The following is a 66,914-nucleotide window of genomic DNA, read 5'->3' as shown; positions in this document are numbered from 1 at the left end:
TTTTATAGTCTAGTATTCTAGTAGTTCACTTTTGCAATGATGTTTCAACATTTTTAAAGTTGTTTAACTGTTGGCTGGTGTTCTAAACTTTTAATAGTTGGAATTTTTTTCATAGTCTGCTCTTGTGTAACTATTGGCTTGTAGGAATTTTGATGTGTGAATAATTTAGCATTAGCTGTTAAAGGGTGACGATAAAAAAAAATTGTTAAAGGCTGTTTTTGGAAAATTAAGTAAATATACATTCCATTCCTTAACTTCCAATGGTTTACCCAAACGCTTGAATATGAATTTATCCTTTTTCCCTTCAAAACATTTCCATGTGAACCAAACACCTCAGTAGAATTATCCATGTATCACATTCCTGTGGGTGAGATTCCTATAATAAGGTACTCATTCCTGATCTTTGATTTCTGCCATCCAAATAGAGCCTAAGGTTATTATTACCAACAGAAATAAATGGTCATGCGCGAATAAATTGATGAACCCTTGGACTAGTTAGTTCCCCATTTTGGGCCTAATGGGCTCATGAGTGTACTTTCTGATTTCAATCAAATATATGGGTTTGTTGATGAGCGAATCATTGATGGAAGCCTTCTTTTCCGAGGAAGGCTTATATGTCACCAACTTTACCACGAGGATCAATCTCTTGGTAATAACTTCAATTGCATCATTCTAGATGCAAAATTATACAGCACAGTTCTCATATTTCTAAACGCAAAATTACGAACTAATCTTGTGAATGTATCACATTTTGTGCTTGTGATCAAACTTTTCTGTCATATCTTTTTCAACGAATGTCGTAGCTATTTATTCACTTTTCTTGTAAAGTGTTTGACAAAAGTTTTTTCTGTTGGGCCATCAACGAATTCAAATAGTTTTTATTTATCATCTTGGTGTTAAAGGTTAGACCTAATCAGACATCGATAACAAGAAACAGAGCTACCTTTAAGGGCGGGTGCTAGGATCACTCCCAATTTTATTAGAATCGCCATAAATGTATTTCCTCCATCTCAATTTGTTTGTCGAATATTGGGAATTCAACTTATTTAGGGAGCCACAATGATTAAACCTAAAAATAGCTTACTTTCTAATATTTACCCTTCAATTTATTTTTGAAAAGTTACATTATTTCAAAAAAAGTAAGGGCAAAAAAGGGATTTTTTTTATCTATTTAAAAGTCAAACAAACAAATAAATTGGAAAAAAACAAAGTCAAAAAGTGGACAAACAAATCGGGAAGGAGGGAATAGTATAAAATACGGAAATTGATATTCACACTCATTTTTTTGTTATCCACACTCCCTTTTTTTTATTTTTTTTAGTGTTGAAAGTGTATGTTTTTTTTTTTTACTAAAAGGCAAAAAAGTGAGTGTTGATAACAAAAAAAGGGAGTGTGAATATCAATTAAGAGTATATGTTTCATATAGCAAATAAATTATCTTTATTTTTATAGTTTTTTTTATCAGACTTTATTTTTATAGTTTATAATCCCCAAACGAGACCATATGAAGAGACTAAAAGATTATCTAAAAGCGTGAAAAAAAGTTTAAAAGAGAGTCGTTTTAGCATTCCCTAATAATGTATTTATCAGATCAAAAACGTTTTACTCATTGAAACAATTTGAACCGAGAGTTAAAAAGAAGAAGAAGCCAATATGTATGATATATCCATCTTGTCCGCTTCCGCTAGGGGAGAAGTTTAAGATAAACGGATTGGAGGTTGGGATTGGATTGCTAAGGTGATAGTATTAGTAATAATGTGTTTGGTTTTCAAAATTGGTCCGGATTGGTAGTCCCATGGGATGAACAATCCAGCCTATAGGGGTATTAGCAATACCCATTGAGACTTGGTATTCGTAGTCCAATCCTGACCCCTTCTCATTACCAATTCATTCTCATTACCAATTTATTCTATCAATTCAATCCCATCATCTAATCCGATCTCAAACAAACATGATATTAATAATTCTATCATCTAATCACATCCCAAACAAACATACTCATTACCAATCCCATCTGCTTACGAATCACATCCATCTATCACTATTATCAAACGGGGCTAATGTAAATTTCATGATTGAGTTTCAAAATATGTGCAAAGAAATTTCAAAATTTTTATCAATCATATTAATATGTGGGGATTTAAAATGGAGTGCAGTTGCTGCCCCCCTTGTACTCCCATTCATATGAATTCTATCTCTGTCCTTGTTGGCAAAGTTAATATCAACCAAGTTGGGCTTATTTCTTCGAAAAACTAGGCCCTCACGGTTTTGAATGAGGGCAAAATAAAAAGTCAAGTTACTCACAAATGGTCTCTCCCTGTTTTTTAAAGTGGAAATTACCCCTACAGTAAATGCTGTTAAATAACTCAGTTGAGGAGGCACATTTTTTAATTTTTGTTTCTTTGTACATGTTGACATGTTCCTCACACGCTATCATTTTCACACAATACCTATCAAGTTGGCTATTCTCCCCATAAATGTAAAGCAAATAAATCTCTCTAACATTGGCGTCCCACAACTACAGTAGCTTAGCATACTTACTTGAGCCGTCTCCTATATTGGCATCCCACAATTGCAGTAGCCTAGCATTACTTACATGAGCCGTCTCCTTACATTGGCGTTCTACAAACCCACACAGTCAAGGATAAAGGGTATATATAATACCCAAGGTGGCTAACCACCAATTTTCTTACGAGTGATTCTATATGAACCCAAAAAATATCTCTCAAGCCCCAATTTCTCTTAACACCAATGGCTTCAGGACAACACAAAGATCAATGAATCCCTCTCTTTTTCTTTTTCTTTTTTTCCCCTTCAATTTAATCAATTCCATCTGCTCTGCTGGTCAAGCAAAGGAAATGCAAGTGGGAGCACTGTCTTTTGTGGATATGTTACTGTTAACATAAAATTATGGGGGAAGACTCTTGTTTAAGGTTTTTGCTAATGTTAATAGTATCTCAAACCTTTACTTGTACTCAAATTTGAGTAAAAATTTAAGGAAAAGCTTTATTTGGTATCAAACACCTCAATAGGCAAACCCAAATCTAAGCACAAATTTGAGTAAAAGCTAGGGGTGTGCACGGGTCGGATGGGTCGGGTTCGACCCTGACCCCGACCCGACTAGTCGGTTATCACTTTTTTGGGACCCGAACCCGAACCGAAGGAGGGGGGGGGGGGGGGGATACCCGTCCGTGTAACCGATTTTTTTGGTCGGGTCGGGTCGGTCGGGTCCGACCAAAAAACCGAAGTAAACTATATGAATTCGTTGCCTTTTGGTCGGGTTGGGTCGGGTAAGAAAAAACAGCACCCCGAGCCCCGAACCGAAAACTGATTTTTTTGGAAAAATGTACCCGTACCTGACCGAACCACATGGTCGGCCCCGCCCGAAACCCTTCGGGTCGGGTCGGGTCCGTCGGGGCTCGGTTTTTTGCACACCCCTAATAAAAGCTTCATTAATGGCATTGTTGCAAATTTGGGAGGGGAGAAGTAGCCTTAGAAATTTTGAGCGAAGATTTAACGCAGTGGGTGATATGGGGATAGGCGCCATTAGGAGCATTCCATCAATGTCCATTTCGCTTGTTGGTTCTCGTCTGTCACTACTCGACAAGGGACCGAAGAATTGTCGTGTCGGGTCAATATTGTGTCTCCAACATGGACTTATAATTGGGGCAGGAGATTGCATGACGGTTGATGGTGGGGGTTTGAGTGATTGGGAAATATTAGGTTTAGAGTTATGTCGAAGATTATGGTGGGAAATATTAGGTTTAGAGTTATGTCGAAGATTATGGTGTTTTATGGATTGAGCAAATCAATTAAATGAGTGTAGAAGTAGTATGGGGCTAGAGAGAATTTTTATGTGTTCAAATAGAATCATTCGTTCATTACACAAGTGTATTGATAGACAAAAAAGACAAAAGTATCCCCCTCTCTCACAACGATGATTGCATAGAATAGGATGTCAACCAGTTACCATTCAAAACCAATTTTAGAAATCAAAATGCCATTTACAGATAAAAAGAGAAAACATAACTTGCTTCAATAGGACCAAACATAGTCAACCTGAGTTTTGGAACAGGGAAAAAAATTGTCGGTATCAACGGGGGAGAGAGAGAGAGAGAGAGAGAGGGGATGTTGGGTGGATTTGAAATTTAAAATTGGGTACAAGTGAAGGTATGAGATGGCAATTTTGTAATACGTGCAGAGAATGTGAGCAATTTATTGGAAGGAAGAGAATGCCTCTTAACCCTTGGATCGATTTAATCCTAGCCATTGCAACAACTTGTCTTTTGGGTGGGACGCACACCATTGTTTTTTATAATAGAAATAATAGAGATAGATAGATTATAGATTCGTGCGCAAGAGACTGCTAAATCCATTCTGCTTCGTCATATTTCCACGACTGATCAAATATTGTTGATATTTTTACGAAGCCGTTGTTTGCCTCCAGATTTTTTGTATCTTACATATAGGTACATGATTAGTTTGGTACGTGTTACTCTTGTATTGTATTCTGTCTCTAATAGTGAGTGTAGGATAAGCCAAGTGGGTGCACGGTAATCAGGATTTTGTTAGAGTCAAGGTTGAGATTTTTTTGTATAAAATATCTTGTAATCACTTCGTTGATGAAAAATGAGAAATTGAAACTGAAATTCCACAAGTTTTTTGAGTCTTTTGGACATTTTGTCCAAGAATTGACGGGTCGTCTGGTTAAATTGACTCCCGAGCCTGAGTGAAAAAAACAAGTTAAGAAATTTTGAATAAGATACTTTTCAAGTTTCTACCCTTCAAACTGTGATGCTTCCACTGCTTTTCACTCTATACTCGATCCATCCATCCTTCTTGCTTTGAGCTTTGACAACTTAACTCATAATTTCACATTTATATAGCTAACACACTTTTTATACCTATCTCCCTAGGCCTAGGTTGACCAATAAATTTACCCATTTCTAAATCCACCAGGATCTTGTCCTACCCCTTTCTCAAAAACTATGTCATTTTTTTTTATTTCAAAAAAAATAAAATAATTTCTTTTATGGGTTTTTTGAATTTTTTATTTTATACCAATTCAGGAACTAAGGAGATCTTTTGCCTAAAGGCATGACTTTTACATATCGCGCGTGACCGTTAGTGAAGCTTCACAAATTAGTTTTTTTTCGGGACATGTGCGTTTAGTAATGAAAACAGGAAAACAAAACTTTAAGTTGGTTTTGGGGTACTATATATCACGTGCTGCGTGCCGAAATGATCTCCATAAATAACCAAGTACGTATTCATATGAGATCAGAATTAATATGTATATATGGACTCCACAAAAAATGTGTATTTGTGGAGATTGTTGGAGCATCATGCGGCGGTTTTGGAGGACAGTGAATAATTACTTTGGAGAGAGAGAGAGAGGAGAGTTGCTTTTCGACCCCCTCCTTACACACCCCCTTCCCACCTTTTTGTCCATTTGGCCGAAATACCTCCACTCCACTCTTTAATTCCTTTCTTGATTTAATTTTTTTCTTGATTAAATTGCTTTTATCTTATTTATTTAATTCCTTTCTTTATTTTATTGAAATACTTATTTAATTTTAATTTGATTAACTCAAATTATGTTTTCAACTAAATTATGTTTTTTACATTATTTTAATTAGACCCCGTTTCACTAACAGCTTTTTAAATTTTTTAGTTTTTGTCTTTATTTGAATTTTTTAGTTTTTGCGTTTATTAGTTTTGTGCCTAATTTTTGGGTTTTCAGATTTGTCTCGTCAAGTTGAGTCTGAAAACTTAAAAAAAAATTACTTTTACCCAAATATTTTGAACAGTGGTCTTTATTCAAAATATTTGGATAAAAGTAAAAAAAAAATACTTTAGTCACAAAAGTTTGGTGCAAAACTAACAAACGCGAAAATAATTCAAATAAGGACAAAACTATAATCAATATGTTCTGCTGGTTTCCACTAGGAACATCATTCTTAAATGAACAACTATCTGAAATTGAAACGTTGTAGTTATCCATTGTTTCGCCCCAAATTTTCCGCTACGGCGTTCCTAGAAAATTTGGGATTCTCCATGGTAGTAAAACCAAACTATTTTTTTTTCTTTTTCTTTTTTTCCTTATAGCAGTTTATGACGAAAGCCTAAGGGAAAGAGGAATACATGACTTCTTAATGGAATCTGTGTACACAAAACTCTTATATCCTTTTGAAACACAAAGTCCTGCTTTTATAGTCTCTAGAAATAACATTTTTGGCACACAAATCAATATTTTTGGACCAGCTGATTGCTGCCTTATCTTGGCACATGAATCAACATTTTTGTTCCATTCGGTCTGGTCTTTTTTTTTTTTTTGTCCTTTGTTCACAGTCCAAGCATGAGGTGTAAGCATGTTGTGTCAAGTTTAAACCAAATGATGGCATAGTTCCCCTGCTCTCTACGGTAAATTTTTTTTTTGAACTAATAATAGGCCACATTTATTAATTGGCACACAGATCAATATTTTCGTCTTTCCAAATTCGGTGATTAAATGAACTGATCTTTGTAGTACTGTAATTGTCCCAAGCCATTTTAGACTGTCCAAAATTATCAACATTGTCCGATCAAATCCCGAGATATGTCAATTTTCTCATATCGGCACACACATTACAATAGTGAGGTTGAAGTGAAAAAAGAAAGAGATAAATAGATAAACAAGGAAATAAATAAGAAATGAAATTGTATGAACAATATTAAATAAATAAATAAATAAAAGAATTAAATAATTAAATAAAAAAAGAATTTATTTAAAAAGGAAGGGTATTTCAGATAAATAAAGGAGAAAAAATATATAAAAAAATATTCAATAAATAGAAGAGGAAAAAGATATAAAGAAAAAGAGAAAAATAAATGAATTAAATAAATAAGATAAAAGAATTAATAAATTAAATAAAAACAGAATTTAGTTAAAAGGGAGGGGTATTTCGGACTTTTGGCGTGGGACCCATGGAGTGTGTGTCGGGGGGTGGGAAAAGCAATTTGCATTTCCTAGATACAACAACCAAGCAATCATGTGTTCCTATATAAAGTATCACTTAAAAAACTCCCCAAGAAACTCACACCAATAGGTCCCGTGTAACACTTTCCTTTTCTCCATCAATGTCATCAACAAACGTACACTTTGTTAGATCATTAAACTACGTGGATATTCACAATCATGATCATAGGTTCTATCATTTGTATAATATTTAATCCATTGTCTAGCTTGACCACACACATATGGTTGCTCCTATTATATCTATTGATGATGATTATATGTTTTTATTACACATGATTCATGATCTCTTGCCCAGAACTAATACTTATGTGCTGTAATTGATAGAGAGATCTTCTATTAATTTTCTCAGGCTATTGGTGTAATGGACCTATCAAGATTCCCACCATCCTTTTTTCTCTTTAAGCATATCATATTTGTTCAATTTTAAACCAAGTAATTACTATATATTAGGAAACTTTTTTTCACTCTCTTTTGTCTTTATTCACTTGAATTTACTATCTTACCCTTTATTCGATACACTTTTTCACATATTCAAGGACAATATTGTAAATTTACGTGGATAAAAACAAAAAATGAAGCATGGAAGGTTAAAAACGGAGTGTGAAAATTATTTTCCTTACTATTATGGGGGCAAGGTTATAGGGCTGCACATGCTTGTGCAAAGAAAATCCTTTCTTGTGGTTTATCCGGTCTGTGGACAACTACCTTGCCCCCATGGGTTCCTCTCTTTCTGATGTTTAGGCATTTTTCCACCTCTTAGATTAATAAAATCTTCTCCCTTTTGTCAAAAAAAAAAAAATGGTGTTGTTTTTATTATCTGTTTTGATAACTCAGGATGAATGGAATTGGTTTTCTTTCAATGAAAAGTAATTTACCATAATAAAAAGTTTTTGTATTCCTTGTTGGCACAACAATCTAAGTGAGCTGTAAGCAACTTATACCCATTTCTATGGCCATCATTAACCACCAATAACATCATGTGTTTCCTTGTCTTAAAAACAAAAATAACTAGCACAAAGCAAGTGCTATGCGGGCGAATTGTTCTTCAGGTGTCATTGTGTAAGAAAAACCAGTGCAAAAAACAATAAATGATTTACTAATTTCTGGAATTAACAACAAGAACAAAAATTACAGAAACTGAAATATCAGACAAAACAAATTCTGTAATGAGTAAAGAATTTGCAAACCGAGGCTCGTGTTTCAGTCGGTGCTCTTTAAGACAAATTATTTTTAAGACCTCGATTTGTGGTCCAAACAAACATTTTGGAATGGAGGCAGCATTAATTCACCCTTACCCCTCAATTATGAAGTAATAGTCATATATGGCCCTTTTTTTTTTTTTTTAACACTAATTGTTAAGAACAAAAAGTCTACAAACACAACTTTAAAACACATGCATGATACATCGAACGGCTGCGGAAACAATTGTGTCTAAATAGAGTTGTGGTTTTAAAGTTGTAATTAATCCCATATATAAGTTGTGGTACATAAACATATAGATACAAAATTTGGTTTCTAGATGCTAGCTAGCAAACTGGTTAGAATGCCACACAAAAAAGAAGATAACAAAAAGAGAGAACCAAAAACTTATGGTGATCAAGGGATGCATCCAATTCTAAATTTCCTTTCCCTCTTTGTCTTTCCAGTTGGACCCAAAACTGAAAGGGACAATGAAAATACGAGACGCCATCAAATTGTCGGTGGAAGTATTAACTCCTCATGGTTAAAAGAGTTGTGTCAGTGTCACTCCATAATCGAAATTTGCAAGATTCTACTTAAAAAAATAGTGACCACAATTTGAGTATCACGGTTAGATATCACATCATATGTAAACGAGTCCGTCCAAAATATTATTATGTCGATGGCACGTGAGAGCGATTGTATTCATAATATGATGCATAAATGTGCTCAATATATAAGATTACTCCAGAGCAAAAAAAAATAAATATCAGGCCAACCTCTTTTCTTTCAGTTTCGCAACTTTTCTAGCTCTGGGTTCAAGTTAATTTACCTCATCAAAATTTGAGCTAATTAAAAATGAAGCTAGGTTACACATAGAATAGTACCCATAGAGTGTGATTTCGTTCACCCTCAACTTTATGAGGGTAACCTTAATCCATATTTAGTGAGATATATTATAGGTTTTCCGCTTAAAGGATCAGAATCGATCAGATTCAAAAAAATGATCTGTTAAGAGATATCACGAAAATGCTACCTAATTGGAGATTGAATGACTCGTCCAAATATTGGGTCTAGAACTAAATAGAGCATAATTGGAGTTTATAAATCAACTACTTACTAATATTCAATTGAGCTGAATTTTACGAGGTCTTCAATTTTATTTTTTTTGATAGGCAACAAAATTTTATTAGAAACTCGACAAAGGGCACATTTTTTTTTACAAGGTCTTCTGATTAGCGGAATGATTATTACAAAATCAACGATTTCGACTATCAAAACAAGACCCACGATATACCTCACCAAATGTGGGCATGTTTGGTGAGTGTGACTAAATTGTTCTCCATAAGAGTTAACAAAACTAGTTCCAATATTTATATGACTAATTTGTATACCAGTATTTTATTATGAGCTTATGTCCAAATATTCTAAGTTAGTATGCAAGTATTAGGAATTCAAGTAGCGGGTGGAACTAAAATTTGTAAAATATTTTGTTAATAGTACTATTTATTATTGAGTTAAATCACAAAAATATATAATATAATGAGGTCATTTTAATGGGGCTAAAAAAGAATTCCCGACCCCTGTCCCGAGTGATCACAAGAAGTACATAGCATACACTCCTTTTTTCTATCTCTTATCTATAGTATTTTTGGAGTGTGAAAATTATTGGTGAATAATACATAGTACTCCTTCTCCACTTTTCCTATGTATAAATATAAATACCATACAAATCCAAGCAAAGAGGGATTTTTGGGTGCCGAGGAGGCAGCGCATCCGGGCCGTCCATTTCGATTTTGGAGAGAGAAAGAGAAAAGAGTGCGGTGGGGTGAGAGAGGAGAGAGAATTTCAATTTAGGCCGTCCAACATATTTTTGGATGATTCGAATGCACTGCTCAGATACTACGTGAGCACGACCACGTGATACCCATCCAGCACTCAAAAATTTCTCCCAAGCAAGCTGTTTTAGTACATTAGTGAAGAGAAGAGAGAGAAGGTGGCAATATAAGCCCCACAATCCCAACTAAACCAAGATTATTTGTCTGAGAGAGAGAGAGAGCGCTCTGATCAAGTGACTGACAGTCCATCATAGGCGTAATTTTCAGAACCAAAAATCAGAGCTATCCAAATCAAAAGCAATCCCAAAAGCATCGATCACACATGATCCACACTCACAATTCGTGCTCTTTTCCAAACAGACCTTTATCATATAGCACTCCAAATTACACACAATCTCAGTAGTACTACTGCCACTAGTACTACTTGCTGTAATATTCTCTTTCGAAGCCCAAGGATAAACAAAATCCTAATTAACCATGGATAGGCTATCCTCGGGGTCGGAAAATGGAATGGCGTGGGAGCAGGGGAAGGCGCCGCTGATAGTGCCGGTGCTAAGGTTGATGGTGGTGGTGTGTTTGGCAATGTCTGTAATGCTGTTTCTGGAGAGAGTTTATATGGGGATTGTTATAGTCGGGATAAAGTTGCTGAAGAGAAAGGGAGTGAAGAAGTACAAGTGGGAGCCCATGAAGGAAGATTTGGAGCTTGGGAATGGAGCCTACCCCATGGTTCTTGTTCAAATCCCCATGTTCAATGAGAAAGAGGTTTTTCTTCTCACCCCATTTTGTTTTTTTCTACCTACCAATTATCCCGTACAGTTGCTGGAACTAAATTCGGTCTGAATACCATACCAGTAATGGTACTGTTTTTTTAGAGAGTGTCTCTTTCACGGAGCTGTTCAATCTCGCGTGTTCATTTCGGTTTTGGACGTTCCAGATTTTAATAAAATTTTTTCGGGAAAAGTTAATCACAATCAATTATTATCTGCCATAATTGATTTTCAATCCGTATAGTCTAAAAACGCTTTGGACGATTGTGATTGAACTCCGTAACTTCTTCTTTACAGAACAGCAGTAAAAAAGATTTTCTCTTTTTTTTATTGGTACAACATGTATTAATATATTTACTTATTTCTATGCTTAAAAAACTCAAAACATTAGACCAACATGAAAATACATATTATTAACATAATAATACTCTCTCCATCTCAAATTGTTTGACTATTTTGGGTAACCATGCATTTTTTATGAAAAAAATAATGCTTAACTATTTTGGTTTAAGACTTTTTATGAAAAAAAATTCTCATAAGTATATTATTTTTTATGTGTAGAATGCATGATTACCTGAAAGGTCAAGCAATTTGGAACATAGGGAATATTAGTGATTACGAAAATGATATATTATGATATAAATGAAATTATAATTTCTCAAGTACAAAAGAATTACGTAGTTATAGAATTATCTTCTAAAAATAGAAAAAAATAAAAATATATAGTATGACCAATACCATCTGGTATCGGCCGGTACATACCCATTGGTATTTTATGATATGACCGATACTGACCGGTATTTCACGAGCCGGGATAAAACTAGAGGAATGAGGTACCAATTTTACAAAACTAGCTAAACGAAACATGACCGGTACAATATGATGTTTACAATCCGGAACTACCTTACAAATGTGGGTTCCGCAAGTGAAATTATACAATAGTCCAAGAACACCCTCACGTGGTACTCCAGACCACTTTACAATCACACATTCTTGTGAGTTTTACTACTAAGTGTACAAATTCCATATAAACGTGTTGTTGTAAAGTGATCTGGAGTACCACGTGGCAGGTACTCCCAAACTATTGAATAATTACGCATTCCGCAGGAGCTATCTCTTACTGGTATGAGTCTCCTGCATCATGAGCGCATTGTTAGACCATTTGGAACACTTTAATTACTAGAGAGAATCCAAAACGATAGTGTACTACTTATAATGATTTGTTCTACATAGAAAATCTTCCCTAATGACGCGTTCTTCTAAATAAACGACATCTTGATGGATTATTTGTTTAAAGGCATTTAAACAATAGGCATTTATGTTTGACTTATAAAAAAAAAAAAAAAGGCATTTAAAACAATTAAATTAATGATCCTCCGAGTCTTTTTTGGGTTTACAGCATTTTCCTTTCAAGATGACATGTAGTAAATAAATAATTATTGCATTTAAATTTCAACGAAGGACATTTATTTTCCATATTCTCCATTAATGAATAATTTTAGAAACCAAAAAACTTCATGCTTGTTTTTTTTATAATAATAATCACAATTTAGGACACACCAAAATGTAAGAAACAGCCAACAATTTGCAAGAATAGAGGGCCATCGATGGGAAAATGTCAATTTTTTTCGAAAAAAGTGTGAAGTCTTCGCTTGAGTCTTCTGTACCACGTGTCGGTAGGGCACTTATAATGTCTCTATCGGAAGGGGTGTAAAATGAGAGAAATTTTTCAGTGCCGGGTGGGCACGGGCCATGTGGTGCCCGTGCCTCATCTCGGCCGTCCAATAAAATTTTGGACGGCCTAGATCTGTTCGGCTGTCGAGGGGTATTTTAGTCATTTCACACTTTAAAATAGCCGAACAAATCTGGGCCGTTCAAAACTTCATTGGACGGCCGAGATGGTGCACGGCACCACGTGGCCCGTGCCCACTCAGCACTGAAAAATTTCTCGTAAAATGAAGGTTGTGTCAATCAACCTTGACCTCTAAAGAGCTACATAGACTTCAATCAATTTAGAGTCGATCCTACGTCATAGGCGGGTTCGGATTCAGTCCATTTGCTCCAGACTAGTTCGGTCTATTTAGGTGCATCCGAGCCGTCCAAAAGTGTTTTGGACGACTCAAATTTAAAGAAAGTATTTTTGATTTTTTTTTTAAAAAACACATCTTTAAATCTGAGCCGTCCAAAATATTTTTGAATGGCTTGGATGCACCAAATAGACCGAACTGGTCCGGAGCAAATGGACTGGATCCGGCCCCGTCATAGGCGGCTTAAAAGATGATTTGGATTGAATTAATTACTCTTTTCCGTTCCAATTTAATAGTCTTTCATTCTATTCTAACCGGATAAAAAACTAATTATATTTTTTAACTCGGTAATAAATTTTATATTCAATATGGATCTTGTTTGATAGATCTTGATTAATTTTATAGTACAATATTTTCAAAATCACATAAAACATTATAAATTAAGATATATAATCAATTGAAAAGTGGTATGAATTTCCAAAATGGACAATTAAATTGCGGATGAAGTATTTTTAAACCCATTAGTCATTATTGAAGTTGAGTGATGTTTTTTATCAAAACATTTGAAATTGATCATTCTTTCGACCGGTGAATTTTTATTAGGTTTCAGTCGTAATTGTATTTTTTATATTTCTTTTATCAAGACAAAGATTAACTAAAAAAATTGATACGGACCAAGAACAACTTCAAAAATAAAGAATAATCAAATTCATTTAAGCCCTCAGTTCATTGGCCAGATCTTTAATTAACCAAATAAAAAAAAAAAAAAAAAGGTATCGTTTTGATGCTCACTTTATTGGCTGGGCCCGTTGGACTCACTTCCATTATTTTTTTTCGTCGATTTTTGGGGAATGTAAAGAATTTTTTTCAAACTACTGAGTTCTTGTATGAGGTAGTAACTCTCTCTCTCTCTCTCTCTCTCTCTCTCTCTGTAAACAGGTTTATCAGCTATCAATAGGAGCAGCATGTGGCCTTTCGTGGCCGTCAGATCGAATCGTAATTCAAGTTCTTGACGATTCAACAGACCCTACCTGCAAGGTTCTGTCTCTAACCCCTGTCTTCAAAAAGATTAATAGGTATTCCTGTGGACTGCGGGAATCCCCTCGATCGTCTATTTCAATAATCAATGGTCGATAATTATTAGAGACTTCAATAAATAGGAGTCTCGGTTAAAGTTTTTTTACAAATAGATTTTTAGATCATAAAGAAATTTTTTGAACGGCTACGATTACGCGGACCATACGGCAAAGAAATTCCAAAAATTCTATTTTCAGTGAATCCAAGTATACCTACCAGTAATGAGAGTTCAACTTAACATGTTTCTTTGATTTACCTTCTGGGTATCATGAGAGTCCACTCAATGGAATGAAGGGTAGTGTTGGAGTTCGCGGGCTGACCCCGTGCTCGACCTACTTTGTGATAAGAATCGTTTATTTTGTAGGAACTCTTGGCGGTAGAATTTTTTAAAAACAAAATCATCACATTGGTCTTGGATAAATAGATAGCAAGTATGTGTTATCAATAGACCGTCCATTTTTTCCAAGGCAAACGTGATTGATTTCATGGGCCGTGATAATCTGTCACGGTCAGTTCACAAAATAGACGGTTCGAATTTCATAAAATAGAGGCTGTGAAGGGACCCAAAAGGCGGCTAGGAAATTAGAACTATTTCTCTTAAACTTTCTTTACTATATTTGAAAGTGCGCGCTAACTTGCAGTCATCGAAATAAACCTATCGTGATTAAATTAACCCATAAACAATATGCATAAGGTACCAAACCACAAACATGATTGTTTGGTTTCTGATGTGGGCTTTTCTTTAATTATAAATTGTATTAATGTATCTACAACAGGGTCGTATTGGTTGTTCCATTAAGGGATTTCGGACCTCCGATACTGTTAATTAGTGTGTATACGGTCCAATATCGGCCAATATATAGCCGTATCACCTATTTCAATACCGCGATTTAAAACCCTCATATACATGCAGGAGTTGGTGGGGGTGGAGTGCAGGAGGTGGGCAAACAAAGGAATAAACATTAAGTATGAGATAAGAGACAACAGGAATGGGTACAAAGCAGGGGCCCTCCAAGATGGAATGAAACAGAGCTATGCCAAGTATTGTGACTACGTGGTAATATTTGATGCTGATTTCCAACCCGAAGCTGATTTCTTGTGGCGAACCATTCCTTATCTTGTCCACAACCCTGAACTTGCCCTTGTCCAAGCCCGCTGGAAATTTGGTAACCACTCTATTTTTTATTTTTTATTTTTTTATATTTCTCTAACATTTTTTTAGAAAACCAATTAATCTAGTTTGAACAAGTGTCGTGTCACATCACATGCTCCTATAGTTTTACTCGTGTTGTTAAACAATCCAACTCAAAGCCGATTAGCAATGAGCGGAGAGGCCGCCCAGACTTACATACTCGTTTTGGAGGAGATAATTAACCAAATAAGTCGAGGTGCTTGTTTCAAGAACGTAAAACACAATGAAAAACAGTGGGCTGTATAATTGAAAAGTAATGCTGCAAATGTTTATAACTTGGAATTTCAATCTGTTTCTTGGAACTGTGTCTGCTTAATCCTCCATAGTTCGTAGTTCCTGTTATTGGCTTATTTGCTTGATTAGCCAGTGACTAAATTTTATGAACACGGAAATACTTCGGACTTTTTTCTGGGATTGGACTAATTTGTAGACATGGTTACTTCGTTTGCATAGTTGACGTTGAATAGACATGTTAGTATTCCACATATTTGGACATATTTGTGGGCATGTTCCTCGCTAACAATCCGAGGTTGGAGCGTCGTTGATGGCAAATTCAAAGGAAACATTTTGTAACCAATGATTAATTTACACACACATTATCTATACAATTAACTTTGTGAATACATTTTTAGCTGCCGAAGTTGTGTTGGGTGAATCAATGGTTGTTGCGTTGGTGCTATTGCAGTGAATGCAGATGAGTGTTTGATGACAAGAATGCAGGAGATGTCATTGGATTACCACTTCACAGTTGAGCAGGAAGTTGGTTCAGCTACTTACGCCTTCTTCGGCTTTAATGGTATGGAAACCTATTCGATTTGATCTCTCAAGTTTCTTTCTTTCATTCATTTCCACCCTGGAATTTTGACGTTTAAGGCAATAATTTGGAAAATTTTATGAAGGGACTGCTGGTGTATGGAGGATTTCTGCACTCACTGAGGCAGGAGGATGGAAGTCCCGTACAACGGTGGAGGACATGGATCTGGCTGTAAGAGCTAGTCTTAAGGGCTGGAAATTTGTTTATGTTGGTGAGCTCAAGGTATTACTGATAGTTCTTTGCTAATATGAGTTTGTTTCCGTACATTGTACGAGTAGTGTTGCAAAACAAACCAATCCTACTCGAGCTCAACTACGTAAACAAGAAAAGTTTTAACCCTACTAGGTTCGAACATAATTTGAAGCTCGTTAAAATTTCCGAGTTCTGCTCTAATTCAACTCAATAAACTTGTTAGTATAAAAATCCCAGGGTACTCGATCTCGGCTTATGAGTAATGATACTTGTTCGATAGAGAAATGTTGGAGTAGTAAATTTTTAGCTTTGGCTATTCTCCTTGAATTCAGGTGAAGAATGAACTGCCAAGTACTTTCAAAGCCTACCGTTATCAGCAGCACAGGTGGTCCTGTGGCCCTGCCAATCTCTTCAGGAAAATGGCAATGGAAATTTTACGAAACAAGGTATGCTTCCTTTCTTTTGTTTCCTTGCACCAATCCGATCATTGTTGTGGACCAAGTAGGGGCCCACAATGGCCCAAACTGGACCGGACTGGACACAAGGAAAACTAGATGGGAGCTTGATCCGTCAGTCACTCATTATCTTTCCCTGTTCCATTCCCATCTAAATATTGGAGCCCAATATGAGAATAGAAATTTGTTTTGAAAAATTGGTCAAACGAATAAACACACAACGTGATGCAGAATAGATAACAAGAACGCGAGACATAAAGATTTTTACGTGCTTTCCCGAACCATCATCGAAGCGCAACCCAAATGAATCAGGCTTCACAAGCTGAACAATTTGTTCTTCGCCTGACAGTGCCCTCCATGTGATTTTGGTTAAAAAAGTACGGTCTACTGCTTTAAACGGAATCCATAACCAATCACACGGAGGGTGAAGTTCGCTACCATGTGAGGTGGCTAAAAGAAATCAGATTTCAAATTCGGCCCTATCATTGAATGTCCCTAACTATGAATCCTCATCACCCCAGTTGTATTGAAGCAACGCAAAAGAGTACGCGTTTTTCTGATCATTTCGTTTATATCCATTGTTCCATTGCAGAAAGTCACTCTGTGGAAGAAGCTTTATGTGATCTACAGTTTTTTCTTTGTTAGGAAGATTGTTGCCCATCTTGTCACATTCATCTTCTACTGTGTTGTTATGCCCGCAACCGTTTTGGTTCCTGAAGTTCAAGTTCCTAAATGGGGAGCTGTTTACATTCCTTCTGTCATAACTATTCTCAACGCTGTCGGAACCCCAAGGTCTGCTCTATTACTTCCTAACAAGTTTTCGTAGGCTTGGTTTCCGGTGTCTGGCATTGGTTTTTTTTTGCTTGTTCTGCATTTTATGTTTATGTTTTCCGTGCTTTCATAAGCAGAACAATGAATACTAGAAAGAAGTCATTGTTTGCCTGCTGTTTTCGAGTTTGAAATATAACATTCTAACAGCTTTCTCCAATACAAAGCATCCTTTTGACCTTAGTAGAAAAGCAGGCTGTTTTCAAAAATGTTTTTCGGAAGGAAAACTGTTTGCCAGACAAGTTTTTCGTGTTTTCTGAAAATGGACGTAACAATACCCTGCAAAATAAGAACGATTCGGAGAGGAAGCAATAAATTGGGGTTTATCAGGGCCAATACTACGAGCTTCCAGAATTCAATGAGATCTTCGTAAAGTTGATCATTGCGAGTGTTAGACACATTTGACTGGGAAGTCAAATGGCAAAAAGAAAGAGGATTCATTAGCTCGTTATGTAGTACAAATTAGTGAAATGACGGAATCTATAAAAATTCTATGGAAGGAATTCCTGGAGGACCCTATGAGAATTGCTTTTCCTTGTTTTCGAACATCTTTTTGATGAATTTGTCCGTCTGATTTTTGTAGGTCACTGCACTTATTGGTTTTTTGGGTACTTTTTGAAAATGTCATGTCCTTGCATCGGACTAAGGCGACGTTCATAGGCCTGCTTGAGGCCTCCAGAGTTAACGAATGGATCGTCACTGAAAAATTGGGGGATGCTTTCAAAATGCGAATGGCTTCCAAGGGATTCAAAAAACCTCGAATCAGAATCGGAGAAAGGTATGTTTCCATTTAATCTTGCAATTTGCTAATTCTCAGGGAGTGTTTGGATTTTTGAACTTGTGAAGAGATTTGTGAAGGAAAAAGAAAAGTTAATGGGCCATATGGGGAAAGCAAGCGGTTTCCAAAATTTATTTTCCTTTTGGAAAAGCTCGAAAAACATGATTGTTTTACGGTCATTGAAACTCAATTTATAATGAATCTTGGATAAAGAACTAATTTTCTAGGAAGAAATTTAAAATTCAAAATGGCATCCATATTTTGTCGAAACCATTTCTGCTATGAAAAAAAAAGAGTCAAGATGCGAAAACGTTTTCGTTGTTAACTTTATTCACTGAAAAGTTTTCTGTGAAAAATGATGCTAGAAATTAGTACAAGAAAGCAGGGCCTAAATGATCTTCTCTCTTTGTGGTTTCAGATAGTAGAATTGGAAGATATATTTAATGTATTTCTGTCCAAAACGGAAATACCATTCAAAAAGTCTAGGAACAAAACTTTCAGACCACTATGTTCGGAGTCGTCCGATTTATGTGTGTCGCCCACGTGCATCGAACGGCTATGAATACAGTCATGTTTTAAAGTTGTGTTTCTAGCATTGCTCTATACTATTTTGTCTAGTTGCGAACAAAACATATGGTTCGACAAAATTTCTCCTCCCAAAATTAATCCTACAAAATGTGACATTGGTTTTATTGGTTGAAATTGAGCAGACTCCATCTTCTAGAGCTAATTGTTGGGATCTATCTGTTCGTATGTGGATGCTACGATATTGCCCTTGGGAAGAACCACTACTTCCTTTACCTCTTCCTCCAATCCATGGCTTTCTTCATCGCAGGATTCGGTTATATTGGAACGTTCATCCCAAACAGCCCTTAAATTAAAACAGGACCATGACAACAAACAAGTGTGAACCATTTTCCGAAGTATGTGTTCTGATTGTCCAAAGTCTTAAATAGTTAGCTCTCACTCTTTCGTGTTGCAAGAAATCGGGTGATTCTTTTTCGCTAGGTTGGAGAAAACCAAGACTCAGCAGCCTCCTCAATGGAAGCCGACAAAAAAAGAAAAGAAAAGCAGCTCCTCAATGGAAAATAGAAACCATTGATAGAAAAGATGCTACATATTTTGTTTGTTAAGAGGAGAAGAAAGAAAGAAATAGGAGAGGGGAAATGCAAAAATGGGTTATTCCCCTTGTGTAACATAGGAGTAATTTATTGTTTGTAAATTGCAGTTCTTTGGATTTTTGTGAGGAATAAAAAGGTGGCAAATTATGGTGTCCTATGGTTATTTTCTTTCCCGAAAAAGTAGTCAGCAAATATCATCTTTACAAATTTTTGTGGCTTGTTTTAATTTTGGATGTTCAGTACCCTTTACGGATTTCGTAGCTCAATAAAGATTCTTGCATGTTAGACGTTAATTTGCAACTATTTGAAAGTAGTAGTAATTAAATAATGGATTAATAAGTTTCCAAAAATAAGAAGTTCCCATTGAAATAGTTTGTGTGTGTGTTTTTGAAAACTAGCTGTACTGCTGCTGGCTATGGGGTTCGAACCCATGCGCACTTATGTGCAGAAGATCTTAAGTCTTCCCCCTTAACCTCTCGGGCAAACCAGCTTCTTGTTCAACTGGTAAGAAATTTATAGTATTATACCAATCGCTTCTTCTTCTTCTCTTCTTCTATTTATATTTATTTATATATAGCTGATTGAAACTTATTTATCGAAAATTTCAACTCCAAACTTTATATACTTTTATACTTATTAGTTTCTTTCTTGAATGATTTTTAAATCTTATGAAGTGCTTGGCTCTTTATCTACTCCTCAGTCTTGATGTCACATTTTCACCGCTTAAAGTTTTACTCCCATTCGGCGAGGGAGATCTAGGTTGGTGGATGAAGTATGCTCCGGTATGGCGAACTCCGTTCGATTCCATTACCGGTTTTTCTCTTTTTTGTTATCTTCTTTGGTGTCCCATGAGTGGGATTTCTCCTCGTTTGTGGGGCTTCTATCACCCATGTGTGGATGTATTTGGTTATTTTCTGCAATGTTCTGATTGTTTGGAATGATGAATTTAGTTGGAGTTGGGTGTAGTATTTGGACCGAGTCCCCTCCTGTTTGATTTCTTGATCCTTGTTCAGGAGCGGAGTTTCCTCTTGATGTACTGTTTATTGAATCTATAATATCATATGTTGTTTTAGCAAAAAAAAAAAAAAAAAGGTTTCTCCCTTTCTCTCAAAATAATTGTCCATATTTCACTATTTTTGGACCTCTTATATCCATTTTTTTATATGCAATATAAATATTGTATTTGATAGAGATTTAGCTTAATTTTACTACATAAAGATTTTAAAAATATAAAAAGTATGGTAAATTACAAAATATAAAATAATTTTTCGAGAAGTCAAAATAGTGAAACATGGCCAATTATTTTATGACACAGGGAGTATTATATTTTGTGCATTGTCCCATCGTCAATATTTCAATTCATCAGTCGGCTTTGTTTGATTGACAATTTAGTTTTGGTAGTGGGTAGAGAGAGAAATAGAGTAATGATTAGAGAGTAGGTAATGATTGGAGAGAGATGAAAAAGTAATAATTGAAAAAATAGGATAATGATTGGAGAAAAAAGTAGGGTAATAATTGAAAAACAAAACTAAAACAAAACTAAATTGGCAAACGAATACTACCGAATCACTTATTCGTTTCTGTTTCAGCCATACTCGATCACTTGGATAATATATATCCAAATTCGTAATGAAGATTGAGCTGCTAAAATGAAATAGATAGCTTTATTTTTTTTACATATATTTTTTCTTTGATGCATACCCAAGCACATGAGCGGAATAGCATTTAAGTGCTCAGCTCACTGCTGTTGCTCAAATGGATAGCTTTAATGAAGACAACAGCATGAAGATTGTGTTGGGTATGAGAATACTGCTATTACATGCCCAGCTAAAATCATTGAATAATTATTCAAAATCAGCAATCAATTAAAATGGTTAAAGATTATTGCAGTACTACTTAATATCCAACAAAAGAAATCTTAACTCGTAAACTTCTTCTGCACATCAGACTAAAATACCCTTCCTTATTTTTTTGATAGGAAGATATACCCTTACTATTCAGTATACCCTAGAACAAATTTTATTTGTTGTAAAACTGGTGAACACTGGAACAAGATATGCATCTATATTGCTGGATTATCCAAAGAAAACAAAATAGTAGGAGTGGAGATAGGCAGGGAACCAGCTTAAAAGTGGAAGAAAATGGAGGGCAAGCAAAGAATATTATAGTACCACCTAAAGGGCAACCATGCTTTCCACAAATAAAGAGAGAAAAAAAAAGATTCAGTTATGTTTTCTTTTCCTCCTATCAATTCTCTTTAACAATTTACCAAGAGCATAAAGGTGACCAGTTACAGTGCTTGGAAGAATAAAATCGGAGTAATACATAAGCTTGAACGAAGAGTAGGACACCAAAAGAAGAACAAACGTAATCCGCAATCTAACACCAGTTAGCTAAGATTGAAATTCTGCTCGAAAGGGAAGAAGATTGCTAAATCTATCACATAAGCCTGAGTTCGGACAAAGAATAAAAATCTTAACCACAAGTGGCATTCGCAGTGCATATCCTCTCTCTCTCTCTCTCTCTCACACACACACACACACACACACTCACTCACTCACTCACTACAGGACCACCCATGTGAGAGGGAGGGGGATGAGTTGGCTATAGACATTAGGTACAACAAATAATGAAGAAGATGCAGAAGCAAGCAACAGAAACGGGTCCAACAAACAAGTCCTGCATCTCTATACGGCTATCGAATATTGAGTGCCTTAACAATGCACATTGGCCTTACAGATCTGAATATGTTTATTCCGCGAAAAAAGCAAAAGTTAACACAATAAAAATACTATCACAAACAAACTTATGTTTCTTTATTGTGTTCTTTTGATCGGAACGTTTCTTTATTGTGTTCATCCCTACAAAAATCTGACACGCGCAAGATAAACTTATCTTTGTTATTGTGTTTCATCACTACAAGAATGGAACAAACCTATTGCCAAAATTTACGCCAGTTTGGCAAAATTGATTGCAATGTTGAAAAAGGATTATGAATCTGACTGCTAAAAACCCTGATTACTGAGCCTATGCCTATACTCACTGGTAATTTTCATTGGAAATGGCCTCCAATATGTCATAGTGACCATACCCATGAAACAGAATAGTGATAGGGCTCTCTTTATCCTTCTGGTACTCTTCTCCATACTGCGCTATCTTTACCAAATCACCTGAGCTTCTATCAATCATGTAGACGGTAATCGGCGTCCTGTTGGCCACAACAGATTAAAAAGTAGGATATATAACGTACAAGACAAAGTGCAAACGAGAAATATATGTAGCACCCAATCCTACAGCCTAAAACTCAGATGGCATCACAAGATCCACTTCAGCAGCTGAAGCAAAACTGCCTTTTTGTCTTAAGACACTCACTTCTGCAGATCTACTTCGATTTCATAAGCATTTGAGTATCAGCACAACATCTGATTCTGTTTACATGTCAGCAATTCAAAAGCTCATAGCAGGAAAATAATATGGGCAGATGATGTATCAGATGACTTGAAATCATCCTCTCTGTTGGGTAAGACGAGCTATATCGAGATTCCATAAGTAATGTGGTCATTGTGGTGTTTCAATAACTAGACTCAGGCACCGTGCCTTTTAAATGCCCTAACAAATAGACTTAAGTATCCATCCACATTTTGTTTGTTTCTTTCCGGTGTAGTGCTCCGAGAGCAGAGAAATCACAAGTCCAAAATAATACTATGGTATGGATATACCCTTTGCTAGTTATTATCTCATCTCCCTATTTATAGATTGCAGTACTTTCCCAAAAGAAGCTTTGGTGCTTTGCTATCCATTATAGTTTAATACTTCTATATCTTCTTTGTCCAAAAGTGTGTTTGATTCCAGGAATAAAACATAAGGTAGGGATGCCCATGAGCAAAGAGGAAAAGAAAAGATAATTGCTCAAAGAAGGGATACAGAAATGAAGTCGTAGGCTGAACTTGATTGGCTTATTTAAGACCTCAAAGAATGATTCATCCATCTTTTAACCAACTTCTCGAATCATTCTGTATTATGCCAAACTGATGACTAAACAGATATGATAGTATCAAAGGCACTATACAAAAATGGAAGAACTCCGGACAATATGATCTTGTTATTGCAAAGAAAATCATTTCAACTGAATACAAAAGTGCTTGAGAAAAATAGCAATAGGAACTCACTTGACAACATGGGAAGCCATCAGCAACTCAGGCTCTCCACCCCATACATAAGGTTGTTCTATTCTTTTCACATATGCATCAAAATCTCCTTCAATGGACCTAGAACACATGGAAAGAACAAATAAACACTTCAATTCCAGAATAACCATACACAATAATACTCGGTACACTACAAATATCATATATCTCACCATTCGATCTCTTTCCGCCTCCTTAAGAGCTCATCCACAACCTAAAAGCCATAATAGGTCAAAAGAAAATACTAAACAAGTGAGAAATTATGTTAGTAAAGAGTGTCAAAACCGACCTGAGCTCTTAGATCATCAGCGAGTTCTTTCTGTCGATCCTCATTAGGAGCTTCTTCTCTGTTTCTCAAGCAAGCCACATGAGCTATTGCTCTAAATAGGCATCGACCATCGGCAGTCACCGCTGTAGTAGATAAGAGATCGTAAAATCTAGCTCCACTTTGAAGACGGATTGAAAACTATTAGCATATAGTAGAATTTGAAAGTGAAATTACTAGTTATCATTTCAGGTCACAACCTATATGGCAATCTATATCAATGTACCCCAAATTACCAACACCCATTGTCCAATTCCTCAAACTCCAATACTAAATGCACAAATTCCAGAATCCAATCTAACATGACATCCTAATGAGTATACAACTCTGAATGCACTTAAGGGTGAATATATGTTCTTTTTTTCTAGGAATCGAACTACACATTCAACTCACAACGCCCCTACAGATCTTGGAAACTAGAATCAACAGAAATTGCAAAGCAAACAGAAACAATGTGTAAAGAACAGAAAGAGAGAAGACACAGCTATACATGGAAAACCCCGATGCGATAAAAAACACTGAGCGACACTAGTCCACCATAATCGAAATTTGGAGTACAAGTCTTCTCTTTGACAACCGTTTTCTCTCGCCTCCTCTCTGTTTTCTCTGAAACTCTCTTAACCCTAATTACAATACAACTTTGTGCCGTGGGGGCTCCACCCCCAGTCCCCACACCCCGTGCTGGACTATTGCTGAGGGTTATCTGCATCCCAACACTTTTATTCTTTTATACATAAATAAACAATTTAAAATCACAAATCATACACTGCTATGTAGCTTATATGATAATCTATCAAACACTTAACAAAGATCTCAATTGCTAAACAATCACAACACAAGTTACACAAAACCTAATCATGCTTTCCACTAACCAAGTCCATATACAAAAAAACAAACCCAGATACATCACAATTGGAAAAATGTTAGATTCCGGTTGGTGAAAACAACCTGTGACTCTGTGATTGCCAAAGTTTCCGTCCGTTTTACAAAGATTGCTATCTTTCACGTCCGTGACTGGCTCGGAATTCACGACATCACCGCAAACCAACGGCGCGGCGAGGCAGGCACAGACGCCGAACAGGAGCCACGCCGAGTCAGGGCGGTGGAGCCACCGAGCCGGCCGCGCATCACACGCCACGTTCCACGACCCTTCCCCCTTCATCTGCACGTGGTGGAAAGCCGGCCGCCTGCACCCGCCGCCGCCGGACGGCAGGATCGCGTGCCATATCGACGCCGCGCCGACACCACTGGATTTGGCGCCGCCGCCGCCGAGGAGGCAGGCGGTGGAGTGGTGGCGGCGGGGCTGCTGGTGATGAAGACCTCCGTTGATCCAGCCGGTTAGCCTCGTCGGGGTGGTCACAGAGAGCCGGTTGCAGTGAGCCGCCGTCGCCGCCGAGGAGGTGTGGGCCAGTGACAACGAGGCGAGGATCCAAGGCTTGTGGCGTGCGCACAGGACCCCGAGCATCACCGGAATATTTTTGGTGGGCGAATCGATAACGTGATCGGAGGTGAAAGCGTAGCTAAACCTACGCACCCATCGGAAGAGTATGCAGCGTGTATCTCTCTACAACAGAGCAGAAATGTGGCTTGCTAAGTTCTGGAGAGAGAGAACAATTATTCTGTGATTTTGGAACACCCCTACATGTTGCTCTAATATTTTTTTTTCCACACATTTTTGTTGGTCCAACATTAACGTATAGACGTGTGGTTGAGAAAATTGTTGAGGGCGGATAAAAAAAAAATTTGATAAGGCATCACGTGACAGTATCTCAAGATCATTGAGGATAAGTTCACATTATATTTATTGTTCTCAATATCTTTTTTTTTTGCTACAACTTACTTTTCGTGATTTTTTGTTTAGCTTTTCGTCATAAATGTTGAGATTAATTGTTCATTTCGGGACGAATCGGGAAAATATGAACATGTGGAGCGAATTCAAAAAACGGTTCATATAAAACGACAATGTAGACACAAAAAATTCAAGAGGAATCGGGAAAATATGAAAATGTGGAGCGAATTCAAAAAAAGATTCATATAAAACGACATTGTAGACACAAAAGACTAGTTATTTTGTATTTTTTTTACTAGTTTTTAGTGATTTTTTTTTTGTTTTTCGTCATAATTTTTTTTGTACTTTTTAGATTTCTCTTATCGAGACAAATGATTAATTTCAAAAATAAAATATGATGTACAGACTAAGAATTGGAAATAATGCAGTGCACTTTCCTGTAGTGCATCCTGAAGGGCATATTTAGATCGTCTATTTCGGAGTTCAATGATTTAAAAATATTTGTTAATAGTAATTTTTACCAGTCAAAATTAATTATTACTATTAAAAATTAACAAATATATTTGTACCATTAATTTTTTAGATGGACGATTTTGATTTGCTCTGCAGCGTGCACCGCAAAGAGTGCCTTGCAGGATCCGACTATGGACTATGGACCGATAAGAATGTGTGGTCAAGATAGCTTTTCGGCACACATTACAGTGCTTCAACACCACTGAATAGTTACTGGCGAGACGAAATGTTAGAGAGAGTATGTGGGGCTCACGGATAGGGAGTGAGGCTGAGGGAGGGCATATGCTAGCCGAAGATTCGAGATTGTTGGGTCGTGTTGGTCCGTCCGATGTTCACGAATTTTACGAAATTCCGGAAGTACCCATCTGGTGGAGGTTGTTTTGGGTGTCTTAAGTAGAAAATTAGCGAATCCCTGAATAGTAGTACAAGACTAATAATTGATGAGGGTTGTAGTCAGCATAGTTTTCCACGTTGAAAAATGACAATCGAAACTTTCCTGGTAAACGCGTGAACCATTTTCCAACTCTTCGATTATGCAGCCAATATAATTGAGGGGTTGAAAAATGGTTCACTTGTATACCAAAAAAGTTGGGGTTGTAATTTTTTAGCGTGGAAAGATATGCTAACTATAAGCCTCATTAATTAGTCTTGTAGTATAAGGGGATTTGTTAAACTTTTACAATGCTTCCGAGTGGTATGGAAGCACCATGGTCCCAATAAATAGGGACCATTAAATTAAAAAAGTAGGTAAATCACAATGCTTGGTTCAAAATCACCCACAAAAAATAGAGTGAATTTGTTAAAAATGAGTTGGTTTTATAAATTTTGGACCAAAAAAAACACTTTCTCCCTTTCTAGATTTCTCATTTAAGAGCATCTCCAACCCATCTTCGTTTGGGCGCCAAAACTCCATTTTGGAGAATCCATGACCTCCAACTTATCGGAAGTGGGGGGGCTGTTGTCCCTTGGGGACAGCAGCTTGCTGCTCTACCTGATTTCTGAGCCCACTCTGATCTTGTTTCGATAATCGGAATCGTTCACATTGTAGAGCTCGTCGAGTAGAACAATTATGCAAAAAAATCAGCTTAATTGGATATCATTAACTGCTTAATCAGAATCTTTTTATCTTGAAAAGAATGGATCTGAAATACTAGATCAAATCCACTGTAATCCATGGATCGAGAGTTATATGGGCTCTGATCAGACACTTAATAATATCCAATTAAGCTGATTTTTTGCATAGTTGTTTTACTCGACGAGCTCTACAAAATGAACAATTCTGATTATCGGAGCGAGACCGGACTGGGCCCAGAAATCGGGACAACAGCCCCCCGCTTCCCAACTTATCTCCGTTTGGGGTCTCCATTTTTTAGACTCAATTCTCATTCTTCATATTTAGAGGATCACCTCTCAAATGGAGACCCTTCTTCATTTCTCTCATTCACTAATATTCTATTTACTTTTTTGCTAGAATTTCGTCAATTACATATAACTTTTACATTACACATCATTTTTCTACAAAAATTGATATTATTGGAAAGACAATAGTAATACCTTCAAAATTAGTCTAATATTAAGTATATGTAAATGCATTTTGAAATAACATCAAACGTAAATTCAAAACATTTGAACTTATAATATTATTTTTTCTCATTTACAATATCCTATTATTATATTGGTTTGAATAATGAGTTAAAATGAGAATAAAAAACATGTATCTAATAAAAGGAGGAAAAAAATATCGAAAAATAAATGGAGGAAGATTGGGGGGAGTTTTGGAGGTGAAAACTGGAGAATTGAGTTGGAGTTGTTGATTCTCCAAAATTACTTTTTGAATAGAATATATTTTTTTGAGTCTCCAAAATGGAGAAAGAGTGAGATGGATTGGAAATGCTCTAAGGATTCCTTTATATTTTTTTCCTTTTCTCCCCAAACCCAGAATCAAACATTTAAGAGAGAAAAATTATTATTTTCCTTTCCTTTTTCCCATTTTCCAAACAGAGTATGAGTAGTTTTGGCTTGAAAAGTTAAATGTGACTTATTTTTTTTGTCTTTATTTAAACTTTTTGATTTATTTTTGTCTTTTTAAAAAAAATATGAGTTTCGATCAAAAGTTTGTTACTTTTTCGATTCCTCTCGTCGAAACGAAACAATAAAAAAATTTGAATAAAGAGAAAATAATTCACACATAATTTTTGCCAGATCCACGACTCCGGCAATGATGCTCCCTAGCATCAAACTCCCATTTACTCATAACCATTAGATTGAGAAAGTTGACCACGCGGATAAAAAAAAAAATACTAAAAAGAAGAGAAAGTTGACCACAACCGTTTATTTTGAAGCCTCTTTACCTTCTACCATTGGTTGAAACTTCTATTGTTATTTTGCTTGACTCGTTTGTAAACAAGTCTAAAATTAGTAAGGGATTAGTAAGGGATAACTTGTTATTTTTTTTTAATTGATGGTAACTTGTTATCTGAGCAACCGATTGCAGTAAGCGTTGTTGTACTCTATAATAAGTGTAGCCTTTTAAAATAGTAAGTGTTATCTTAGTGAATTATTTTATAAAACATGTTTTTGTGAAGTATTACATTTTTTTGGTCAAAAATTCATAAAACCAGCTCATTTTTAACAAATTCACTTTACTTTTTGTAGGTGATTTTGAACCAAGCATTATGATTTACCTACTTTTCAATCTAATGGTCCATATTTATTGGAAGCATGGTGCTCCCATAGCACTCGGAAGCATTAGAAGTTTTGGAGAAAGTGAGGTACATGAGAGAAAAATCTATGAAGCAATACGCAATACACTGTTTTTTCTCAACTGATATCCATTTTTCTTTTGGAACCAAACAAGAGAAAGTCTTTTTCTCCTTTATTTCCCCTCATTTTCTTTCTTTAGAATCAAACAAGGGAAAGAAACCCACTTTCTTTATAGTTGCCTTTTTAAATATTTTCTCTTCTTTTCCTTTTCCTTCCACATGTTCCAAACAAAATGTTAGGAAAAAAGTTTTTTTAGTAACTCATTGTCTGAGCTAGTTTTCACTCATCTTGATTAATCTTGGAAGAACAATCCCACCACCCACTTGTATGCTATATGGACTAACTCCAAAAGAGTTGATAGCACCTAAGAGTGTTGGACTGCTTTTGGTTACTTTGAAGTATGAAGAAGATACAATTGTACAGAGAGGCAAACGGCAATGAACACAAAACAGGACTGAAGGGTAGAGCTGGAGCTGGAGCTGGGCACCGGACACGAAATATGATAACACGACACGAACCAGACACGAAGTTAACGGGTTAGGATTGAACATTTCTGACACGAAACACAAAAACGACACGACTCGAGAACACGAATTCTAAATGGGTCAGGTTCGGGTTGAACACGCGAGACACAAATTTGACACGACCAACACAGTTACTAATCTGTGTCACCTACTAACACGAACATATATATATATATATATATATATATATATATATATATAAAATATGGTATATCTGTAATTCTGTATAGAGTTGGGCAACAGACACGATACGAATCGGACACGAAGTTAACGGGTTAAGATTGAGCATTTCTGACACGAAACACGAAAATAACACGACAAGAAAAACACGAATTTTAAATGGGTTGGGTTCGGGTTGGATAATTTGTGACACAAACCCAACTGATACTACACGAACACGTCCCGACACGACCTGTTATCCAAGTCTGCTGAAGGGCATCCCCGAGAGAAGAAGCAAAACCAAAGTTTATTCATAGAAATAAAATATTCTAAACTTGCAACAAACCTCAGAATCCTACGTTAAAAAACAATTAAACGAACAGTCGTATTGGTCTTGCAACTTTCGAATTGGAAATTTTATATATTTCTCCTCTATTCTCTTTTCGTATACTTCAGTTATTTGTTTAGGGATTTTTTATTTTTTATTTTATCAAGGAGCAAATTTATTATTCAACAAAAGCCATATGGTATCTACAGAGTCCATCTGAATACAATGATAACAAAACTATACTCGATCCTCGAATGCAACTATCTATCTATACTAGCATAGCAGGAGGGCGTGGTGCTCGTCGCCAGCGGGCATGATGCGAATAAGAACGCGTTGCGCACCACTTGGACATTAGGGCCGATGAGTGGACCGAGTTACCTGGAATGACCGAGGAGCGCGACGAATGCGTAGGCAGTGTACGTGGTCGGCTCTGAGTTTTGGGTGGTAAGCAAGTACGCCACCCAGACCTCGGGCAGGTTTAAGAGGAGCACCGAGTCGTTCGAACTCGGCACGGGAGAGTGGACGCTAGCCCAGGACGCGTGGGTGGTGACTCAGTCCTTGACGATGTGCGGTGGGGGTTGAATGGAGCGTTTGTAAGTTGGGCTGACCCGGTTGTGCAGGCCGTGGGCCTCGTGGCATTTGGGGTCGATTTAGGTGGTTGGACGTTGGTAACTGGGCGGAAACACCAGAGTGGGCCTTATGGGTTTTGGCATGTGGAGCGAAAACCCGTGAGGCCCACCCTGGTGTTCCCGCCCGGTTACCAACGTCCAACCACCCAAATTGACCCCAAATGCCACGACGCCCACGGCCTGCACACACTACAAGAAAAAGTATATTTAGTGACGAAAATGTGGCGACAAAATTTAATTTCGTCGCTAAATGAGTATATTTGGCGACAAAAAAATAAATTCGTCACTGTTTTGATAACTTCCTTGACGAAATTATTTTGTCACCAATTATAACTATTTAGTGACGAAAAAGATATTTTTGTCACCAAAGGCTCCTATTTGGCGACGAAATAAAATTTTCGTCACCAAAAGAGTAAAAAACGAGACGAAATTATTTTTTGTCACCAAAGATAACTATTCGGTGACAGAAAAAATATTTTGTCGCCAAATGAACCAATTTGGTGACGAAAAATATTTTCGTCTTCTTTTTACGTTTTCAGTGACGAAAATTTCATCCTTTGGTGACGAAATTTATGAATTACGCTTTGTCACCAAGTATATTTCAGGCATAACTCTTTGCTCAGAACTCCGATTGAGATAATCTAAATTGGGTTTGAACAATAACATAAAGAGCTACGACTTTCATGTTTATTAAAATTGCTAATTTTAATGTTTAATAGTTCAAAATGGCGTTCAAAATATATTTTAATGTTCAATGTATGTGTTATATATTAGATATTTCAAACATATGCTGAAAAGTTTGTGTGGTGTAGTTGATTAAAGCATGCGTGCAAAACGTAAGAGACTCGGGTTCGAAACCCCGCAGGAGCAAGAAAGTGAGATTTTTTTTCACATATAAGAAGAATGTCTTTCGTGACGAAAAATCACCAATGGGTCACCTTTGACGAGCCAAAGGGAATAATTTGTGACGAAATTTTTGGTCATCAAAAAAGCACAATAGGTGATGAAGAAAATTTCGTCACCAAGTTATTTTTTCGTGACGAAATTTTTCGTCACCAAAAGGCACTATAGGTGACGAAAAATAGATTTCGTCACCAGGTAGGAATCCTCGACAACCTTTAATTGACAAATTTTTTTTCGTCATCTATATTATTTGTGACGAAAAACATACAATTTGCGACGATTTTCATTCGTCACCCAATGCAATTTTTCTTGTAGTGACAATTGTGTCAATTTCGGCCCAACTTACAAATGCTCCATTTCCCCACACCGCCGCACGTCGTCGGGGACTGAGTCACCACCCACGGGTCCTGAGCTAGCGTCCACTCTCTCGTGCTGAGTCCGAACGACTCGGCGCTCCTCTTAAACCTGCCCTGGGGTATGGGTGGCGTACCCGCTCACCACCCAAAACTCGGAGCCGACCACACTGCCTACGCACTCGTCGCGCTCCTCGGTCATTCCAGGTAACTCAGTCCACTCATTGGCCCTAATGTCGTACTTCCAAGCGGTGAGCAACGCGTTCTTGTTCGCGTCATGCCCGTCGGCGACGAGCACCGGGATAGACTGGACCAAAATCAACAGCTAGCAGCTTTTTGGGTGAATTTCTTTGGTAGTAGAAGTCCCTGCTGAGGAGGAGAGGAGCTCGCCCCAGCGGTTGCAGACCGAGGCACGGTCGACACGGTGTGCATGCCGCGTAGTTGAGCCTGGTCGAGAGCGATTTCTACGGGGAGACTCGGGATCGGATGTTGAACTTGGATGGGGTGAATGAGGATTTTTATATGATTCTGAAGAGGATATATGGATGGAGTGCCTGCCTCTAGCTACCTAGAGCCGGAACTGTTTTACCTCTGCTAGAAATATTGGAGGTGGTGGAAATTATATATATAGGAGGACCAACAAGCTAGAATTAAGGGAAGAGGATGGATGGAGCGAGTAGAATATATGAGGATTTTTGTGGAAGGGGGTTTGGAGTGTATTTATTTATAGTGTGAGGAGCTAGGATTGTGCGTCTAGGGAGCTGCATGCTAGGGAGTGCACATGGGAGCCGACGTACGACGTCTAAGCAATGAGATATTGCTTGCTGCTGCCACCAAGGGGGTTAATTTGGAGTGTATTTATATATAGTGAGATAGTTGCCCTAGGTAGGTTCTAACTAAGTACTACGTATCTCCATAAAATCTCAACCACCCGCATGGAACCAATCTTCACGTCCTAAAAAAGGGCCCATGCCATGCCGGACCCGGGATCCTGTCGAGCGGCCAATCCGGCCGTTCATCTCGGAATCAACGGCCCGAATTGAAATATCTTTTTCCTTTTTTTTTTTTTTTAATCCGTTCGATACCTTTACATCTGAGCCGTCCAAAACACTTTTGGACGGCCAAGATGTGCTCGGCACCCTGCCAAGCACTCCTGCTTGGCAGGGTCTCCAGGTCCTGCCATGCCATGCCATAATATACTAGCTCACACCCCCACCCAACATGCTACTGCCCTCGATCTCACTTACAGTTACATATCTCTCTCCCTCTCTCTCTCTCTCTGATTTCAAAGTAACTCTTGTTACAGTTTTAATCCCTTTAAATTATTCTTCTACTCTAACTGGTTAAAAATTCATTAATGAGATAGAATCGCAAATGTTTTATAAATGTCCGAGTAGAAACCGATCTCCGGATTGGGCGAGAGGGGTGCCTTAAACCTTTCTTCTCTCGTAACCTGGTTCCCGAACCTAAGATATCAATGTGACGACGGACAAGTCTACAAACCTTTTTCAAATCAAATAACGTGCCAAGCGTTTCAAGTTCAGTTTCTTGGGTGGCGAACCTTCAAACTCAAGTGACGACTCTGAATTGAGCATTTCGCCATGCTCTAAAAAGGGGTGCACCCGCTCTATCGCGATCGATTTTCGGAACGTGTGCCTACAATGGGGTAGTTATTTTTTTTGGAAGTTTCTACATTTATCTGGCACATGTGTGTGGGTGTCTAACTTAATTAGTTTCTCTTGGAAAGCTAATGAGCTTTTCTGAAAAAAAGAGATAAGCAGTGAGAGAGACGAGAAGCCTTTGAAAAAGTAAGGGCCCGGCTAAATATAACTGCGAATTTGCTACATGTAGCCAATGCATAAAGGGGAATTCAAAAATTTCCTATTATGAATTGACTACATGTAGTAATTAAATTCGCAGTTGTGTTTAGCAGCACCCAAAAGTAACAGAGAACAGAGAGGTGGGGCACTGTGTGTGTGGTACAGTGGAGAGAAGAGGAAAAGGGAAAAACGTAGTAAAAGTACTTCAAGCACTTTCGAAAAACAACCTTACTACAATTTTTTTGAAGGTTAAAATGGTAAATTTCTTACTCAGCAGTATCAATTTAAGCACTTTCAAAATTATTGCCTAACATCTGTTTGGCTGTTAGGCAGTGCTTTGAATCATGGGATGTACTTGTCAAAATTATTAGTGAAAGGTGAATAACATTTCACCCTTTTTGACCAAAAAAAACTTGTAACTAGAGTTATAGAAAATGCAGGGGTGTTACTTTATTTATCATATCGACATTGCGACATGAAAAAGAAAAGCGTGCTTTAACATTTTATGGTAAGGTAGTGCAAATTTGTTGGAGTGTACGTAATGTGTAGAGGACCACACACGCATATGCCAATTAATGCCAACACATGCAAAGGGCACTTGCATGTGAGTTTGTTAGAAAGTACTATCTGACAAATCCTAGGGTTTTCCAAAGTGTAAAACAATTAGGGATTTCACTTTCAGGTTTCACACAATAATTCAAATAGTTCGATAATATAAAAATAATTTTCCTTTCAAAAAATTAGCTTAACTAAATATGGATAAAGACTTGATTCCATCTTTTAAATTTCATTTAGAATTTAGACTTATAAATTTTGAATGAAATTTAAAAGATTGGATAAATTACTTGCACATATTTAATTAAGGTTTTTTTTTTTTTTTTTGCAGAGCCATTTGAAAAATTAATGTAAAAACAATGAACAATTTAGATTATTTGCGTGAGATTCAAGAGATGCACAGCAGCACAAGTGAGATATAGAGATCAATTAGGGGTGCTACTTTTTTTTTGTCAAGTCAAGATTACATCATGAAAAAGAAAAAGCGTCCTTTAACATTTTAAGGTAAGGTTGTGCAAATTTGTTGGAGTGTGACGTGTAGAGGACTCTAATCACACACGCATATGCCAACGCCAAACACCTGCAAAGAGTACTTGCGAGTTTTGTTGGAAAGTCCAATGTTAACTTTTTGGCGGATCAAAAAAAAAAAAAAAAATGTTACTCCGTAACTTTTTGAATACAAAAAAGTTGTTTGCTTCTTATGAGAAATTTTTGGATGCCGGGTGGGTACCACGTGATACCTGTTCGACACATTTAGGTTATCTATTTCAGTTTTGGACGGTTCGAATTTGGAGACAGAAAGATGGATAGAGTGGTGGAATGAGAAGATAGAAAGAGTTTCAATTTGAGCCGTTCAATATGCACTTTTGGACAGCGCAAATATGCTGCTCGGACACCATGTAGTACTCACTCGGCACCGAAAAATTTCTCGTCAAGCTTGTTACATTCTTAAGACACTACTATACAAGCCTCTTCTACAGGCGGGGACACATACACTTACATTTTTATAATGAGCATAATTTTATTAATTATTCCCCATCAAAAGCAAGAATGAAAACAAACCCTCTCTCATTACAAAATTCAATATTTTTCCTCGCAAATATGAAGGTGCTTATCGAACATTTGCCTTTTGCCATGGCATCAAATAGGGTAATGTACCAATTTGCTGGTTTAATGTACCAATTTGTCTTTGACACTCCCACTATGGATCAAGTTCAGATAACATTTGTTGCGACTTGCGACCAAAACAAAAACACATGGGAAAAAGCTCGTTTCTCATTGGACGCATATTTCTTGTTTTCATCAAGAGATTAATTTATTTCCGCCGGTGGTGGAAACGGTGAGTTTTTCACCGCCGCCTTGAACCGTTTCATCTTGCAGGCCCTATAGTGTAGTATATTCACGTAAAAAATCAATTTGATTGGATATCAATAGATCAATCAAAAATTAAATTTTAGTTTATAAAATGGACGGTCTGATCCTGTCAAGTTAAACTTGTCCATGACCATCTGTTTTATAAACCAAAATTTTAATTTTGATACCCTTTTCGATGTCCGGTGAATGGTTCAGATCGGCAATTAACGCACCATGGAGCCCAAAACAATAGTGGTGGAAAATCCATAGTTTCCGCCGCCGGCGAAGGAATTTAATCTCTTTTATAATGGACACAAAGTATTTATTAATTTCAACAAGGAAATTTACAAGAGTTAGGGCCCTTTTGGTAACTTTTACAATTTTTAGTTTTTAATAAACTATAAGCATAATCTTGTTTATTTGTGAAAAAAATGAAAAACAAATTTTGTAATATTTTTTGTAAACAGTTTAAAAAAAAACAAAAACAAAAACATGTTTGGTAACATGATTTGGTGGTGATGGCGGCGGCAATGGTGGTAGTATGGCGGGGGGAATGGTGATGGTGGTAGGATATTCCCTTTTCTTTGATTTCAAAAATATCCAGAACAAACTTGATTGATCTAGTGATCTCATGTGCTTTTTATTTATTTATAATAAATTAACAATTGTAGGAAATTAGGAATTGGTTTGATATAGAAGTTTATTCTAAATTATTTTGGCAGAAAGGAAATCTAAATATTCCAATGGATTTAATTAATAGGATCATACTACCTAGCCTCCATCCCATAAAGTTTTTCTGGTCTGCATAACGACGACTAAAAACAACACATTCTTTACAAGAAAAAATTTAAACTTTTCTCATACATTAAAAGAACTCATTGATATCTAGTAAATTTTTAAAAAAAATTTAAAAAAAATTATTTTTAATTCCTAATTATGCAAATTGGACAAACTTTATGGGATGGAGGGAATATTTATTTGGTGAATCATAGTTAAATTATATATAATATATATGTATTATACGGTTCGGATCAGTTTGAAATCATAACCGTGAACGTAAATCTACAAACCAAACTATATAGCGTCATTTTTAATTTTTACTGCTAAAATACCGAACCAAACCTTTCGATTTGGAATGGATTCATTCACGGATTTTTTACTCACTCATAGTAAAAAGTATGAGGAAGCCTCAATTTGAAATCCCTGCTAGAGTGTACTCTTCCTTTATACATAGAATAAATTTCCTGACTTCTTCTCCTCATTTTCCTCAGCATCTTCTAGCAATAATAAACTCCCTAACTTTTTCTCCCCATTTTTCTCAACATCTTCTAGCAATAATAAATGGGTTCGGCTCCTATCCGGTATTCAAAGGTCCATTTTCGTCCAGTAAGCGGCTAGGATTAGCCCTACGAAATCCAAAGATACACATCGTGCCACGTAAAGTCTCAGAGTTTTGTGCTCAGAAAGGAACGGATAATGTTAACGGAAGTCATGGCAGACTAACCCTGCAAAATTCCAAAACCCCACTCAAGCCAAGTTTCGCCTCGCATATTACATCATGCTGACACTCATTAATGCAAAAATTAATACATTTATAATTGAATGTTCGATTATTCAACACTTAGGCCCGTTCTGCTTAGCTTTTTACACTTTTTAGAGGTTTTGTCTTTATTGATTCATCTCAACGAAATAAATCGAAAAAGTATTTATACCCAAATATTTTTTAAAATATCCAATTTTAAGCCCAAAAAGAGCCAACTTTTTTTACTTTTTATGAAAAGTTGTTATTTATCAAAACTATTTGGGTAAAAGTGTATATATATATATATATATATATATATATATATATATTACTTATCAGATTCCTCTCATCAAGACAAATCAATAATAATCCACAAAAGTTTGACGCAACAGTAACTAACACAATTTTTTTTGAATAAGAACAAAAACTCCAAAAAAACACTTTTAGTGGAACACCACCTTATTTTTAGTTCAAGGTCTGGTTGTTTGGTGGGTTTGCCTGCACAATTGATAGATTCTCGAGGTTATAGCCTAATCCTCCATACCTTTTCAAACTTTTGAATTATTCCTTTGAAAGCAACGAGAAGCAAAGAGGGTCGACACAACCGATTGATTTCTGTTATTGGTTCTCTCATCTTATCTTGAAGCTTTTATTTAAACATTTTGATTTTTCTAGTTGATTATAACTTGGGGTTTGCGTTATTTTGGGCACAGTTCTTTTTTCATTGGAGATATCTATGTCTGTGAGAGCTAGAGTGATTTGGCTATCTACAAATTGCCCAATGGGCATCCTAGATGTGATCCCTAAATGGTTATGGCTTTGACACATGTGCCCAGTAAAAATGGCAGTGGACATGCTGTAAATGTTTGGCTTACAAAGACAATAGTAGCCCTATTTCTATTTGGCAAAAACTAACCCTCTGGTTGTTTCATTTTGTATTGCACGCGCACTGTTTTGTACGGTGATAGTATAAAGACTAATATGATACTCCTCCGTCCTATAAAATTTGCTCGATTTGCAAAATGAGAATTAAAAAAATAATCTTTGCAAGAAAAAAATTGAACTTTTTTCATAAACTAAAAGAACTCAGTGATATCTAATAAATTGTTGAAATTTTCTTGCAAAAATTGTACTACTGCTTTTAAGTTTTTGTTTTATAGACCGAACAAACTTTATAGGATTGAGAGACTAACCCTTATCAACACTAATGCACTGAGGCACTTCCTTTGTCCTCTCTCATTTTTCCCCTTCACTTTATAATTTTTTTTCCCCCAGGCGGCTCTTCCCCCCTCTTTTTTCCCTTCACTGATGAAGTATTTTTCTTTTCTTTTCATTTTCACCACAAACTCCAATAACTTTACACTAATTTTCTGAGGGACCTTGTAAAAAATTAGCCCAAGGGAATAATTTTGTTACTTAGGCCTATTTTGGCCATAAACCAAATGGATTATTTTTCATCCTTATTCAATTTTTTTTTGCATTTTTTAGTTTTTTGTCAATTTTTTTATGAATTATTACTCCTTCATGATGTGAGAAATCTAAAAAGTAGTAAAAATTAACATTTGAACTCAATTTTTTTTGAGTAAAGACGAAATGAGCCATTTTTTGGCTTATATATTTTGGTCTTTATTCTAAAAACTTGTGTTCTGATCGTAATCTTTTACTTTGTACATTTTTTTCTTCATGACAAAGTAATAATCCAAAAAAACTAACAAATTCGAAAAAAATTTGAATAAGGACAAAAAATAATCCATTTGAATTATTTGGCCAAAATAAGCCTTAGGTGGCATTCCCCTAAAAGATTTTTGAGCTTTTTTCGTTGTTGTCCTTATTCAATTTTTTTTTCGCATTTATTAGTTTTGCGGCAAATTTTTGTAGATTATTGATACTGTTACCCAAATTATGCAACCTAGAGGGGGGGTGAATAGGATTGCTAGTAATAATTACCAATAAAAAATTATCTCTAACAATATATGCAAACAATAAGTATGCAATCAAAATAGAGAGATAGAGAGATAGAACCCGTTTATAGTGGTTCGGTCCGGATTTGTCCACGGTCCGGCCCTACTCCACTTCTCCTCAAGCAATTACTTGAAGGTTAGACTAATCTTTAAAAGATTACAACTTGTAAGTCTTGCGGGTGCTTACAAGAACCGAATGCCTCTAGCTTTCCCGAGGAGCTAGCACAACCGCAAGAATTTTCTCCGAAAACTTCTCAAAAACAATAACACCCAAATTCCAACCCGAATTTGGTCTTCTAAGCTTTCAAGTGTTTGACTCAAACACTCGCTTAGGAAATACAAGTATGTGAAGAAGGTATGAAAATTATCGCTCACGACTTGTACAAATTTTCTCTCAAGAATAATATGAAAGTGGAAGAACAATGAGAATTTTTGGCTTTGATCTTTTGAGAATTTGCTCTTGCAATAATATGGAATGTTGTAGCTTGTGTATATTCTCATTAATGAGTTCTTGATGCCTTATATAGCCATCCATATGCTTCCTAGCCGTTGGAAACTAGCCGTTTGAAACTAGCCGTTGGAAACTAGCCGTTGGAACTAGCCGTTGGAAACTAGCCGTTTGAAACTAGCCGTTGGAAACTAGCCGTTGGAACTAGCCGTTGGAAACTAGCCGTTGGAAACTAGCCGTTTGAAACTAGCCGTTTGATAGAGTGGTCATCCGGGTGGTCGTCCGGTTGTCACAGCTTTCTGTTCAGACAGCCGGCTTGTCAGCCGGTTCGTCAACCTGTGGCTCACAATTTCATCTAAATAAACCGTTAAAGCATGTATTGAGCTCAATAAAGTCTTTGTAAATATAAATCAAGAATCCAAGAGACTTTATGCTATATTTCAAGGTCACGAAAATATTTAATTCGGGAATCGACTTTTCGATAATTTTGTATTTGCCGAATAAAAATATCATTGAATTAATCATCAAAATAATTAATAGAGATGCATATAAATTTTCACAAATTATAATGCATACATTTTTCAACAATCTCCCCCTTTTTGATGATGACACAAAATGATAGTTTTTATTCAAGTAGGAGTTATGCCAATCTCCCCCTTAATACATGCACCAAAGCAGTTATCTATGATCAACGAGTAATAGCAATAATCATCAGATCATAGCAAGCAATTTTTTTAAATTTGCCCAAAATGGCAAGATAGATCAATTAAAACTTGGCTTTTTCTCCCCCTGTGACATCATAAAAAAAAACTAAAAAGAGAAAAACAATAGGGCCATGGTTCCAGCACCATGCCGCTCTTGCCCTGTAGCACTCTATCTTCGTTCATTGAGAGCTTGGCGTCCTTGATTTTCGTATTCTCGAATAATGGCTGCTACAACGGCAGCTACAATGCCAATCCAATACCACAGAGTATCCACATTTACATTCCATCCGAACCATGGTGGTATTCTCATGGTAAGTAACGCACACAGCAGAATGAAGATAAAGAGTTGCATCCAAATGGTTTGGATAAACAACCTGAACTCTGCTCGTTCGGCAGCTCTTTCGTAAAACTCAAACGGTAACGCTTGCGGTAAGTTTGCCATTGCTCGATTTGGAGATTTAGGCCGAGAGAGAAGGAAAGATAGATAGATGAAGAGATAGAGAGAGTGTTGTTGAATTTATAGAGTATGAGAGAAGTGTTTGAGGATAAGGGATAGAGATGCGGCGCCGAATAGAGATAGGATAGGGGCGGTGGAGATGCGGCGCCGAAAGAGATAGGATAGGGGCGGTGGAGATGCGGCGCCGAAAGAGATAGGATAGGGGAGGCGCCGAATAGAACAAGAATAGGGGAAGAAAATTGTGTTCGGGTGTTTATTGTTGTGTCCCCTTAATACATGCTCCCCCTAAAAGAGAGTTTTTTTTAAAGAATGCGAGGGGTATTACCGAGAATGATTATCCCTGCAAGCTTAGAGACAAGAAATTCATATCGGCGAAGTATATAAGAGACAATTTAAGCACTAAGCCATGAAGTTCATACAAACTAAGTGTAACAGACTTAATAAATCAGAGTTAGCAACGCAATTGAATAAGTCTTAACCTCACGGTTGTCCGGTTGGACATCCGCTTGGACATCCGACTGACAAATGCAGGTTAAGTCCAGAAATCGTTTAAGAGGAGTAACATTAAAGACCATAAAACTGATTTTCTTCATACCAAACACAGGAAAATGAAACATATGATAAAATGTTTGGAGGGTGATTTCTTTATCAAGATCATTTGTACTCTCCATCAAGTATGATATTTACGAATTCAATCAACTCAACATTGAATCCAAAAAAAACTTTTGACATCAAGAACACAACTTTTTCATAAATGATTAGACATGCCGAGTTCTCGTCGAATGAAACAAAATTGTTCTTCACCAAGGGGTTTTGTGAAAATGTCCGCCAATTGCTTGTCGGTACTAATAAAGTTAAGTTCAATATCCCCTTTTTGAACATGATCTCTTATAAAATGATGTCTAATCTCAATATGTTTTGTTCGAGAATGTTGAATTGGATTCTTGGTTAAGCTAATTGCACTAGTATTATCACATTTAATAGGAATATGATCATATTGCAAATTGAAATCCTCCATTTGTTGTTTGATCCACAATATTTGGGCACAACAACTTCCGGCCGCTACATATTCCGCCTCGGCGGTAGATAGAGCTACGGAATTTTGTTTCTTGCTATGCCAAGACACTAGAGAGTGCCCTAGAAATTGGCAAGTCCCACTTGTACTTTTACGATCAACTTTGAAACCTCCAAAATCCGCATCCGAATAACCAATTAAATCAAATGCAACTCCACGTGGATAAAACAATCCTAAGTCATGAGAACCGCCAACATATTTAAAGATACGTTTAATAGCTTTTAAATGCGATTCTTTAGGACATGATTGAAATCTAGCACACATGCAAACACTAAACATTATATCCGGTCTACTTGCAGTGAGATAAAGTAATGAGCCGATCATACCTCGATACATCTTTTCATTGACGGCCTTACCATTCTCATCTTTGTCTAGCTTAGTTGATGTGCTCATTGGTGTGCTCATTGGCTTTGATCCTTCCATGCCAAACTTCTTAATAAGTTCTTTCGCATACTTGGCTTGGTTGATTAGGATCCCCTCATTAGTTTGCTTGATTTGAAGTCCGAGGAAGAAGTTAAGCTCCCCCATCATACTCATTTCAAATTCACCTTGCATACACTTAGCAAACTCTTTGCACATATTATCATTAGTGGCACCAAAGACAATATCATCAACATATATTTGAATAATGAGCATATCTTTACCTTTGGCTTTAATGAAAAGAGTAGTATCAATTTTTCCACGAGTAAAGCCATTGTCAAGCAAGAATGAACTAAGTCTATCATACCATGCACGTGGTGCTTACTTCAAACCATATAAAGCTTTTGAGAGTTTAAAAACATGATCGGGGTATACATGATCTTCAAAGCCGGGAGGTTGTTTGACATAAACTTCCTCATTTATGAACCCATTCAAAAATGCACTTTTCACATCCATTTGATAAAGCTTGAAATTTTTGAAAGATGCAAAGGCAAGTAATATGCGAATAGCCTCTAATCTAGCTACCGGTGCAAAAGTTTCTTCAAAATCAATACCTTCTTCTTGATTATAACCTTGAGCAACAAGTCTAGCTTTATTCCTAACAATATTTCCGGATTCATCTAGCTTGTTACGAAAAACCCATTTAGTACCTATAATAGTGTGATCAAGAGGCTTAGGTACTAATGCCCAAACTTTATTCCTTTCAAATTGATTTAACTCATCTTGTATGGCCAAAATCCAATTTTCATCATCTTGAGCTTCCGGAAAGTTTTTAGGCTCAATTTGAGAAACAAAAGCTTGATTTTCACAAAAATTTCTATGAGACGAGCGAGTGGTTACCCCTTTCGAAACTTCTCCAAGAATCAAGTCCTTTGGATGGTTTTGCACGAATCTCCAATCCTTGGAAAGATCTTGGTTGTCTCCCATGGCATCTTGAGGTTGATTAATAACTTCATCTTCTTTGATTTGAGAGCTTTCTACTTGAGTATCACCATCAACTTTTTCTTGAATTGTCAAGTCATGAATCTTATGTGTAATCTCTAAGTCATCATTATCAACAACATCCTTAGTAGCACAAGGATTAGATTCATCAAAGGAAACGTGAATAGATTCTTCAACAAGATTAGTGCGCTTATTATAAATTCTATATGCTTTGCTAGTAAGAGAGTAACCAATAAAGATGCCTTCATCCGATTTTGAATCAAATTTACCCAAGTTATCTTTTCCATTGTTTAATACATAACATTTACAACCGAAGGCATGAAAGTAATTAATGTTGGGTATTCTACCATTCCAAAGCTCATAAGGAGTTTTCTTGAGGATAGGCCTAATTAAAACTCGATTCAAAATATAGCATGAGGTATTAACGGCTTCCGCCCAAAAATATTTTGGCAAAGAGTTTTCACAAAGCATAGTGCGGGCCATTTCTTCCAGAGTACGATTTTTTCTCTCTACTACTCCATTTTGTTGAGGAGTACGAGGTACGGAAAAGTTATGACCAATACCATGTTCATCACAAAACTTTTCATATAAAGAATTGTCAAGTTCTTTTCCATGATCCGTACGAATGTTAGAAATAACAAAGCCTTTTTCATTTTGAACTCTTCTACAAAGTTTAGTGAAATTAGGATAAGCCTCATTCTTATGAGCTAGGAACATCACCCATGTATATCTAGAGAAATCATCAACAACAACAAGACAATAATAGTTTCCACAAAGACTTGGAGAGCGAGTTGGTCCAAACAAATCCATATGAAGTAATTGCAAAGGTCTAGTAGTTGAAACAACATTTTTGGACTTAAAAGAAACCTTGGTTTGTTTTCCTTGTTGGCAAGGACCACAAAGTCTATCTTTTTCAAATTTGATTTTAGGAAGACCTTTTACCAAATTTTTTCTAGAGAGTTTTGAAATAGCATCCATACTTGCATGTCCTAGGCGCCTATGCCAAAGCCAACTATTTTCACTCAAAGCGGAAAAACATTTTATATCACAATTACTTAAATCATTGAGATTAAAAACATATACATTTTCAAGTCTTTGTCCAACGAAGAGTGTCTTGTTGCTTTTGACATTTTCAATGATACATTTGGATTTTTCAAAGATAACACGATTTCCTCTATCACATAATTGACTTATGCTAAGAAGATTGTGTTTTAAACCACTAACAAGTAAAACATCTTCAATAATAGGAGAATTACCTATATCGCCGATTCCTATGATTTTACCTTTGTTGTTGTCTCCAAATGTGACATGTCCACCATCTTTAGACGAAAGAGAATTGAAAGCCCTCTTGTCACCGGTCATGTGTCTTGAACATCCACTATCAAGGTACCAACTTCCTTCCTTGAGAGAACTTTTGAAGCATACCTACAATAGCACATCAATTCTTGACTTTTGGTACCCAAATCATCTTGGGTCCTTGAAGGTTAGCATTGATACGGTTCTTAGGAACCCAAACCTTTTTTGCATTAGAAGATGAGTATCCTTTCATAGGACATGTAGGAGAAATATGACCAATTTTACCACAATAATGACATGTCAATTTAGAATGGCTAGAAGGAGGAACATCTTTTCCAAAAAGATTTTTGTGTTGAGTGGGATTATAACCAATTCCGGCCTTGTGAAAAGAAACCATTTGTTTTCCAAGAAGAATGTCTAAACTTTCTTTTCCATTAGTGAGTTTTGAAAGAGAATTAGTTAAATCATCAATTTGTTTTTCTAAAGATTCGTTTTTGGAAGTATCCTTCAAATACTCTTTTTCTTTTTCCAAAGAGGTTCTTAAACTTTCATTTTCTTCCTCCAAAATATCTTTCTCTTCAATTAAATCATCAATTTCTAGTGAAAGATCTTTAGCAACCTTTTTAAGAAATTTGTTTTTAGAAACAACCTTTTCAAATTCTACTTTCAACTCTTTATAGGCAATAAATAATTCATCAAAGGAATAGGATGAGTCGAGATCTACCTCGTTTTCTTCGATGGCCATGAAACACAAGTTAGCGACCTCTTGTTGCTCATCGTCCTCATCGGAGCTACTATCGTCACTATTGTCCCATGCGGCCATCATAGCTCTCTTTTTGTCCTTCTTTGAATATTTTTTTGCATATGGACATTCACTTTTGATGTGGCCGGGCTTCTTGCACTCGTAGCAAATGATTGGATCCTTTTTACTACTTTCTTCTTTGCCTCCATCTTTTCTTGAAAATCCTCTGCCTTTGTGAGATGCTCTATTTTTGAGGAGTTTCTTGAACGTTTTTGTGATGAGCGCCATTTCATCATCCTCACTTTCGTTGCTTGAATCCTCCTTGCTTTTTGATTTGCTTGTTGTACTTTTGAAGGCAAGATCCTTAACTTTCTTCTCTTTTTCACCCTTGAGGTTGTGATGCATTTCCTCCGTCATGAGAGATCCCATGAGCTTGTCCATCGTGTATGTTGAGAAATCTTTGGATTGTAGGATGATGGAGGTGGTAGTGTCCCAATTGGTTGGCATGGAACGGAGCACCTTCCTTGTCATTTCGGATTGACTGTAAATCTTTCCAAGAGCTTTTAAACCGTTAGTAATACTAGCAAATCTAGCAAACATTTGAGATATAGATTCATCCGGTTTCATTTTGAAGAGCTCATAGCTATGCACAAGAATATCAATTTTGGACTCCTTAACTTGACTATCTCCTTCATGTGACATTTCTAACTTATCCCATATTTCTTTAGCCGATTCACATGCGGAAACACAATCATATTCATTGGGAGTAATAGCACAAAAAAGAAGGTTCATAGCTCTATAGTTCTTTTCTATTGAAGCCTTTTCCAAATGACTCCACTCATAATCTGGTTTAGGCATAGTCTCTTCTCCAACTTTCTTAGTAGGAATAATGGGACCATTTTTGATAATTTTCCATAGATCATAATCCGTGGATTGAATAAAGATCATCATTCTATTTTTCCAATGAGAGTAATTTTCTCCGGTGAACAAGGGAGGTCTATTGGACGATTGACCTTCGATACAAGAAACATTACTAGTGGTTGCCATGGATCTTAACTCTTAGATGGTTAAATCTACAAACAAGAGCCGAGGCTCTGATACCAATTGTTACCCAAATTATGCAACCTAGAGGGGGGGTGAATAGGATTGCTAGTAATAATTACCAATAAAAAATTATCTCTAACAATATATGCAAACAATAAGTATGCAATCAAAATAGAGAGATAGAGAGATAGAACCCGTTTATAGTGGTTCGGTCCGGATTTGTCCACGGTCCGGCCCTACTCCACTTCTCCTCAAGCAATTACTTGAAGGTTAGACTAATCTTTAAAAGATTACAACTTGTAAGTCTTGCGGGTGCTTACAAGAACCGAATGCCTCTAGCTTTCCCGAGGAGCTAGCACAACCGCAAGAATTTTCTCCGAAAACTTCTCAAAAACAATAACACCCAAATTCCAACCCGAATTTGGTCTTCTAAGCTTTCAAGTGTTTGACTCAAACACTCGCTTAGGAAATACAAGTATGTGAAGAAGGTATGAAAATTATCGCTCACGACTTGTACAAATTTTCTCTCAAGAATAATATGAAAGTGGAAGAACAATGAGAATTTTTGGCTTTGATCTTTTGAGAATTTGCTCTTGCAATAATATGGAATGTTGTAGCTTGTGTATATTCTCATTAATGAGTTCTTGATGCCTTATATAGCCATCCATATGCTTCCTAGCCGTTGGAAACTAGCCGTTTGAAACTAGCCGTTGGAAACTAGCCGTTTGAAACTAGCCGTTGGAAACTAGCCGTTGGAACTAGCCGTTGGAAACTAGCCGTTTGAAACTAGCCGTTGGAAACTAGCCGTTGGAACTAGCCGTTGGAAACTAGCCGTTTGAAACTAGCCGTTGGAAACTAGCCGTTTGATAGAGTGGTCATCCGGGTGGTCGTCCGGTTGTCACAGCTTTCTGTTCAGACAGCCGGCTTGTCAGCCGGTTCGTCAACCTGTGGCTCACAATTTCATCTAAATAAACCGTTAAAGCATGTATTGAGCTCAATAAAGTCTTTGTAAATATAAATCAAGAATCCAAGAGACTTTATGCTATATTTCAAGGTCACGAAAATATTTAATTCGGGAATCGACTTTTCGATAATTTTGTATTTGCCGAATAAAAATATCATTGAATTAATCATCAAAATAATTAATAGAGATGCATATAAATTTTCACAAATTATAATGCATACATTTTTCAACAGATACGTCTCGACGAAAAAAATCGAAAAAGTAAAAAAATATGACTTTTTTTTTTTGATAAGCAACAAGATTTTATTAAGAAACTCGTATATCAAGGGAAGGTCAAATATAAACTTCAAAGATTGAAGTCCATATAAGACCTAAGCAAGAGAAAAGGAAAAAAGCAAAAAGATGCATTCAATGATAATTGAATAAGCCTCAAACTAAAAGGCCATCCAACTATCCTCCCAGAATCAGCTTTTGGAATTCACCAAAAATCAGCAGAATGGAATCCTTTGGAAACCGAAGACATCTTCTTCAAACCTTTGGATCAGATAGGTGATCCTTTGAGAAAAACATCTTGAGGTTCCTTTCAGAAAAGCAGCTTGAGGAAATCATTGGACTTGAGAAAGAGTAGCAGAATTCAGTAGAGTAGCCAAATTCCACCACTCATCCCTTAAGAAATGAGTGTCAATAAATCAACATTCCAATCATCCTTCAACTCCACTCCATTAGACACAAAACTGCAGTAGCAATTCCATTAGAACGTAAGTCTCTCCATCACAGATAGGTTTCCAGCAAGATCTCCGACAAGCACCATCCCAAGACTCAGCTAAGATAGCAATTAGGTGGTGCCACAAATCACAATCATCCAGCAACAGAAGAATATCCTCATTAACATTAACAGACGTCACCATAACAGGGTGACCACCATGAGACAGAGAACAACCACATTCAAATTAGAATTGATGGTCCTCCAAAGATTGAAAGAGTAGTTGATTTTTAAAGATAAACAGCATCTTGACATCTTGAACAAAGCTTTTAGATCTCCAGCGCCCTCTTAGCCCTCCAAGGACTTAGGAGTTGACAAGAGAAAGCATCCATTCTAACACAGATTCCAGCGCCCTCTTAGCCCTCCAAATACTTAGGAGTTGACAAGAGGAAAGCATCCATTCTAGCACAGATTCCAGAGATCTCATTCCCTTAACACATCTTTTAACTTTCAGAGTAATAGGATTTACGCCGAGCAAAAGCATGATCAGAAATTGGCCTTGGTAATCCCCATAACACCAGATTAAACTTTTCCAAAATCTCTACAGAAACTAGGAATCTAACAATCCTGCTGTGTATAGCATTGTCCTGAAAGATGGTCCAAGTGAATTGCCTTCCCATCATTGGTAAGTCCTTTAGTTCTGATTGATTAATAAACTCTTTGAATACCCTCATGTTTCTATCCACTCTATTACAACCTGATCGCTCACACATAGCCTTGATTTCATTAAAATCTCCTCCAATGCACCATGGGCTTTGAGACACTGACTTCAACTGATACAAAACATTCCACAATTCCTGACTACTAGCTGCTTCATTGGGGGCATACACATTAACAATGACACACTCCAACCTACTAAACACCCAGTCAACATAACAAAATGCCTATGAGTTGTGACTTCTCTTGGTTTGAATTTTTCTGGATTCCAAATAGTTAGTATTCCCCCCGACACGCAAACAGCCCCAGACTCAGCCTAATCAACTTTAGAGGAACCCCAAATTCTTTGAACAATGGACCTTTCAAAGCTCTCTACTTTAGTTTCTTGCAAAAACAAAACATCAGGGCTTCTTTCTCTGATAATTTGATAAACAAACCTTTTTAAAGTGAACTACCTATACCCCTTCCACGAGATGATTTTCATTAAAGCCTCTAACTTATTATACACTGATGAAAATTATTGATCCCTCATGAGAGGGGCAAAGGAGTTATTTTTCAGTGATGCTTTCTGTTGGGCCCGGAGTGCTTCTATGGATTTGGTTACACAATGCCACTCCCTGCGACCGCTTTAAAAATAAATTCGCGGGTGCGATGTCGAATGTCATAAAAGATTTAATTGAAATCCTTCCTACCACCAATTGGTTTTAGGAGAGATGGTGGAAAAGCGGTCCGACAAGTGGTATCAGAGCCAAGAAGTCATGGGTTCGAGTCGCGGGAGCGTCATCGTGAGAGAGGGATTGTTGGGCCTGGAGTGCCCCCATGAATTTGGTTACACAATGCCACTCTCTACGACCGCTCTAAAAACAGACTTGCGGGTGCGATGCCGAATATCATAAAAGACTTAATTGAAACCCTTCCTACCACCAATTGGTTTTATGAGAGATGGTGGAAAAGCGGTCCGACATTCAAAACTTTTGCCTCATTTTCTATCATCTTTTTCATTCTTGATATACCAGCATCCCCAAATTTAATACCAAAATTGTTACCTGCTACGATGGTATTCTGCAACTCCTTGTCCACTGAAATCTGTTCCTGCTCCTGAGAAGCAATGATGTATTCATCAATCTCATCCCCTTCAGTACTCAAAGCTGCTTCAAGATGTTGGCTTCTGATGTTCTTTCTAACGGCACTTGGATTTAAATCCACATGGAAATTAATGCTCTGCACCTGGGAAGCCCTTATAACAGGGTTAGAATCATACACGACTGGGATAATGGCTGCTTCGTTTACTCTCCCCCTTTCTTGCTCCTGCTTATTACCTTCATGGGCTTCTGTGTTTTGAACTTGGCTACTGTTATTGATAGACTCGAAACACTCTTCATTCAATGGGCTTTGGGAATCCTGAACAATAGAATCCAAACCATGAATTGAGTTGCTGCTTTCTTCATTAATTCTCCCATCTGAAATATTAGAGCATCTCCAACAGCCTATTCAAACATTCATCCTCACCTGATTCTCGCCTGAGAGGCGAGCATACCGTCAAATTCCATGACCCAGCAGCCTCGGTACAATTCTCGTCTCTTTCTAGTTTGCTACAGTAACTCGCTGGGGCAAACGAGCTACTGTAGCACCCGGCAATGTCCCATCACCGTCTTCTTCTTCTTTCTCTCTCTCTCTCTCTCCATCCTCCGTCGTCTGCTACTAGGTGTTCGCTATCATCATCCATCGGTTTTGCGTTCGATTTCTGGGTTTCGATTTTACAGAGAATGGGTTTCTGGTTTTCAATCTGATTTTGATTTCTTATTTTTCAGTTTGTGTTTAATTTCTGATGATTTCGCGTTCGTTTGTAATTCTGGGTTTTGATTTCTGATGATTTTTCAGTTTACGCATAGTGATTTGGTAGGCCTGATTTCCATTTGGGTTTTCCGATGAGAGAGAGAGAGAGGAGAGAGGCGGATGGATACCGTTGTGTGATTTTGTTTTTTTTTCCAAAAGAAATTTTGGGATTTGAATAGGCATTTGCTTAGGTTGTTGGAAGAGGGATGTATTTTGTAACTAGTCAAAGTAGAATTTTGGTGTTTTGGATAGACAATTTGCTTAGAATCCCTTTGAGTCTGTTGAGATGCTCTTATTTCCTTGAGCTATAGCCCCAACCGTCTCTTCTTGTAGGGTGGCTTTTCAAAATTTGGTTCCTTCCCCAAAACTGATTGGTGGTTGCCATTATCACTTTTCTCAACCTCTTCAGCTTCCTCTACCTTGTCATCCGAATACTCCTTCCTCTGCCTTTCCATGTCATCCACTAAATTTTATTCCTTGTTACTTCTGGCAAGCCTGTCATCGTCTGTGTTATCCACCTCATCATCTACTAACTCTGCTTCAGGATTTGCAATATGTTTGGTCGAGCTCACAGTTCTAAAAGTTCCTTCCTCTACCACTTGAACCCAGTATTTTCTTCCATTTACAATTAATTGAACCTCCCCCTCAATTTTGTTGAAAATCTCTGTAGCAATTAGAACTCTGCCTTTAGCATAAGATACTTCCTTCAGGGTATCGTTGTCAACTTCAATAAAACAACCCCAAGTGCTCCCAATTGCTTTGAAAGACGGAACATTCCACGCATTTAGAGGCATTCCGTAGCAAGCAATCCATAAAAATCTTTCTTTCTTTGCTGCCTCTCCGTTCCATGGGCTAACCTCTTCAAACTATAAATCTAACCATTTTTCTTGCAGAGCTTCTTTCCTCCTATCTTCACTCGAAAACGTAATAATCACATAACTCCCTCCCATGGGTTTGAACTACACACTTTCCATTTTGTCCTTCTTCAAAACTCTTTCCAAATCTTGAATCAAGATTAGTCTTCTCAATTTGCCTACTACGCTCCTATTTAACCATCCGTTTCCCTCTGCTGGAATTTTTATGATGCTACCTTCATTATTACCTTCGTCTTCTTTGGTTGTCTACCTTCTGTTTCCCCCTTGCTTGTTGGATTCTGGTATCCCTTTTGCTAGATTCTGGTATCCCTTTTCTCCTCTACACCTCTTTGCCCATTTCGCCACTTTTCTTCAAATGTGGGTATCCCATTTGGATCTGCTGTTTCTTTTGAAATACAACTATCTCTTTCCGTGTTCTGTTACTATACCTTTGTTAACAAGAGGTCTGGGTCTAAACTGTTGGTTCTCATTTCTCCTTTGATTCTTAAAATTGATTTCTCCCTCTCCTAGGGTTACCTGATTGACGTGGTTGTGGATCTGAGTTGGATAGCTATCTTGCTTCTTCAAAAATTTCGCCATGTTTACTACCAGTTTTTGACCCCAAATCCAATCCCTATTTGTAACGTCGACAGCTTGGAACGCATCTCTGCTACGTTCATACCTTACGAAGCCGAAGCTCTGACCCGTGGTTCTGCTTTTCTTATTTGGGATAAAGCAATCCCTAATCCTTCCGAAACTTGAAAATAAGTTGTAGACAAACCCCTTGCGAATTCCATTTGGGAGATTATCCACAAAGATCGTCGAATTCCTCTGCTGTATGATACCTCCCTCCCTCTGCTATTTTTTGAACTATCTAAAATAAAGTTTAAAAAACGCAAAAAATTTGCTTTACTTTGGATTTTTCAAAAAAATTAGTTTCAAGAAATTTTAAAATTTGTGCAAAAACAAGTAATTCGCGTTATGTCCCAAAATTTTAGGAATTTTTCGTAGTATACTTTAATAGCTGTCTCATTTCAGGGGGACACGTTGCATCCTTATGTTATCAAGAAAAGAAGTTTGTAAAAAATTATAAGAAATTGATCCAAAAAGAGACAGGACTGGGGGAGCTGCTGTCCCTTGAGTTGTCTAGGCCGAGGGGGCCCCGCTCCGATCTTATTCCGATGATAAAAAATGTTCACTTCGTAAAGCTCGTCAAGTTGAACAAGTATGCAAAAAAATCAGTCTGATCGGATATCATTAAGTGTCTGATCGGAACACATATAACTTGCCAATAATAGATTCTAGTAGATTTGATACCGTGTTTCGGATCCATTCTTTTCAAGACAAAAAGGTTTTGATTAGGCATTTAATGATATTCGATCGAGCTGATTTTTTACATATTTGTTCAACTCGACGAGCCTTACGAAGTGAACGTTTTCAATCATTAGAGCAAGACTAGAGCATGACCCCCTTGGTCGAGACAGCAGGCTGCTAAAGGGACAACAGTTTCCCAACTCCAAAAGAAATAGGAGTAAAGAAAAATTAAAGAGTAGCAGGGCTTGGTCAGGTGTTTGCTACTCCAAAAGAGAAAAGGTAAAGTTCAAAGGTCAAAATAGACATTTAATGAAGTTATCAAGGATACCGTGCAGACGTTTCAAAAAACCTACTGAATGAAAGTATAGTCTGTATACGTGTACCATTGTTATGAAAATGGCTATCAATTGTCTCAATTGGAAGATAGTGTTGTGCAGTGATGTGCGTAGTGCTTGACAATTTTCTAGTCCTAAATTAATGGGTTGCCCCAAGTGTAGGGCGGAGACCAACGTAACACAATATTCAGTAAGACAATCCATAAAAATTGTGACGTGTGGTGACTAAAAACTCGGGTTGTTATAATTTGAATACCTCTTAGGTAGTTACCCCTTGTTGTTTGATATTTAGTTTAACTAAACTTAAGAAATTATTTAGTTTTTTTAAATAATTAAAAAGAAGGTACGATCGTAGGGTTCATAGTGCTCGCAACCAGTCTGAACTTATCTGCTCCATTTGTTGTTCTTGAAAACGTTCGACTTTAGAGAGAAAAAGGTACTCTGAAAGATGCAAACCTTTATGGTCGCCATTTATCTATGAGCAGCGGAGAATAAGTTTTGGTCCCCCATTTCCCCGTTCATATGGAGCCCCATTCTCCCGTTCATATGAGCTCCGATGATGCCCGGGTTAGTCTAACGAATGTTTTTTATTGATCTAAAATTGCATTTTTTTTATTGTTTGAAAATAGGAGCAGTGTCACGACGTGCTAATCACCCCCGCAACCCTACGTAAACGACTACTCACTCATTATCAAGCGAGAAAACGGAAGAAATCTTAGTTTGAATCATACTTTTATTACGCGATATGAAAAATAAATATGAGATAACAACTAATTGAATACCAATGAACAACTTAAATTAAGAACAAAAATTAAAACGAATTACCGGAGCGCGAGTAATTGAACAAAACTTCAAAAACTTTAAGGAGAAAAAAAATGAAAAATGATTTTGCCACTCCCTTTTTTGTTAACGCAACTCTCTGAAATTATATCACAAAAAATACACTTGCGAAGAAGTGGCGTTAACAAAAAATGAAGTAACAAAATCAACAGCCTAAAAAAACTCTGCAAAAAAACCGTGAGTTAAAGCTCTAAGGCCCCGTTCCGGAAACCTTCTTAAAAAATAAGTACTTATTTTGCCGCTTCTCCTTAAAAAATAAGAAGGGTCATTCCACAAAACCCAAATAAAAAGTTCCTTTTACATTTTCAAACTCAAAAATCATGTAAATGAAAAAAAAAAATTCAATTTTTTTTGCAACGTATTAAAGATCTCAATGAGATCTATCAAACAAGATCCATAGTGATAGAAAAATTATTTGCGTAAACACATGATTTTTTAGCTTGAAGTTGCCTTATACAAAAAATAAGACTGTTGCTATGATAATGGGCGCCGGCGGAGGGAAATCGTACCCGCGGCCGCGCCGGGCAATCTCCGGCCACCGGACGGCCGATCCGAGCCGTCCAAAAATTCAAAAAAAAAAAACCGAGGGGGCCATAGCGGGAATCAACTGCATCCGAGGTGTGTAGGGTGCTTGATCCGAGCACCCATTTTCCGTGTATATGTGATGATCATATATACACGGAAAAGGGGTGCTCGGATCATACACCCTACACACCTCGGATGCCGTTGATTCCCGCGATAGCCCCCTTGGTTTTTTTTTTTAGAATTTTTGGACGGCTCGGATCGGCCGTCCGGTGGCCGGAGATGACCCGGCGCGGCCGCTAATACGATTTCCCTCTCCGGCACCCATTGGTTCCTATATAAATTCTGAAAAATAAGCACCTCCTTCTTATTTTTTGAGGAACAAGCCTTCTTATTCAACAAAAAATAAGTTCTTATTTGGGTTGTGGAACACAGCCTAATTAATGTTCAGAGAAAACGTCTTGATCACAGCCCCCGTTTTTCGTCTGCTGCGTCCCGTTCTTCATTCACTACTGCCTGCTCGGAAAAAAGATCCTGCTGTCAAAAATATGCCGCAGCCGTCGCTATCGTCTCCGATCCTCTTTTTTTTCTTCTCCTTTTATAATACTTTATTTAAAACCTTGCCGTGTAAAACTTGGAAAAGCCTTTTCTTGCTATTTTGGCCCACCATTAGGGCTGTCCAAAAAACCCGACCCGACCCGACCCGACCCGACCCAAAAATTCAACCTCGGACGGTTTAAACTGAGACAGTCGATCGGGTTTGGGTTGGCTCAGATAGACCCGACAGTTTGTCGGTCGGGTTTCGGGTTGCATATATTAAGTTTCGGGTCACCCGACCCGACCGAATTTCACACCTACTATAAAAGAAAAAAAATCCATCTCTTTATTAGGGTTCTCACTTCTCAGTTCTCAGTCTCCTCTCCTCTCGCTCTCCGCCGATTTCCACCCCACCCCACCCACACCCAGCCCCACCACGGACGGCCCCCACCCCACTCTCTCAGTCTCTCTGACCGGCAACCAAATCTCCAGCCAATCCTCTCCGCTCGGACCTCCCCTGCTCTCCAGTCTCCACATCCACTCTCCTCTCGATCTCGCAGCGACACAGCCGATTGAGTCGATCGACAACGGTCAACGGCTAACTCTGCCACAGTGCCACTCTGGTACCATGGTACGTTTCTCTCTCTCTCTCTTGCTCACCAGTCAGTCTCCGATCTCTGATTCTCCATAGTTTTGATGATTTCATTATGATTTAATTTTTTAACTTTTAGTTTTGAATTTCTAGATCTCCAGATTCTCTGTGGACCACTCTCTTGTTCTCGTTCGTAGCCGATCGCAGCCGATCAATGCCTAAATCTGGTACTTCTCTCTCTCTCTCTCTCTCTCTCTCTCTCTCTCTCTCTCTCTCTCTCTCTCTCTCTCTCAGTCTCTCTCTCTGGAAGTGTGTGGCGGCGGCGGCGGTGGTGGACTGGTGGTTAATGGAGTTCATTTTTTAACTGTTAGTTTTGTAATTTGTTGCTTGATTTTGATGGAGTTCATCTCTAATCAGAGAGAACTCGTCTCTGTGTGTGTGTGTGTGTTCTTGTGGAGGGACGACTGTGAATCTGTGATGTACTGATGTTTTGAGGGGAATATCGTGTGCTCACGTTTGTATATGGTTGATTTATTGTATTGCATTTTATAATGCCTATTGAGTTCACAATTTGCCATAGTAATTGTCCATATTAGTGCATCATATTAGATGTTAGACTATTCATTTCAGGTGTATCTAAACCTGAAAACAATTAGCTCAGTCTTTGGGTTCCAAAATATTTAGTTTTATAAATGTCAAATGGGAAGAACTTCGGTTTTTGTTTATTGTTACCACTAAATTTGGTTCCTTATATAATCTGCAAACTAGTATAGATTTGCATTTGTGCAGGTATTGCTAGTTGCTACTAGCTTTGGCAATTAGTGCTACATTACTTATAGTACCTGTAGCTTAGTTCCTTTTAATTTACTTTTTACTTTTATGTTAAAAAGTATTCTGATTCTTTTAATTTAACTAATTGAAAACCATCTAATCATCACTCTTGTTTGTTGTAGGTGATGGAGCCGGAGCCAGTTTTTGATTTTCATCCTGGTGGGGAACTTGAGGATGATGTTGTTAATATCGAAGAACTTGAACTTCAAGGTAATCGTAATCCTGCTGTGACTACCATTGCCGATGTTGTCAATGTTGAAGATGATACGGTAAATAAAGTAAATCAAGTGAGGGAAAAAAAACCAAGAAAAGAAAGCTTCCACCACAAACTCTTAAAGGCCCCAACCCAAAAAAAGATCGATATCGATCTCCTGCCTGGGATCACTTTGAAAAAATAGTAGAGGGCAATGATACATGGGGTGAGTGTAACTATTGCAAGAAAAGATATGCGGCTGATAGTAAAAAACATGGCGTTTGTAATTTGAAAGCTCACATCCCCGTTTAGCCCGTTATATCCTCTTAGAGACTAACATGGACAACCAAACCTTTCATTCAAAGTCAACGGGGTGGGGGGTGTTGACGTTGTGACAAGTGATTTTCCTTTTAAAGAGTGTAAAAGAGCTCTTGTAGAAATGGTGATTATTGATGAACTATCGTTTAGGTTCGTTGAGGGGATTGGATTCAGAAAGTTTTGTAAGGTCATGCAACCGAAGTTCACACCGGTCCCTTCTCGCCAAACGATTACTAGAGAGGTGGTTGCAATTAAAGACTACGAAAGAGGAAAGCTAAAAAAATTATTAAAGGGCCATAGGATTTGCCTCACAATTGATACATGGACATCAATTCAAAACCTTAACTATATGTGTCTCACTGCACACTTCATTGATGATGATTGGAAGTTGCAAAAGAGAATCTTAAATTTTTGTCAAATTGAAGATCATAAGGGAGTTACAATAGGCAAGAAAATTGAGTCATTATTGCTTGAGTGGAATATTGATGGTATTTTTACACTGACGGTAGATAATGCAAGTTTGAACGCCACAGCTATTGAGTACTTGAAAAGGAAAACATTGGATTGGAAAAAAACTATTTTGGGGCATGAATATATACATATGCGATGTTGTGCACACATTTTGAATCTTATTGTCGTTGAGGGGCTGAAAGATATGAGTGAATCTATTTTGCGTGTTCGTGATGTTGTGAGGTATGTAAGATCTTCGCCACATAGAATGGAGACTTTCAAGAAGTGTGTGGAGAAGGAGAAAATTAAATCGAAACAAACTGTGTGTCTTGATGTGTGTACTCGGTGGAATTCCACTTACTTGATGTTAGAAATAGCCATCAAGTTTGAGAAGGCATTCCAAAGAATGGGGGAGGAAGACAGTAGTTTCATAAAATTCTTTGGCTTAAAAGAAGGCGATGAGGATTTGTCATTGGAGGGTGAGGGTGACCAAGGTGGGAGCCATAGCCATAGGGTCCCAACTCTAAGACAAGCAACTGTCCCAAACAAGCTTGATTAGAAGAAGTGTGGGTTGTTTGTTACATTCTTGAAACATTTTTATGATGCAACCAAAAAAATTTCAGTTTCTCTTTTTGTCACATCCAATGTATTCTTTCATAAGTTGTTTGAGGTTGAAACCCGTATAGATGAATCAATCCTCAGCAGAGATTCTTTTATGTCTAAGATGGCAATTGAAATGAAAAGAAAATTTGAGACGTATTGGGGGAATGTAGAAAAATTCAATCCGTTACTTTATGTGGCGATGACACTTGATCCTCGGTATAAGTTAAGGTTGGTGAAATTTTGCTATACAAGATCAAAAGGAAAGGCGGTGGGTAAGAAAATGGAGAAATAAGTGAAGGATGTTTTAAACAAGTTGTATGATTTTTATGAAAAAGAGGGTGAAGTTAGACAAAATATGCCTAGTGCAAGTTCAATGCCGAGAGTAATGGAGGAGAATGAGGATTGCGATCGTCGCTTGAATTTAGCTAGCGAATTTGACACTTACTTGGAGGAGGAGTATTCTAGTGTTTATTCCTCAGAAGTAGACAAGTACTTGGGGATTTGTGCGAACATAGGGACAGTTCAGATTTTGATATCTTGGTATGGTGGAAGAACAATTCCAACAAGTATCCAATCTTGTCGAAAATGGCGCGTGATGTATTAGCTAAGCCCGTGTCTACCGTAGCTTCCGAATCAGCCTTTAGTACGGGTGGTCGCGTACTTGATCCATTTCGAAGTTCACTCTCACCGTCAATGGTTGAGACTCTTGTATGCACCCAAAATTGACTTTTAAGTACGGTTCCAATCTCTCTTCGACAGTCCATGGATAAAGTTGAAGATCTTGAACGAGGTAATTTAATTCAATTGATCTAGTTTACTTACTATTTAGTTTTTCTTAGTATTGTATTGAATTAAGTGTGTTTTTTTTTTTTAAAACTCTTACAAACTGAATCAATTGATGATGCAACGCAAGTTCTTAGGGATTGAGTGATGGGCCTTTGGACATTGGACCTTGGTAAAACATTTAACATTATGTTATTTTGTAATCTTTGAAGTTTTCAATTTGGTTGTATGATTTTTCTTTCTATGTAACAGGTTTGGTCAGTTTACATGGGATTGGAGAGCACTGTGGAGGACATTGAACTACAGGACTAGTTTATTTTATTATGAACTTGTGTGTTTGGTTGTTTTAAATTATTATTGACTTGTAGTTTTAATCACTTTGGACTTGTAATTGCTTGCCTAGTAGACAGTAGTTGACTGAAAATGTTGTGACTGGTTGTATGGCTGCTGAAAAAACAGGGGAGAGGAGTGACTAGGGAGGTTGGTCACTGGTGTGTCATGTGTGGCTATGTGCCCACTGTGCTGTGTTTGGTTTGTTTTTTTTTTTTTGACATGTGGTTGTGTTTGGTTTTTTAATCTTGTTGGAAATCACTTGTTGGAAATGTAGTAGTAGATAGACCTCATAGACTAGTAGTGGACTGGAAAGTAGGCAGACTGGAAATCTGGAAATCACTTGCTGGAAATGTGGTTGACTGGTTGTGTTTGGTTTCTTAATGAATTTTTTTTGATATGGCTTGGTGGAAGCCGGAAGGCTGGACTGGACTGGAAGTTTGGAAATGTGTAAATTTTTTTTGCTGATGAATGATGATTGGCTTGGTAAATTTTTTTTGTTGATGAATGTGTAAATTTATATGGCTTGGTGGAAGCCCAAAGGTTATTAAGGGCATTGGGCCTTGTGGCCTGCTATGAAACTTGCAAATTTAGGAGGTTAACGACCCAAAATAATTAAGAAAATGGGAAAAAATAGCCCAGAAAAATGAATACAGCCCAAAAAAAAAATAGGCCCACAAAAAGGCCTAACCCGATGACCCGACTGAACCCTTCCGAACCCACCCGACCACAAACCTGTCCGTACCCGACCTGAAGTTCGGTCGGTTGCGGGTGGGTATTTCTCCAACCCGACAAATGTCGGGTCAGGCCCGAACCGAACCGAACCGAACCCGAAAAAACCTGCCCGATGGACAGCCCTAACCACCATAGCAAGGCCAATACATGGTGTGCCATTTTTCTATTGGACCCACCAACACATGGGTATTTTGTAATCCAATTTCAATTCTAAGAGCACATGGACGTTGATGGACAGTAGCAATAAATCCCAAGGCCCAATTCATGATTCAATCCTCTTAGCTCTGGCCACGTTCATTAATTTAATAGGCTTTCACGATCTAAGCTTCAAAAACCTACAAGACAAAGATCACATTACTAATCTCCAAGTAACAATATAAATGGACTTAACAAAAATAAATTAGGGGGCGCTAATGTGAATATTTACGCGCCTATCACGCAATACCGTGCTGAGCTCCTCCGAGTCATTGGATTGTGCATCCGATAGCCCAATTGGCTTCCCAATGCTAACTCCCATATTGGGCCGTCTCTAGCAAAACCCATAACTATATACATTTTCAATTTGCCCAAAATGAGAATTTATTATCATCGCGTCCGATCCGGCCCCGATGTGCTAATTACCCCGCGACCCTACGTATACGACTACTCATTCATTATTAAGCAAGAAACAAAAGAAACCCTAATTTGAAACATTCTTCTATTACCCAAAGTGACTATCCTACTTAAAATAGTAATAAATCAATATTAATTTTTTATTTAAAAATAATAATCCTCTTGACATTAGTCAAAAGTCCAAATTTACAGTCTAAATTTGCCTAAATGTGCAGTTTAAATTCTCCTTGGCGTTAATGTTTATTTAACAATTTACAGTCCAAATTTACAAAAGTACCTAAATTTGCAATTTAAATTTACGAAGTGCCTAAACCCTAAATACAAAACCCTAAACCTAAAGTGCGTAAACCCTAAACCATCTAAAATGCCTAAATTTACAGTCAAAATTCTCTTTGGCCTTAGTGTTTATTTAACAATTCGCAGTCTAAATTTAAAAAAGTGCCTAAATTTGCAGTCTCAATTCTTCTTAGTGGTGGTATTCATTCAATAATTCGCAATCTAAACCATAAGTGTCTAAAACACAAAATGCCTAAACCATAAAGTGCCTACATTTGCAGTCTAAATTCTTCTTGACGTTTGTGTTTATTTAACAATTCTCAGTCTAAATTTACAGAAGTGCCTAAATTTGCAGTCTAAAACATACCTATATATTCTCTTGTAAAAACCAAGAACCAATGTCAAAAGTGACTTAGTCTAAATTCTCCTCACCGTTGGAGTAATTCACAGTCTAAATTTACAAAAGTTCCTAAACTCAAAGTACCTAAATTTGCAGTCTAAATTCTCCTCGGCGTTGATGTTCATTCAATAATTCGCAGACTAAATAATTGTAAAATCGTGTCCTCCCGAAGATTTGGGCCAATATGTTATTTTCAGAAGTTTACCTTAAGGGGTCCCATCTGCGCTCATAAAAGCCCTTGGGGCCACACCATTTCTTCTCAAAAAATTCAGGGGGTCAAGTGTAACTTCCTTTACAGCAGGTTCTGGTTTCTGGGGAACTCACTAGCAGCATTCCGGGGCCAAGTTTGCGAGGGCTGCTTTCCCACCCCCCCCATTTCCCATATTACCCCCTCCCCTCCCCCCCTTCTCCTGCTCCTCCCTCATTCCATTTACTTTTTTTTTCTTTTTTTTTTCTTCTTTATTTGCTTTTGTTTTATTCTGTTAGAATTTTTTTTTCGTTGTTTTTATCTTTATTTCCTTTTGATTCCTTCCACTTTGAATCTTTTTATTATTATTTTAATAATCTTTTCTATTTTCTTTATTTGTTTCTTTTCACATTTACCTCCCTTCTTTATTTTTTTTGGTTAACTCAAATTCTATTTTCAATTAAAATTGACTTTTATACTTAATAAATTTATATTATTTTAATTAGTTAATTAGTCTTAACAATGAATAATAAAAATAACTTGTAATGAACAATAATAAATTGAAATAAATTTTCATTTTATTATAATTGAGTACATATTGTCAAAACATGAAAATACATAAAAACACAAATTTTAATCAATATCTCCTCCAAATGCTGCTCCCGGCGTGCTTATGCCCATTACTTCGTACCACAATAGCAAACGTGTTTCATAACTGGCAGCCCATCCTTTAGCTTCATCCGATGAATTCTCCTCCCACCATGTTGGGATGGGTGGTACAGGGTAATGAGGTTCTAAGACAATTTGCACGAAGTGATTGTTGTTAACACGGGCAATAGAAATTTTCCGGCGGTATTCGACTGGAACTGGAGGGGACCTCAATGGCAAATGAGTAAAACAACCGTAAACATCCTCATCAAATGTATGCAGTACTAGGTTGTACCTTGTTGCGATGACAACTCCCAAAGTCATAGCCTCCATCCAATGATTCTCTGGTGCTGTAGGCTCGAACCAATTTAGTAAAATTAGTAGACGATTTGCCCAATCATGTACTGGATAAATCACACTGTATAGATAATAATTTTGTCGAATTTCTTCAATAAGCTCCTCTCGTACTCGACTCCAATCATTTTCACTATACTCGATTAGTGCAGCTATCGCCCTAAATCCACAATGACCATTACCAAGCACGTCAACAGTGTGGAAAATATAATGCTGATAAGCCTGAGGTAATCGTTGAATGTAGCGATCAGTGATGGATGGAACTATAAATTGAGTGTTGCGAACCCCCGAACCCCTCCCACGTCTCCCTCTCCCTCTCACTCGCGATGTTGCAGTCCTTGATCTTGAAGTGGATGCTTATGAGAAAGAAGGTATGCGATGTGTACTTTGCTCATCTCTACCTGTAGGTCGACCTCTATGTTCTGTGTTGTACGATGGAGGTCGAACTGTGCTACGAGATGGATCTGCCATATCGATAATCCTGTCTATGATATGCTCTCGCATAGGTGGATCCATCCCATCAAATATCTCAACGACTTGAGATGTCCTGTCAGATCGTGCTCCTTCCTCATTAAACTCGGTTGTGTGCATAGACAACCTAGTCCAATGAGCATGGATACTCCATAGCGGAATTGGAGTGGAAATGGAACGATAATATGCAAGATCGTGCATGCATGGCAATCCGTGTGTGATTTTTATCGTATAGTTGCAATAGCCAACAATGTGGGGGGATACTTCTAAAGCGGTTTCTAGCTGATCATGTATGAACTCCATTGCCTCTAATGAAATTCGACACTTTACCTGATCAAAAATGTCGTCACGTAATTGTTTGTGGCGTGGAATGTTCAATGATTTCTCGAACGACTTCTTAATTTCCCCGAACTGATTTTTCAACATCTTTTCTATTTTATCAAAAAATGTTTGTAGCGATGACATGGTATCCCCCAAATATGCCTTTAGCCTCGCATGTGCAGACTCTGCCCTGTAATAGAATAATGCAATGTGTTTAAATAGGAAAGTATCAAAAAATATTTCCTAGTGTAGTAGAGAAATGCACAAAATTTTAATAGTAAAGTCAAAAAGCGATTTTACCTTTGACTTGAATTGCTTCCGAGGTGCATACATGTATCTGTCCATGATGAAACAAACCGCTCTTTGTACAACCTTAACCATGTTTGCCACAGGTAAGTTATGACATACGGGAACTGGCGAAAATCGTTGCACATGGCTTGCCACTTCTATTCGAAAGACGAAGGTGTAGATGAATTGATAAGCGAGTGCCATGACTTGATGAAGCGCTTCCATTCCGGACCAAGCACACGGCTGCAGTTCTTCATGATGCACTGATTTATGTGCCAAATACACAAGATGTGACGTGCTGTAGGGAAACATGCTTCAATGGCGTTCATAAGCGCTAAATCCCGATCTGAAACAAACATCAATGGCATCGACGCCCCCTTTTGAAGCATCCAGTTTTTTAAGTTATTCAATGCCCACGTCAATGTCTCTTCTCTCTCATTACTAAGGAACATAAGCTAGTAAGTTCGCCTTGTGGATGTGATACCCACAACCTCCAATAGTGGTTTTCGATACTCATTGGTCTTGTACGTGGTGTCAATGATTAGTACAGACGGAAAGTTGACAGATAGCTCTAGACTCATAGGATGAACCTAAATAATATCTGTGATTTCGTTAGTATCCGGATTTGTAAGAAATTGATGGAGGTAATGTTTCTTAAGTAATTGACGTATGACATACTGAATAGGAGTTAGACCGTCCAGTTTGGCTGCTTTGTTTGTAAAAATGGTGTTATAAACGCTCTTGATTCCCGTAGTGTTTGACGGGTCTTTTTGCTTCAAAATATTAAGAATCTCACGAGGCGCAGTGCTATTGGCCATGTCGACCACAAATTGTTTCTCTACTGGTTTTAGCCTTGACGGGTACTCGTGGCCCTCAATATGTTTTGCTATTTCATGGTTATGGACACCACTAATAACCTCTAAACCCCACCTGATACTGTATGGATGTTGTGGTATACCTCGCAGTTGAAATGGGCAATCGCATTTTCTAGTCCCAGTGTTTCTTTGCAAGGATTGCCCTTCAACCAGATACCGTGGCGGTTCGTACTTTCCTCCTCTTTCACAACCAAGAATGCACTTCGGCAATTTGCCGCCTTTTAACTTAGCAGAATTTAAAATAACTACCACAATACCATATTTTAGACCAATGCTCTGCGCCCAAGCTAACATATCTTCTCTACTTTCAAAAATCTATATAAAAAAAACGAATATGTATAAATACAACATTAACCAGTCTTAACATAAATAACGAATATGCAAAACAATAACAGTGAAAACTAACCTGGTCGGTGATAAATTCTAGTGTATAATCGCGACTATTGTGGGAGACACTCTCCTCACTACGAACATCATTCTCAAATGACCAACTATCTGAAATTGAAAGTTGTAGTCATTTATTGTTCTTTCTCGAATTTTTCACTGTGGCGTTCCTAAAAAATTTGACAGATACACAGTCTGTGAGGAAAACCTAAGTAACCATGCTAAATTTTCACCAAAAATCATTATTCTAAATTTTGTGGATTATGTTTGACATAGAAATAACCAGGAAAGTCCCAGGTCGGATGGTCGGATGAGTCCAATTAGAATCACCATTCCTTCCTTAGTCGGTACGAAGCCAGACTTGTTGACAAACTTTTGAGGGTGTTAGCCTCGGGTTACTCCACAATCGTAAAAACGATCATAAAGCATAGTGTCACATGGACGGACACCTTTGGAGTGGAAACCACTTCTGCTTTAGACCAGTAATTTTAGTAGAATAAGTTTGCTAGCTATCTTTAGTATTTTAACTTAATATGCATTTTTAAACACAAAAATAAAATATAACAGAAGGTTGCGGTAGCTTACGGAAGATGAATGTGGCTATCGAACGAAGTGACTCCGTACGATAAGCTTACGGTAGCTTCGAAAGAGAAAAGAAAATACTTTTTTTTTCTCTCAAAAATAAATATTGACTAAACTACTAAATTTTTTGGATCGGGTGGTGGTTTGGTGGCGGCCTTGGGTTGAGTTTCTTGAAGAACTCAAGAAGAAACTCAATAATACCAAGAACAAAGTAAGAACAAAGAGCAAACACAAAGTTTCTAGAGAGAAAAGTTGGAGAGATTCAATGTGTGAATTGAAATGGTTTCACAAAGGGTTCTATTTATAGGAAAATGAGGACCTCTCTCCTCACCCCATATGGCCGGAACCCCCCCCCCCCCCATATTTGCTCTATGGTTGAAGTCTAATTTTAGGTTCAAGTCTAATAAAAATATAATTACAAAAATAAATGTTTCAATTTTCAATCTGTTTGAACTGGTGCAAAGATGTTATTTTTCTGATCATTTCATCCTAAATGGTCATAATAAATTTTTGCCTCCAAGGCCTTTCAATGAACACCTTAAGAGAGTCTTGAAACTAAATAATGAGTTTTAAGGTGTTTGTTGAAAAGTCTTAGAGCAAAAAATTCATTATGACCATTTAAAATAAAATGATCAAAAAAATACGATTTTTGACCCGGTGTATTTATAGAAATTAATTAAATAAGATAAAATTAATTAAATAAAAATAAAATTTAAAAGGTGAAGGTGTTTTAAGAGGGGAGGGGGGGCCGGGGGATAATTCGGGTTTTAAAGAAAGGCTGGGGTTTGATAAAAAAAAAAAAGAAAACAAAAAGAGAAGGCCCGGGGGGTAAAAAAACAAAAAAAAAACAAAAAGGGAAGGCTGGGGGGCCGGGTAAAAAAAAAGAAAAAGAAAACCGCCGGGCAAAAAAAAAAAGAAAACAAAAAGGAAAGGCTTGGGGGGGGGGGGGGGGGGGCGCGGGTAAACATGAAAGAAAACAAAAAGGAAAAGGGAAGGCTGGGGGGTAAAGGTAAGGAGGTAAATTTGGTATGGAGCCGGGGGGGGGGGGGGGGGGGGTTGGAATAGCAATTTTCCAAGTTTGCACAGTTAATCAGTGGAGAGTGGAAGAGAAAGAAAGAACCGAGAGCGAGGAAGAGAGATCCGAGAGAGTGAAATGAGTGAGAGAGTAAAAGAACTTCGAGAGAGAGAGAGAGAGAGGGGTTGGTGGTGGTCGGACGGGGACTGGTCACTGACATCCATGGCTTCCAGTTTGTGCACAGTGCGATCTAAACTAAAGTTTGTGCCAGGTTCAAGGTCGAGAGAGAGAGAAGATGGAGGCGGAGGCGGCGAGGGATGGAGGCGAGGGCTGTCGGACTCAGACTCGGTGGGAAATGGTGGAGGAAACAGATGAAGCTGGAGTCTGGTCATCGTGGTCAAGCGTGGGCAGGAAGTGGCGAGAAGCAAAGGGCATCATTATCTCATTAAAATAAAGGGGAATTTTTAGGCCGACCCAAAAAATTAGATTCGGACTTAATTTAGTCCTGCACAATTATTTGTATTTTTTATTCCAGTCATGCCCTTTCACGCGCATCAGCGCACGGAACTAGAAAGCATTTAGTATAGAAAAATTATCCAATGCTCCATGAACATTGGTGTACCATTAAAACATTGTTTAAATTTCAAAAAGTCATATCTTTTGTTGTAGATATTTATTTTTAAAAAATATTATATTTTTGGAACCTATTCGACGATATCTACTAAATAATATTCATATTGAATATATGAAATTATAGAAGATTAAAAAAATATCATTTACTATGAGAACTGTTTTTATGAGAATTGTTTTTGTAAGAATTGTCTCTATGAGAAGTGTTTATGATAACTATTTCTATGAAAACTATTCTTATGAGAATTATCTTTATGAGAACTATTTCGGACAAAAATATCATTGGCTTTGTGAACTGGTTATGAGAACTGTCAAT

At 37.3% G+C, this 66,914-nt stretch overlaps 3 protein-coding genes and 1 non-coding gene across 4 annotated transcripts; 1 reads left to right on the top strand and 3 right to left on the bottom strand.

Moving 5' to 3' along the window:
* The first annotated feature begins 10,201 nt into the window (after positions 1 to 10,201).
* LOC131319533 (glucomannan 4-beta-mannosyltransferase 9-like) lies at positions 10,202 to 19,441 on the top strand. The gene is made up of 9 exons (XM_058349820.1): positions 10,202 to 10,797; positions 13,769 to 13,867; positions 14,820 to 15,072; positions 15,784 to 15,894; positions 15,998 to 16,134; positions 16,437 to 16,550; positions 17,152 to 17,351; positions 17,971 to 18,165; positions 18,876 to 19,441. The coding sequence occupies exons 1-9, from the start codon at positions 10,513 to 10,515 to the stop codon at positions 19,039 to 19,041; spliced, it is 1,560 nt and encodes a 519-aa protein (XP_058205803.1). The 5' UTR covers positions 10,202 to 10,512; the 3' UTR covers positions 19,042 to 19,441.
* A 252-nt stretch (positions 19,442 to 19,693) lies between these two features.
* TRNAL-UAA (transfer RNA leucine (anticodon UAA)) lies at positions 19,694 to 19,776 on the bottom strand. Its single transcript has one exon. It is a non-coding gene; the product is annotated as a tRNA-Leu (tRNA).
* Positions 19,777 to 21,950: 2,174 nt separating this feature from the next.
* LOC131319372 (OVARIAN TUMOR DOMAIN-containing deubiquitinating enzyme 4-like) lies at positions 21,951 to 25,410 on the bottom strand. Its single transcript, XM_058349598.1, has 5 exons — positions 24,747 to 25,410; positions 23,763 to 23,884; positions 23,647 to 23,687; positions 23,456 to 23,554; positions 21,951 to 22,494 (listed from the first exon to the last, which is right to left on the bottom strand). Exons 1-5 carry the CDS (start codon positions 25,261 to 25,263, stop codon positions 22,326 to 22,328), a joined length of 948 nt encoding a protein of 315 aa, XP_058205581.1. The 5' UTR covers positions 25,264 to 25,410; the 3' UTR covers positions 21,951 to 22,325.
* A 36,253-nt stretch (positions 25,411 to 61,663) lies between these two features.
* LOC131321125 (uncharacterized) lies at positions 61,664 to 63,930 on the bottom strand. The gene is made up of 3 exons (XM_058352135.1): positions 63,791 to 63,930; positions 62,434 to 63,014; positions 61,664 to 62,388 (listed from the first exon to the last, which is right to left on the bottom strand). Exons 1-3 carry the CDS (start codon positions 63,928 to 63,930, stop codon positions 61,664 to 61,666), a joined length of 1,446 nt encoding a protein of 481 aa, XP_058208118.1.
* Positions 63,931 to 66,914: the final 2,984 nt, after the last annotated feature.

Source organism: Rhododendron vialii, chromosome 3a (assembly GCF_030253575.1).
Source record: "Rhododendron vialii isolate Sample 1 chromosome 3a, ASM3025357v1".
NCBI classification, from domain to species: Eukaryota; Viridiplantae; Streptophyta; class Magnoliopsida; order Ericales; family Ericaceae; genus Rhododendron; species Rhododendron vialii.
This window is presented reverse-complemented; position numbering and strand designations above follow the sequence as displayed.

Excerpts from the sequence above, each read along its gene's own strand:
- LOC131319533 (XM_058349820.1), top strand. The coding sequence starts at position 10,513 with ATGGATAGGCTATCCTCGGGGTCGGAAAATGGAATGGCGTGGGAGCAG. Across the intron at positions 10,798-13,768 it reads CCATGTTCAATGAGAAAGAG|GTTTATCAGCTATCAATAGG; the intron begins GTTTTTCTTCTC and ends CTCTGTAAACAG. Across the intron at positions 15,073-15,783 it reads CCAAGCCCGCTGGAAATTTG|TGAATGCAGATGAGTGTTTG; the intron begins GTAACCACTCTA and ends GTGCTATTGCAG.
- LOC131319372 (XM_058349598.1), bottom strand. The coding sequence starts at position 25,263 with ATGCTCGGGGTCCTGTGCGCACGCCACAAGCCTTGGATCCTCGCCTCG. Across the intron at positions 23,885-24,746 it reads TGGCAATCACAGAGTCACAG|CGGTGACTGCCGATGGTCGA; the intron begins GTTGTTTTCACC and ends TATCTACTACAG. Across the intron at positions 22,495-23,455 it reads ATGGCTTCCCATGTTGTCAA|GACGCCGATTACCGTCTACA; the intron begins GTGAGTTCCTAT and ends TGTGGCCAACAG.
- LOC131321125 (XM_058352135.1), bottom strand. The coding sequence starts at position 63,930 with ATGGCCAATAGCACTGCGCCTCGTGAGATTCTTAATATTTTGAAGCAA. Across the intron at positions 63,015-63,790 it reads GACGGTCTAACTCCTATTCA|GGCAGAGTCTGCACATGCGA; the intron begins GTATGTCATACG and ends ATTCTATTACAG. Across the intron at positions 62,389-62,433 it reads ACATAGAGGTCGACCTACAG|CATCCACTTCAAGATCAAGG; the intron begins GTAGAGATGAGC and ends CTTTCTCATAAG.